The 68165-nt window shown below is 35.8% G+C and overlaps 5 protein-coding genes and 1 non-coding gene across 12 annotated transcripts; 4 read left to right on the top strand and 2 right to left on the bottom strand.

The window, feature by feature from the left end:
- Window positions 1–14241: 14241 nt before the first annotated feature.
- LOC104224202 (upstream activation factor subunit UAF30-like) lies at window positions 14242–18682 on the bottom strand. Of its 4 annotated transcripts, none has more exons than XM_070171622.1 (6): window positions 18179–18682; window positions 17446–17557; window positions 17165–17339; window positions 16748–16804; window positions 16401–16576; window positions 14242–15181 (listed from the first exon to the last, which is right to left on the bottom strand). In XM_070171622.1, exons 1-6 carry the CDS (start codon window positions 18490–18492, stop codon window positions 15056–15058), a joined length of 960 nt encoding a protein of 319 aa, XP_070027723.1. In that variant the 5' UTR covers window positions 18493–18682; the 3' UTR covers window positions 14242–15055. The 4 variants fall into 4 exon arrangements, with proteins under 4 accessions (XP_070027723.1, XP_009774096.1, XP_009774097.1 ...); XM_009775794.2 differs by having other exon boundaries at window positions 16748–16828; XM_009775795.2 differs by having other exon boundaries at window positions 17446–17560.
- A 4991-nt stretch (window positions 18683–23673) lies between these two features.
- Window positions 23674–28887, top strand: LOC104224203 (serine/threonine-protein kinase SRK2E). Of its 4 annotated transcripts, none has more exons than XM_009775796.2 (10): window positions 23674–23988; window positions 24084–24313; window positions 24947–25021; window positions 25127–25228; window positions 25305–25358; window positions 25487–25579; window positions 25938–26030; window positions 27540–27644; window positions 27723–27821; window positions 28234–28887. In XM_009775796.2, exons 2-10 carry the CDS (start codon window positions 24137–24139, stop codon window positions 28525–28527), a joined length of 1092 nt encoding a protein of 363 aa, XP_009774098.1. In that variant the 5' UTR covers window positions 23674–23988; window positions 24084–24136; the 3' UTR covers window positions 28528–28887. The 4 variants fall into 4 exon arrangements, with proteins under 4 accessions (XP_009774098.1, XP_009774100.1, XP_009774102.1 ...); XM_009775798.2 differs by having other exon boundaries at window positions 23679–23984; XM_009775800.2 differs by having other exon boundaries at window positions 23707–23984; window positions 24099–24313.
- A 1891-nt stretch (window positions 28888–30778) lies between these two features.
- Window positions 30779–31483, top strand: LOC104224204 (GDSL esterase/lipase At1g28640-like). Its single transcript, XM_009775801.1, has one exon. The coding sequence runs from the start codon at window positions 30779–30781 to the stop codon at window positions 31481–31483; it is 705 nt and encodes a 234-aa protein (XP_009774103.1).
- A 2418-nt stretch (window positions 31484–33901) lies between these two features.
- On the top strand, window positions 33902–34006 carry LOC138881996 (small nucleolar RNA R71). The gene has a single exon (XR_011403447.1). It is a non-coding gene; the product is annotated as a small nucleolar RNA R71 (small nucleolar RNA).
- Window positions 34007–50057: 16051 nt separating this feature from the next.
- On the top strand, window positions 50058–51185 carry LOC104239328 (GDSL esterase/lipase At5g03980-like). Its single transcript, XM_009793937.1, has one exon. It carries the CDS (start codon window positions 50058–50060, stop codon window positions 51183–51185), a length of 1128 nt encoding a protein of 375 aa, XP_009792239.1.
- Window positions 51186–51494: 309 nt separating this feature from the next.
- Window positions 51495–55158, bottom strand: LOC104239327 (uncharacterized). The gene is made up of 4 exons (XM_009793935.2): window positions 54812–55158; window positions 53435–53863; window positions 52760–53018; window positions 51495–51801 (listed from the first exon to the last, which is right to left on the bottom strand). Exons 1-3 carry the CDS (start codon window positions 54911–54913, stop codon window positions 52788–52790), a joined length of 762 nt encoding a protein of 253 aa, XP_009792237.1. The 5' UTR covers window positions 54914–55158; the 3' UTR covers window positions 51495–51801; window positions 52760–52787.
- Window positions 55159–68165: the final 13007 nt, after the last annotated feature.

Genomic DNA, 68165 nt, shown 5'->3' on the forward strand with positions numbered 1-68165 from the left:
TCCATCCCCCCCCCCCCAAAGGGAAGTTAATTTCAAGATCAACTTTAATTAGTGAATGAATGAAACTTTCCCGAAACAAGAAATAGAAAACTAAATAGTTACTCACTCTGTCCTAATTTATGTAGCTGTGTTTTACTAAGTACAGAGTTTAAGAAGAAAATGAAGACTTTTAAAATTTATATTTTAAAATAAGTCATAGATATTTGAGTAGCCATAAATTACTCCCTCCATTCACTTTTACTTGTCACGTTTTGACTTTTCACGCCCCTTAAGAAAATAATAAATGAAGTACATAATTTACCATGCTATCCATATTAATTGATACATAATTTTAATGGTTTTGAGAAAATGATTTGAAATGAGTAATTAATGTTGTGGGTATAACAAGAAAAATAAAATAGTCTTCTCTTGATATGCGAAAGTGGAAAGTGAAAATCTATTTTTAGAATAATGAACAAGTAAAAGTGAACGGAGGGATTATCTCATTAAAGATTAAGTGAGAAATTTAAAATTGAATTATTTTCAAATAAGGAAATATGACATTCTTGTGTGGATAAACCAAAAAGAAAAGCACAGACACATAAAATTGGAACTGCGGGAGTACTATATATTAGCGTAACTTATACAAAATTAGTTATCACCAACATTCATTAACCAAGCATCAAATTGATAGGTTAAGTTGTACATTAACAAAGTTATCTTGGTAAAACTTTAACTATTAAAAAAAACATCATCTTCTATTTGGGGGTGTAGGGACTATGGATGGAGGGAACTCGATATTCCACATCTAGGTTGAGATAGACTATTTTATTTATTGTTAATAGAAAAAAGTAAGTACATACTTTTGAGAATGACTATAGCTGTAAAAAAAAAAAAGAAAAAGGAGTTCATGTCAACTAAGTTTGGAATCATTTTCTAAGGAAATCCTCGAGGATATTACTTCCCCATCTCAAATTATATGTCGCATTTGTATGTTACACGCCCTTAAGAAAATACTTCATTCGGTCCAAAAAAGTGATTTTTAAGCTTTTTTCACACAGATTAAGAAATCCACCTTTTAATATTAATTAGCATTGAAATTGACCATATTAACTTTTACTATCTCTTCACATAAATACTCCTAACACATACTCCAATATTATTTACTCCAAGGGCAATGTAGGAAAAAAATAATTAATTCATTCTTGAAATCTGAAAAAATTACTTATTTTGGACCAAAAAAATGGACTAAAAATTACTTCTTTTGGACCGGAGGAAGTAATAATTAAGAGGTATTTTTGACTATTTACTTTCATTTATGTCTTATTGATATTTGAACAATCATAGTATTAAGCCATAATTAAGGTATTTATGATTTTCAAGAATAATTACTATTGCGGGTAAAATAGGAAAAAATATTTAAATTTGTTTTAAACTTATAAAATGACAAAAATTTGAAAGAACTATTTCTAGAAACTACGGTATATAATTGGAGCTACTCCATTTTTACAAAAAAAAGAAGAAGATAAGAATAGACTGGAGTACAAGTTTAAAATGGCTACAGTGAGAGAGAGGCACATTTGCAATAATTGAAGGGTTCTAAAAAGAAAAGAAAATGGAAAAAGGCTGGGGTCCAAACTCCGAGCCAAAGAGAAGAAGAGATTCCATGGGAAAGGGGAAATCAGAAGTGAGAATCCGATAAAAACGTGGAATTGTCGGCTATTCTACTCAGTAGAATCGGTTCGCCGCATATGAAACGGCGGTGCTCTCCTGCGTCCCATTAAATGCTTGGGTCCCACTCCCCTAGATTCCCTCTTCACAAATTCTCTCCTTTTTGTCTCCCTCCTCTTTCACGTTCTCTATCTCTCAAGAAAATACTCCATTTATTTACACTTTATATCTACATCTCATTAAATAATTTAGGTAAATTTCAAGAGCTATAATTGGAAAAGGAATATATAAAAGCCATAAAATACAGAAAATAGTAAAAATTTCATTAGCTTGAAACAACAGTAGATACATAATTGTAAGCATGTAAAATTTATTGGATTCAAATTCAATAAATTATTTGATTATATTTTAAATATACGAGTTCAAATAAATTATGGGTTAATATAATTAGATTAATTATAATATATATGGATTAAATAAATAGGAGTCTTCATAACCTAGAAAAAATGCCAGAAGTTATAACAAGAAGCAAGAAATAGCTCGTGGATCAAACGTTGTAAATTTCTCCACAAGTTTCAAGCTTTAAGCAATCAAGTTCAAGCTCAAAAAATCAAGTTCAAACTAAGACTGTATTTTGGGTCGGGCCCGAGCCTAAATGGACTGAACGGGTTGGGCCTAACGGTCCCGGGCTTTGGTGGGCCAGTCATTGGCGGTCCCGGGCCAAACAGTCCAAATGGGTGGAACCGGCCCACATGGTCCCGAGCTAAAGGGGTCGGGCCCACGGGCCTAAACGGGCCTAAGTGTTCCGGGCTATTTTTTTTTTGAATTTTTTTTATCTAAGGCAATTTCTTGTAAACTATATATATATAGCTTAACAAGGTACTAATACCACCATTAAAAGGAAAAAAAAAAAACTAAGGAAGATGTGCCAAAATACAAGTTACATATTAGTCTATGTATTTTCTCAAACAAATTTCATAAATCCTTCAAGGTCCGGAGGAATTTCCGTTGGTGGTGGCGGAAAAGAAGCTTGTTCATCACCGCTTCCGGGCGAAGCAGCATCCTGCGCAAGTTCTGCTAGTATTTCTTCATAAGCTTCTTCTATCTCCGGTTGTAATTCTGCAAGTCCAAAATTTCTTCTTTCCGAACGGATCCAATCTCAGAAGAGTACTGATTTTTTCAAGCTCTCCCTTATAGACGCTCTATGATCACCGATTTGAAGTTTCACTTGACTGAAAAGCGCTCTCCGATGTCACTGTTAAAGCTTGAACACTTAAAATATCTCGAGTCATCCTTGAAAGAACCGGATAATGTTTTTGTTTGTCCTTCCACCATTCCAAAACATCAAAGGAGCTATCGGGAGTCTCTGATTCAAGTCCCTGCGACAAATAAACTTGAAGCTCATTTTGTTGTGAACTATCACCAATATTATCACCTTGAGAACCCCTGAACTCCATCCAAGCACTAAGGGCTTTTAGGCTCATAGTTCTTTTAGATGATTGCGAACTAGACGAAGTAGGAGTTGGAACATTTGGTCTAGCATGATCTAAGGCAAGTTGATAAGCATTATAAATTGTTTGAGCATTTATTTTAATTGAGGCTTTTGCATCTCCAAGTGTAGCAAATTCCTCATCTGAAAGTGATAAAGCGTTATAAATTTTTGTGTACCAAAAGTGAGTACCTCCTAATTTCATTGTATGATTTAACATGGTAGCAACACCAAAAATAGGGGGGATAGGGAAAAAATATTTTTTTAAACTTATCTTTCATAGAATTAATAGCAAGTTGATAAATTAACTCACCCTCTGAAAATTGAGTAAACAAATCTGCAAGTGCTGCAATATAAACTAAACAATTAGAAATAGTAGGATAATATTGCCCAGATAATTCATTTGTAGCAATATAAATTGTTCTAAAAAGTCTACAGGCATTTTAACATTAGTCCAATCCTGATTTGTAAGGTGCTCATCATCATCATCATCACCACCAACACGAGCATTATGCGTTGCGTTAATTGGGTTCATATATTCATATGCAACAAATAAACTATCATACATGTAATTCCATCTAGTCGGACAAGGTTTAGGAACCTTTCTTTCTCTAAGGCCAAATTCATCACAATTTTTAAAATATTCTCTAAGTCTACTTCTACGGTTTGAATAAAAAAGCCAATTAAGAGTCATTTTAACCTTTTCAATTTTCACATTTAAAATTTTCATACCATCACCGACGATTAAATAGTAAATATGATAAATACATCTAACATGAAAAATATTACTAAATGCAGGATTTAGTGTAGTTGTAAGCAAGTCTATAGCATTAGTGTTACTAGAAGCATTATCTATTGAAACCGACATTATTTTATCTCTAATGCAAAACATATCTACAAATATCTGCAACTGTGTTAGCAATAAACTTACATGTATGGTGTGAATTAATTATTCTATAAGCAATAATGCGCTTTTGCATTATCTAGTCCTCATCAATCCAATGACTTGTAACAATTAGATAATCACAGTCATTACCACTTCTACCAATATCAGTAGTAATAGTAATGCGACAATCTATATGAGTAAATAAATAGCGCAAATATTGTTCATATTCATGTTTATATTTATCAATATCGCTTTTTACGGTTGCGCGAGGCTTTCCTTTAAAAGTAAAATTAAAAACTCTTCTAATATAATGCACAAAGTGAGGGTTAGAAGGAAAACTCTAGGGTAAACACATAACAGTAACTATTTTTGCCAATTCTTCACGATCTTTATTTGGATCATAATATAAAATGCCACTAGTAGCAGTGTTAATTTCCGGTTGAACTAGATATGACCTTGTACTAGTGTTAACCTCAGTATCTAAACTTCTACCCTCTTGCGCAGCTTTCATTTGTAAATATCTAGCTTTATCTCTAGGGTGTTTCTTTATGTGTCTAGTCAAAGTACCCGTATCGCTACGGTCTCCAGTATATTTATGAGCCATCAAAGACCCACAAGTTTTACACTTAGCCATCAAAGTAAGCAATTATAGAAGAAAATTAGAGAGAGATTGAGAGAGATTGATGAATTTGTGAGTAAAAATGAAAGAATGACGGGGTATTTATAGTTGAGAATAGGGAAAAGGTGTAATTATAAAAAGTTTGGGGGCCAAATGGCTATTTTTAAAAAAGCCAAACGGCTAAAATTGCAGGCCAACAGCTAATTTTTAAATTTCAGACCGTTGACCTTTTTTAAAAAAATATATTTTTTTTTAAAAATAGCCGTTTGGCCTGGTTGAACCGACCCAGGCCCGCCTGCCAGTCCCGGGCTAAATGGTCCCGGGCTCGCGTTTGGTGAGAACCGGCCCACAGTGGACTTTTAGGACCGTTAGGGATCGTCCTGTTTGAACCGACCTGTTTGGCCTGTTTGCTAGCGGTTCTGGGCTGGGCCCACAATACACCCTTAGTTCAAACTCAAGAACGAAGAACAAATCAAGGTTCAAGGAGTACGAGTTCAAATCAAAGTTTGTGCTAGTTGAATTCAAGATCATTGTTCGTGGCAACAAGTATAGATTCAATATCAAGCTCGAAAGCTCTTGAATTTATTTACTATTGGAAAGAATAATCAGAGGATTCATAGGGATTGTAACACTCAAATATTTGAAATCAAATACTACGATTGTTGCGATATTCTTCGGTCATGATTTTATTTTCTCTACGCAATTTTAATCTCCACAAATTCTGGCACGCCCAGTGAGACAATCTCTACCTCTCATCTCAACTTTTCAATTAACAAAGTTCAAGAACATTGAAATGGATTCAAACAAAATCAATCCCAGTTCAACTTCCACCAAGGTTGCTAATTTCAGGTTCTATGCTGATGTAGAAAGCATTCTAGATGTTACTTTTGGAAGTTTTGGACCAGTTAGGAGGAGCAAAGCAAGCTCATTAGGACAACAAGCACCCCAAGTGTCGTCCGCATCAATCCCAGTTTTTGGATCTTCATCCTCAAAAGGAGCAAGATCTTCCACAAACGCACCTGAAGGAGGAAGTGATGTTGCTGAAAAGATCAAGAAAACTCTTGCTCTATTTGACCTCTTCGGATCCAAGTACTCTGCCGTGAAGGAAGATGATGATGCTTCAAGTGATGGATCCTCCCCACTTACACCACATAGCGTGAGCCAATAGAAGAACAATATGTGTGACAATCCATGCTACTCTCCATCGTCCACAACAATCATGCAAGCCACGGTGACAAACGCTTTATCTGTGGAAGAGCAGTTGGCAAAATTGACGGAAGCAATCGTTGGCTTGACCAAGTGCAAGCAAAATCAAGATGCTAGAATTGAGAAGTTAACAGGCAGGGTAAGAATCTTGATGAAAGAAGAATCCACCCATGCACCAGGCAAGCTCCCAAAAGTTCCCGAGAGTGATTCTCCCCCAAGACAAGTAGCATCCGCTAAGTCTATCCCTGTCTCATCTGAAGGAATGATTCCAATCGATCAACTGAAGGAGTTCATTGAAGGAACTATTTAAAATAAGTATGAAGTTGCTGCCAAGTCCTCTTACATGCGCAAAGCCGTATACTACAAAGATCGATATGTTGAAGATGCCTGCTAGCTATCAACTTCCAAAGTTTCAACAGTTTGATGGTAAAGGTAATCTAAAGCAACACGTGACGCACTTTGTTGAAACATGCAATAATGCTGGGACTTATGGAGATTACCTTGTCAAGTAATTTGTCCGCTCGCTGGAAGGAAATGTTTTTGATTGGTACATAGACCTCGAGGCCAGATCTATCAATAGTTGGGATCAACTAGAGCAAAATTTTCTCAATCGCTTTTATAGCACAAGGCGCATTGTGAGCATGGTGAAATTTACAAATACTCGTCAACAGAAGAGTGAACCAGTTATCGACTTTATCAATCATTAGAGGAATGCAAGCCTCAACTGCAAAGACATGCTTAGTGCAGCTTCTGGCATAGAGGTGTGCATCCAAAGCATGCATTGAGGATTGCGCTATATCTTGCAAGGTATCAAACCTAGCACATTTTTCAATCTTAAGGTGGACATATTAGTCCATTTGCAGCTTAAGTTGACCTCTTTATAGATTTACCCTTCTATGTGTTGCTATGGATTTGTCCTCCATATGATGTTGAGGATTTCTCCATCTATTTGTTGTCATGGACTTGTAATTGTTGTATGAACCTTTACGCCCTGAAATGGCCTTCGTTTTCTGGGCGGGGATGAGTATTCATCCCCTCATACCTTGAGAGTAATCTCTCCGATATTCGGATCACTTTGAGAGTAATCTCTCCGATAGTCGGGTCACCTTGAGAGTAATCTCTCAGATAGCCAGGTGACCTTGATAGAAATCTCTCCGATAGTCGGGCCACATTGAGAGTAATCTCTCCGATAGTCGGTCACCTTGAGAGTAATCTCTCCGGTAGTCGGGCTACCTTGAAAGTAATCTCTCTGATAGTCGGGTCACCTTGAGAGTAATCTCTCCAATAGTCGGGTCACCTTGAGAGTAATCTCTCCGATAGTCGGGTCACCTTAAGAGTAACCTCTTCGATAATCGGGTCATCTTGAGAGTAATCTCTCCGATATTCGGGCCACCTTGAGAGTAATCTCTCTGATATTTGGGCGGGGATGAATACCCATCCCCTCACACCCTAAGATTGTCATCTTCATGCACGGATCATCTCGTTAAACAAGAACACATCCTTCTTGTTTGACCTACAAAATTTTAAAAAAAAGGAAAAAGAAAAAGAAAAGGATAACGGAAAATACAGAAGAAAGAAATTACCTCAGCTAATGCTCCATAATCGTCAAAGCACGAAGCCGATATGGCTTGCAAGTATTGCGATTTGATGCTTAATAAACCTACGAGCATGCATTTATATGGTTTTCAAAATATGACATCAGATGTTTTAAGGAATACGAATTCAAATCAAAGTTCGTGCTAGTTGAATTCAAGATCATAATTCGTGGCAACAAATATATATTCAAGATCAAGCTCGAAAGCCCTTGAATTTATTTACTAGTGGAAAGAAGAATCATAGGATTCATAGAGATTGTAACACTCAAATACTACAATTGTTGCGATATTTTTCGGTCCTGATTTTATTTTCTCAACGCAAATTTATTGTCCACAATAATGACTAGAAGAACAAAATTTATTTACACCCAATATTTGTATTCATTTGTCTTGCCTGGTGCAAGCACGAGACGTAAGTATAAAAAAATTGCCATTCCTAATTTAGCGTAGAAATATCCCAAACGAAAATAAAAAAGAAAACGATAAATTATGGGTGTATTTAATACAAAGGAAAACGTTTTCACTAGAAAAAATATTCATGAAATGAATGATTTTATCACTTATTCTTTTATATTTGGTTGGTTAATGAATTTTTTTTTCTGAAAAATATTTTTTAATATTTAATTAGTGAGTAAAAAATTATTTTTATGAAAAGTATATAATTTAGACAAACACTACGAAGTCGAAATATATAAGGGCGAGAGGAAGGCGGGGGGTGTTTCCATTATAATCAGGGAAAACAAGAGGAGTTTGTTTACTGGCAAGTAAGCCGTTCAATTTTCTACTAGTAAATTAGAGATTCCAATGTACACCAGAATCCAGATGATATATTGTACCAAAAAAGTAATTTTAATGGATGCCTTGTTATTTTTTAAATATTTGGCTTTGAAAAAGTTTAAAAATATAATGAGTGATCTTGTGCATAAGATGACAAAAATAGATTGACTTTTGTTATACAAAACAAAGAAAAATAACTATCATAAATAAATTACCCTTAATTAAGTGACCTTCTAAGTAAAAATTCCAACTTTTTTGAATGATAGGAGTAGAGAAGAAACAATAAATAAAAAAAATGAAAAGGTTAAAATAAAAAATAAATAAAAAATCTACTACCCACCCAAGCAAAGAGTAAAAAAGTAATGGCATCTTTTCTTTTTTCCCCTTTCCAAAAATTGAATGATTCTGGTTCAATTGTATCATCTTCACTGTAACTTCATGCTGCGAATGTCAACCATTCCTTGATTAGAGAAACACCACTAAACAGTGAATCTCAACCATATGTTAACGTTAGGAATTTAATGAAATATAATCTAATAGCTTTTTTTGGGTCACACTCGATTAAGAATATGAGTAGAACAAGCCCATGCACTGAATAGAAACTTATACAGTTATACTCTCTCCGTTTCAATTTAGATTGACTCAAGTTTAAAAAAGAATGAAGATTTTTGAAACTTGTGGTTTTAAAAGCTTAAAGGGTAAAAGCTTTGTGGGACCTTGACATTTGTGTGGTTATAAAATCTTCTCATTTGGGGTAAAATGGATAAAATAAAGAGTTTAAAATTGAATTATTTCTAAATATAGAAATGTGTCATTTATTTCGGAACAGACTAAAAAGGAAAGTACCTCGTCTAATTTGAAACGGAGAGAGTATATACTGGTCGACAAAATATTACTCACAGTATTAAACCAAACACTATATTTTAGAAGAACCCGAACACGAAATCATAGTACTATCTAGATTCTCGACCTCAATTTCAAATTCTAAGCTAAGCCTTATTGACTTATAATAAAGATATTTTTGAAGTCATAGAATCTTCTGGTATCCTTTAATTACCAAAACACCCAAACTTTATTTTCTCTTATAAAAATTTTCACCTAGAATCATATAAAATTGTAGTTATAATATTTGAATTATATTTTGGTATTTATTGAGAATCATGTGTAAGCTGTTACTATATGAACAGGTTGGATGAATGCGAATATTCATAGGGACAAAATAATTAAACCTAATGTGATAAAGAGGTCCCAAAACAGAAATAGAAAATTTGAGTGTTCAACACTATTGTCATTTCAATTAAGTCACGCCACCATCATTTGGAATTCATCTCTCTGGTCTTTTAAACACCACACATGCACCTCATACTCATTTTAGAATTTATATTAACGAACTCGATCGATGCATTTATGACAAATATTTCCTAATTTGTAATTGTTATTAACTAAACTTTGTTTTTCAATAAGTTACTCATATTATAATGGTCTTTTTCTCCTATTTTGCAAATCACAAGCTTTTTGAATCATATCATAGTTGCATGCAAAGCAGTAGGCCTCCAGCATCATGATTTGTTAATTTCTTGGTTGATTTGCTTACAGAATCTCAATAAAACTGTCAAGTCAATGCAAAATATTTTAAATGAAAAACAATTAAAGTTTGTGATTAATTATGAAAATTACTTCAGTCTATAAAAAAATTCGGTCATAGAAATTCAATTAACCAATTCTCATAGTCAGATTGGAGTAGACTAATTCTTTAGTAAATTAAAATTCAGATATTCCAAAACTATATGGAAGGTACTATGAGTCTATGATTTCTACTATAACAAAATTGCAAAAATAAAATATCAGTCAAAATTCACTTAGTTAAAATCTCACGCAAAAGAAAACTAATCATTGCCAACACTACATCAGATTTTGTACTTGGCCTGTTAAGAGAAACTAATCGTGGCTAAAGTTCAAGATATAACCACATTGTCCCTCATATAAAATCTGGAAACTGGATTTGGAAAGCTAATTAGCCATAGACTTACTAAACCTCTAGCCTCAGCTTACCAACCTCTAGCCATTAGCCATAGACTTACTAAAACTAGCCAAGCACATATTAAAATTGAAAAACCAAATAAATAAGGTTCTTTCTCTCAAAGAATCACATCCAAAAATCGCATTCCATATTTTTAAGCGTGATTACCAACATTAGATGCAAGACGGAAAGGAAATTTTATTGACAAGATAGAAAATAAGGTGATGAAATACAAAAAAAATACAATATTCCAAAAATCTAAGCAAAAAGGAACTTTTTCAATGGATATAGTTGAAATTCATTGAAAGCATATAGATAAGTCAATATACAAAATTTGAGAAAGATTGGAGATGATTTGGACTGGTTTTATATCAAAATTCGTAATTAAATCGAGTTCAAAAATTCTTCTATGATACATGTATCACACATGTATCTCACACGCATGTATACATGGATATACATGTGATACACAATTGATATAAATATGATACATATGTGATATACAATGTGATATACATATTATTATTTTTCATGTTCATTTTTTACTTCGAATTTTCAATTCAAACCACCTCAAAACTTCACCAAATCATTCCAAAATTGAAATTCAAACTTCTTAAGATGTACCCAGTATGTTCTAACAACACCCACTCAAAAGAAAGCAAAAATTTAATTATTTTTTGCTACAAATAGCTAATTCGCTAAGGAATTTTTATATTCTTATACACTATATGAAACTATATTATCCTCCCTACTCAAGTTTCACTTCAATTACCTCCTATATACAAAATTACCAATTATGTACATTTTTAGGATTTAAGGATAATTAATCAATTCCTATAGTCACTCCACTCCCCCCACGTTTCTCTCTCTTTATCTCACTCCCCACACGTTTCTCTCTCCACATCCTACCCCCCTCCCCACGTATCTTGCACAAAAGAGCAGCAATTCCATCGTTGATAGCCATTAAAAAACTTTGAAACTTTGAATTCGAATTTGGGTTTTCAAAAAATATTATTTGTTTGAATTGGATGTTGTTGCAAAGAATTAAGAATTCTCTCTACGTCTCTCTCTATCCCTCAATCCCTAATTTCAGTAATGTAAAGCAAAGGAAACGAGAGTAGCAATTCTACAATTGACCACCATTAAAAAGCTTTGAAGCTTTGAATTCGAATTTGGGTTTTCAAAAATTATTATTTGTTTGGATTGAGTGTTGTTGCAAACAATTGGGAATATGGTTTGGAGTTTATATCTCAATTTTGAGGGGTTTTGGTGAAGATTAGACTTGATTTTTGCTGAATTTCAGATTGAAACTCGAAGAAGACGAAGAAGACATGATATACATTATATTTACGAAATTGTAGTAAAATTGTAGAAAAATTGTATTCTGTTGTTTATATATTTTTCTTTTATTTATTTAACTATTGTATGAAAGTTGAACAACATTGTATAAAAATTATATTTAAGTTGTATGATATTGTAATTGTATATAACTAAGTAGAAATAATGTATGAAAATTGTAGATAAGTTGTATAATATATAATTAGTTGTATGAAATTTATTTTTACTATGTATAAATCAGATACCAAATATACAAAAGACATATTGTATAAATTTTGTACAAAATTTGTATTTAAGTTGTATGTTATTGTAGTTGTATTTAACTAGGTAAAAATAATGTGTGAAAGTTGTGGATACGTTGTAATAAATTGTACAATATATAATTACAACAACAACAACCCAGTATAATCCCACTTAGTGGGGTCTGGGGAGTATAGTGTGTACGCAGACCTTACCCCTACCCTAGGGTAGAGAGACTGTTTCCAAATAGACCCCGGCATCCTTCCCTCCAAGAACTTCCCACCTTGCTCTTGGGGAGACTCGAACTCACAACCTCTCGGTTGGAAGTGGGCGTTGCTTACCATTAGAGCAACCCCTCTTGTCAATATATAATTAGTTGTATGAAATTTATTTTTACTATGTATAAATCAGATACATAATATACAAATGATATTGATAAATCTTATATAAAATTTGCATTTAAGATTCTAATATGCCCATGTCTTCATTAGGGAGGAAGAAGAGGTTGTTTTGTCTACATTTACAGCTTCTCTCATCTCAAGTTCCGACACAAGAGTCTCTTTTATTGAATCTTTCAGATTGATTCTGTTAATCCTAACAAGTAACTACTTAAAAGGCTGCTTTCCTAGTTAACTTCATTTGTAAAATTTGAGAACCTAGTGATCATTTATTTTGGCACACCTTGATTTCCAGATTGTTTCATGTTATTTTTTGTTACTCTACAACTCTACTCTCTAAGACAACTTGTCATGGACATTGCAAAAGTATTTTTGTGGCTGATGGTTGTTTGTGTAATCTTATTCGCTTCTTATTGATCTGCTGGAAAATTCCAAATTAAACTCGAATGTGGAAATGTGTATTCTGCTCTTACACAATTATCCTCATTTCTCTGAGTTACGGAAAAAAATGCAATTATTCTTTTGAGAGGAAGAGGGGTACATCTCTATCAATAAAGTAGAAATTGTTAAAGAATTACAAGAGCTGAATTTGCAAAGGAATATGTTGTGGTAAACAATTGACGAGCACTGCCGATGATTGGAGAAAAATAAGGAAAGAGAAGAAGAGAGAGAGAGAGAAAAAAAGGAAAATGGTGTAATTAAATCCCTTGATTGAAGGCACAAATAATGGATTTGGGAGCCTTTTAAGGTGGATTATATATATCTTATAAACAAAACTTGTATATGCCAAGTAATTAGCTAAACATGGACATTAAGGGTAATAAAGTTTCAAATAGTTTATAGGAATGAAAAAATCTCATTGGCTAATATTAGTAATATTTTATGAATTGACCAATTTTTGCAATGAGCTACTTATAAATGGACATAGCTGGTAGGTTCCCAATAAATTTCTCTTGATAGAATAAGTACTGCTGGCCCACAAAAGTTTTGTATTCACTGCAACAATTGCTTCAGCAAAATAGCCATTGAAGCCCAAAAGATGACTTGTTCTACAGAAAGCCCAACAAATAAATGTACACTGGGATCTTTACGCAAATAGCCAATGGGATTCATTGTTTATTTTTTTAGTCAATATATATAAATTATACATTGCTTATACATGATTACATATATATTATATATGAATTATATATATGTTATACATCTACGGTCTATTTTTAGTTTAGTCGATTAGATTCGCAGCTATTTAGGTTAATTCTTTGACATTATTTTTATTTTACATTTTTTAAGATCCAGCCTCTCAAAATTAAAAAAAGTTCACGGAAAAGAAAATTTAAACCATTAATAGCTTGTTTGGCTAAGCTTCTTTTTGACCAAAAATGTTTTTTTTTTTTTTTTTGCCAAAAGCACCTTTGGCCAAAAATTAAGGTGTTTGACCAAGCTTTTAGAAGGAAAAAAAGTGCTTTTGAGGAGAAACAGAAGCAGTTTTGGAGAAGCAGAAAAAAGTAACTTCTCTCCAAAAGCACTTTTTTGAGAATGAACTTTTGAGAAAAATACACTTAGAAGCAATTTTTTAAAGCTTGACCAAACACTAATTGATGCTCAAAAGTATTTTTCCAACTAATTAGCCAAGCACAAACTGTTTCTCACCAAAAGTACTTTTGAGAAAATCACTTATCAAAATAAGCTGATTTTTGCAGCTTGGTCAAACGGGCTATAAATCTATATTCTCTCATTGTGCTTAGGAATGTACGACTTCGATAATGCTAGGAGAAATTATTTTAAAGAAACGGAAGTGTTTTGTGGCAATACTTATTATATTCCTTCTCTATCATCATATTTTAGCCCTTACTAAAGAGTGATTATAAGCAAAAGTGTATAAAATGCGTATATAATTAGAGACAAACAGATACAACTGCACAAGTTTTAAGTTATAGGGGCCAAGTCTACACTCTACAAAACCAAAAAAAGAATAAAAAAAAAGAAAAGAAAAAAGAGAGTAAAAGTACAACACCTACCAACGGGAAAGTAAACGTACAACTTTTACGCTATAACCCTCTTCCTTTGTCCGGTAAGGACAAACACAGCAAAAGAATGAACAAGAATAATCACATCCACAACAAGAACATTATTTCTAAAAGCGAAAAGAACAAAAAAAAAAAAAGCTCATGTGGTTCAAAGAGAAAACTGAAGCACATATTTAAAGAAAGCTAAAAAGTATTTAACAAATGAAACTAGCCTACAATACTCAAAATTGCAAGCAAACCAATTATTTTCAGTATCTTATACTATGCAATAATGTTGACATTAATCCAACTTCTCAAAGTTGAGATTCAAAGCACCGATCACTTTTCGTTTGATGACTTTGCGCGTCATTGTTTAAAGCACACATTTCTCCAAAGCGCATGGCTTCACTCATTTGCTTTGCATCACTTCAAACAATAACACTGGGCAACAATGGAAAAGAAAATTCGACCAAAGGAACTGACAAGGAATGGCCAAGAGAGAGGGAGACAAGAAATTTCGTGTGACTGTTAGTACTTTAAAAAGATAAGACACCAATCCCTAAGAACATCTTAAGCAGGAGTAAGAATATAACAAATTTGTTTTCTTCATTTTATCTTTTTGCTTTTTTTATCCCCTCGAGACTGATTCCGGATGATCTTAGTTAATAATCAGGAGGATCCAATTATATTTTGTCAACGTTCAAGATCCTATTCTGTGGTTGAATGAATCTGCCTAAAAGCCACAGGAAATAAGACAGAGAAGCAGCAACCATTAACAGGGCCAAAGAGAAGACAAGTTACCCCAATTGCAATTCCAAGCAAGCCACAGGATCAGTCTTCTCTTTTGATAAAATGAGCAGTCAAGAGCTTTGTAACTGTGAAGCCATGGAAGGAATCAACTTGAAATAGTTCTTTTAACCTTTCATCGCAGATTATTGTCTTCTTATCAGATGGATCCTGGAAAAAGATAAGCACACACTATCAAGCCCTGAGATTGGTCAATTTTTTACCATGTTTCAAAACCTGCTACATATGCCCAGCATACAGCCAATAACTGCTGAAACACCACCACCAATAGATGTAACTATAGCAACTAATCAGTCATGGTATTCATATCTCAAATAGAAGTCATCAGATGGACCTCTTTATTTTTTAAGATAAGATACAACAACTACGTCTCAGTCCCAAACATGTTGGGGTCGCCTATATGAATTTTCACTAACCATGTTACTCCAAATGAATTCATGTCAGGCCGATATCATACAAAATAGCAAGGCCAAATACATATACAGCCCATCCAACTTGGCATCATTTTTCATTTTAGCACTCTATCTCTACCTTGTTCCATTTTGGCCCTCCAACTCTATTTCTTATGTTCCACTTTAACATAAAAGCTGAAACCAATGCAAAAAATATAGCCCGTTAAATCTGAGGTGTAATAAATATCCAATTAAATGTTGCCACCTGATTTTTTCATCCATGTCAAACGGGTCAATATTAAAATACCTGAGCCCGATTGTATTTTTTCATCCATTGTTGCCACTTGCCCAACTTCATTCTCTAAGTTCCAAAGCTTTCATCTGTCGATTTCATACCTGGACCGTTTAGATGAAATAAACCCACAAAAAATAGGGCCGGGTTCAGGTATTTTACTATTGACCCGTCTGACATGGATGAAAAAACCAGGTGGCAACATTTAATTGGATATTTATTACACCTCATATTTAACGGGCTATATTTTTTGCACCGGTTTCAGCTTTTGTGGTAAAGTGGAACATAAGAAATAGAGTTGAAGCGCCAAAATGGAACATATAAAATAGAGTTGGAGGGCCAAAATGGAACAAGGTAGAGATAGAGTGCCAAAATAAAAAATGGTGCCAAGTTGGATGGGTTGTATATGTATTTGGCCAAATAGCAATAATAATACTCTAGTACGTATTAATCACTCTGAACAGATAACATAAAGAGCTACTAGACATTGCCAAAAGACATCCCAATATTTCATTACATGGAATCTTCATTCACCCAGATATACCATAGAAAAGATTTCACTACCAGGATTATTGTCACTTAAATTTAGCTAATAATATCATCCAATTATAATAGCTGCAATGACAACGCTACCTAGTTATAAGCTTAAAGATGGTGAAGTAAGTGAGCAGAAAATGCAACAAACCTGCAGCTCATTTTCTTTTATATACTGCCATATTCGCTTGATAACATCAGCTCGAGTTAATGCATTTTCACCAATACCAAAGAATTTTACAAGGGCATCTGATAACCGAACTGGAGCAAGAAAACCAGATCCTCCCCCTTTGTGCCTTTTCTCTTTCTGCTTTGGCTCATCTAAAGCTGGTTAATTGAGAGTCGTAGATGTGGTTTAGCAAAATGCTGAATATGTCATTAGTTGGAGTAAAGCTGAAGCAAAGGCTTCACTGTACTGCAAGTGACCTAGATAAAGTGCGTAAGACTTTATGGAATCAAAGCCTATTACTTGCTGGACTTCGACCAATTTATTCTCACCTTCTTCTCTTCCTTGTTTCGGTAGCCTTTTCTTCACAGAGGATTTGACTTGACTGGCTGCATGAGTCAAAGGAAAAGATCCTGAATATACAAAAGATTTCAAAACTTCACAAGCACATCCACTAAGTTGAGTTCTGAGTCTTATAGATATGATAGGTCAAGCCACAAGTAACTTTGAAGTCACTACCGTAACTTATGTGATGTCAAACAATTTTACAGAATAAAGCATGCAAGTCGGAAACTATTGCTTCAAGAACCAAAAGCGACTGGCCGTAGACACAGTACTCTTCTGCAATCATTTTAGTACCTAAAAATGATAACCAGAATAACTACAACAATACCATGATGATGAGAAATGGCTCCTATTGCAAAATATTAAATTACAAATTGAAATTGTCAAAACGAAAGTAATAATACCATCTTCCTCATCTATGGGCCAAATGTGCTTGGATAGCACCTTGTTCATCTGGAACATGTCGATTGTTTTGGCCCGGAAAATTTCACTCAAAACTTCATCACATAAAATTTTCCGCTTGTTCTGTGGGTTTTGTAAATTCTTCTCCCGGATATAGGCCCAAATCTTCTTAACAACCTACTAACCAAGAGACATCACAAGGTAAGGATCACAAGGTATACAGGAAATTAGATCGACCACAAGGTAAGGATCATAACAACATGTCATACAAGTTAAGCATCACCTCTGGTCTGCCCAGTTCGGACTCGCCAACCAATTTCTGAAGCTGTGGTGAAAGTGCGCATGGCTTGTTAAAGCCCCCTTTTTTCTTTGCTTCTCCATTCATTTTCTCAGACCTACTTAAAAGATTAAAATACAGTTCAGCGTGAACAACATTAGACAAAACACAGAGCACGATTTAAAAGTGGGTGATCAAAAGTAAGCCCGGAATAAGCCTTCTGCTCCTATGATAGCTTTACTATATCACATGTATTTGCTGATACTTGCGAGAATTATCAGTAAACGATAGCATCTATATTATGCACTAGCATACAAATTGTTGTCTAAATTTTTTTTTTCTCACTTCTACTATCTACAAAATGTCTGCCCACAACATGATAGAATGCATCGAACAAGTTATTCATGCCAGAATACAAATTCTATTCAACATAATGAGAAGGATTATTGATAAATCAATCAAGCAACTAAACTACAACCTCAAACTAGTTGGCTCGGTTATACTAATCATCTAAACACATTTCCCTCAATTCGGACCCATTTAATTCCATTAGTAGATAATTTATCTTCCAAGGCAAATTAAGGGTCTTAAAAACTAGAGATTCTGTAAATCTCACACTTATTACCCTGACGTACAAGTCTTTAACCAGTCTAGAAAGACTCTTGGCAATGCCGGACCTAAGTGTAACAACAAAGATTAAGCATTAATCCCAACAAAGATTATGCAAAGAAAAACATACCGAGCTTTCTCCTTTGCCCCTGTATCAGTCTCATTCTCTTCTTCTTGGGAGCAAGAATCATCATTTTCCTCTTCCTTCACATTCTCTGTTTCTTGTTCTTGTTCTACTTCTTGTACGTCGTCGTTCGGGGTTTCCTCAACATGGGTTCGAAGGAAAAGGTCAATTTGGTCTCTGATAAAGGCTTTTCTGTCATTTAAGTCAACCCCGAATTCCTCCTCAAGCTTCCGACGAACACTGCCGGCGGTGGTAGTTTCAAGGTCGGAAACTTTGAGAATTTCCCGGAGCCGATCAACCAATACGGAATCCGACACCATTGTTGGGGTAAAAATGGAAAGCTACTAGTGTTTGTGGTAGCCTTGGGTTTGCATGGACTAGAGATAAAGTAAACCTAGTTTTTATGAGAAACTGAGTTGAGTTCAACGCTTCTGAAGAAAAACAAAAGACTCTGAACCAGTTGCCAAACTATAGGAAAATAGTACAACTCCAAAACTCTTTTCCCCCTTTCCTTCTTTTTGCGTCTCTCTCTTGTTTTGTTTTTATTTTAGATTTTTTTTTCCTCCTTTTCTTTTGTGTTTAAAAAACTACTAATGGGGAACCTTACAATTAAAAAATAGAAGTGGCCTTGTAAATTAAATTAGTTGTTTTATATTAAGAACTTAGTGGTCAAGCGATCATAGTATCCATGTCACAATTATTTTTGTTTTGTTTTAATCTCATAAATTCAATTTCATTTTCCTCTTAGTCATTTTCCTTTCAGCGTAACTATAGATAACAACTAACCAGATACTTGTGAAGTCACCACCTGGCATTAAAAAATATGCCAAATGTTGAAGTTCAACATGCTTTCTTCTCCTCTTAAAATAGTTTTGTTTTTTGTAACATTTTCGTTTACTCTTTTCTCTTCTTGCTAAACTCATTTTTTTGATCTATTGTTTTGGCTATAATAACTTTCAGTGTAGGATTTCTAATGTCATGACGTAAAGTTTTAGAGTTCAAGACTTTTCGAAGATTGTTGTATTTCACTTGCAAGAATGCCTATACTTTGCAAGAGCAATTAGTTATTATCGTGGGTGCTAAGAAGAGTGGGAATGAATGATAAAGATGGCGAAACCTTATCCCATAAAATTCATGATCCATTGTTTTTAGGGCTTCAAATCATGGGTGTGGCTGACTCGGCCTACATTGTAGTTGATCAGACTAAGGCCTTATTTGCTTTTTTTAATATTAAGACGGTCTGAATTTGAATACACATTTGAATATCAAGATGCGTATTAAGATTAAAACATCTGAATCTGAATACACATCTGAATATATTAGTATGTGTATTAAGATCTGAATACTAAATAATTAAGACTGTTTGATTTTTAATATCTGAATGTATAAAATTTATCTTTGTTTGAAAATTAATAAACATAAAATTCAAATGAAATACTAACTAACCTAATATTCTATGAATAAAATATATAGTTTTTTAAAATATGATAGTTGTTGGTGGTGATGGCTAATAGATGAATGCCGACTAGAGGCGGTGGTTGGTGGTAGTTTTGGTTGATGATGGTGGTTCATGCTAGTAGCTAGTAGTGATTGGTAGTGGTGGTGATTATGATTGAGGATGCTGGTGGTGATAGTTAATAATGGCGGGTGGTGGTAGTAATTTTGACTGAGGAAGGTGGTGGGTGGGTGGTGGTAGGTTATAATGATGGGCAGTGTCGGCTGTGGTTGTTGATGGTAGTGGGGTGGTCAGTTGTGGTAGATGATGCAGATGAGTGTTGATTGTGGATGAGAACTGGTCGAAGTAGTGGGGATAGTTGGTGGTGATGGTCGATAATGGTGGCGGCTATCATCGAGGATGATGGTGGCGTGGTGGAGGTGGGGGTGGTGGGGTTAGTGGAGTATGGTAGTGGGAGCGGCATGGTGGTAGTTGATAATGGTAGGCACTGATGGCAATTATTAATGAATATGTGATAGCATCTTAATGAAATTAAGTCTCTATTATAGATCTTAATCATACAGATCTATTCAGACCCATTAAGTGGCTGTGAAGTAAAAAAAACAAATACACTTAATGATTAAGATCTGAATAATTAAGATTCAGACTTTAAAAACAAACACACTTAATTTCTGAGATCTGAATGATTAAGATTCAGACCTCCATTAAGTGCAAACAAACGAGGCCTAAATGGCGCGTCGAACTATGATGGTGCATTAGGTTGCACCTATACGTTGAGTCGTGCGAGTCCGAAACTGAAATAGTGCCATTTTTGGAACAAAATACGTTTCTACTGTTTTTCAAAAAAAGTTACATTTCTACATAAAACGCAGTATTACTTTAACGGAAAGTTAGCCGTTAAAGTTAAACGCAGAATTATACTGCATTTTATTAAAAATTAATTTTTGATAAGAAAGCGCATGACAATACTTCGTTTTCCTTAAACGATGTATTGTACTGCGTTTCCCTATAAAATTTGGGCCCACCTTAATAAAGTTCTGCAGGACTGCAGAGAATATTTATTTTTTTAGTGTAAAACATACTATAATACTGCGTTTTACACTGAAACGTATTTTTATACTGCGTTTTACACTAATTTTTGGGCCCACCAATAAGTGTTCTACGGATAACTGACATAATAATAATTCAAATACATAAAATGTGGTATTGTACTGCATTTTACAAAAAAAAAATTGCACCCCAAACTCGGACTTGCCTTATTTAAAGGCGTTTGAATTTTATGAAAATTCATTCAAAACTTTCTTTCAAACTTCCGTTCATACTTCTCTCTTCTTCTTATCAATCATTTTTTTATAATGTCTGAAGAGCCAAAAATAAGGGTTTCATTATATTGGGGGGGGGGGGGGTTGTGCTGGAGAATACTCTGTGAGGTATAGCTCACCTCCACAGTGTAATGTTAAATTGCCGCTTACAATGGAGTACGATAAATTGGTATCGTTGTTACGTAAAAAAATGAGTGTGAGGAAACGTTCGGTTAACCTTAAAGTAACCGGTAGATTTCCGTATTCAATGACTCCGCAGGGGTTTGCTTATTATTCTGAGTTTAACATCGAAGATGATGAAACTCTTAGAGATTTTTTGCGGATTGCGGATGAATACAGGGAATTTATTGTAATAAAATTATTGAAAATATACGTCAAGGTTGAAGACGTTCCCAATAATGAGGGCGTGCATAGTAGGGATAACCCCCAGTCATTGGGTGATTATTCTGGAGTAATTTTTGTCGGACAGATTGCTGATGAAAGAGCTTGCCTTGATTTAAATTTGTCACCACCGGCGAATGAGCAGCCACAAAATAATTTTTCGACTTTATATAATCCACAAAACAACTGGTAAACTTCAATTTTTTTACGATTTAGCGATGTTTATTTTATGTTTTAATTGAATTTGTATTAACAGTCATATTTTTCATAGGGGGAACCGTCCGGATATGAATTTTAATCCATTTAAATCGCTTAATTCCTTTATTTATTTAGCTATTTATCAATTGACATTGAATTAGATCACGTCTCCTTATAAACACATTGCAAGTTTAATTGTTACTCGTATTTCGAGGTAAACAGTTATACTTGATGATATATATAAAAGTTTCTTTAATTTTTTCCATATGTATACTTTTTATATTTTAAATCTTTTAGTGAAATAGATAGACATGAATATACAGTCACACCTCTCTATAACACATCTCTATATAACAGTTATTCACTATAAAAGTCTAGTTTTTCTCATAACTGATTTTTTATGATATGTTTTACCTCTCTATAACAACATTCTGCCTATAACAACAACATCCATCTTTATGACAGTACACTCTTTGTAAAATTACCCCTCTATAACGACCATGCAGATTTTCTAAGATTATTACTAATAACAATTCTAAATATTTAAGCAAATATTTTATAACTTTAATGTACAACTTATAATAGCTATATATATTATCTTTAAGGATAACAATATGTCCATTAATCTTGAATTTTGAGATTTTGAATTTTAATATTTCATTAATCTTTTATATATAATATTATAAAAGAAAAATAATTTGTTTTTGGATAATTTTTGTTTATAACAGCTAAAATATATTTAAATATCAAATGTTGTTATAGGTGTATAACAGTCATTCACTATAAAAGTCAATTTTATTTTAAACAACCAATGCTATTACAGAGAGGGTTGAACGCATATATTGAATGTGATAATTGTGCATGGTGGTGATCACCCACAAAACCAATCACATCCATAGATCATTGCGACATATTGCCTCAACTAATAACCAATCAAGTACAGAGATCATGCCAACTTTTTGAATATAAATTTTAGTTTTCACTTTTCAGAACTCCAAAATTGTTGTAAATTTCTGCAAGTGACACCAAATCCTACAACAACACGTGGCTGCAAATGGACGCTTTCTCGTGCTCTGCGTTGTAAAATAACTTTATCCCAACTCCCCAGAGACAGAGGCTCTCTTTCGTCATTCTGACGTCAACCCAAACCAATCCCTGAACACCGAAACAAGGATACATTTGTCATTTCATAATTTCACTGTTTCACAAATAAACAGAAATAACTACTCCCTTCTTCTCTCAAAGTCATAGCACCCGCATACCAATCCTACACAATTACTCTTTCAATGTAAGTCAAACGATTACTGATATATTGACATTTTTTAAAATTATAAAAATGGAGTTTTCTGCTCTAAGATGAAAACAAATGTTTGAATTTAGAGCCAAAATCACATTATATTAGCTCTCGCACTCAAGCTTCGTATTTTGATAAAGGTTGTCGTGTATCTAAACTATTTCACTGAATATGTGCTACCTTCTAATGACATATATATCGAATAACTCTACTCACAGTCTCACGCTTAGGCAAATAAGAAAAAATTATCTATTTTTGTCTATACTACTCTTATTCAAGCTTTATTAAATTTTTACTGAAAAAAATATTTAAATCTTAAAACTTTGAAATGATATTCTCCTTAGTCTCTTAGGGGTTGACTGGCAGAATATATTTGAAGAAATAATATATGTATTAAGTTTAGTATTATTAATTTCTTGTTTGACGGTATTTTTTAATATATATATTTTATATTAGTTATACATCGGATTCAGTGCTATTCGTATACATAGCAAAATATGACATTAATAATACCATAATTTTTAATACTTGATAACCACGAATAAAGACAAAACTATCTTTTATAAACTTTTTCCAAATACAAAGCTAATGAATATAGAAAATATTTCATAAATAAATATATTTTAAAAAAATTATGCAATAAAGTATTACAAATACACTGTATTTTGTATTATTCTTGTACGCCCTTATGAAACGACCCTTTAGTGCCAATAATTGGAGAACTGTGCAGCTAGCTTTTCTTAAATTTATTATTATTATTACTACCAACAAAAAGAAAGTTAAAAATAAGAAAAAGAAAAAGAAAAAGAAAGAGAGAGTAAAATAATATATCTGCGTGTGTATTCTGGAAGGCCAAAGAAGAAGTAGCTGAAAAAACAAAAATAAAGAAAGAAGAAAAGTAGCTCACTTCACGAGTTCGTCTGTTCTTTCTCTATAAACACACACACACACACAAAGATACTGTACTATAACATATTTGATGAAGTAACACGTCTGCTAAATCAAAACGCTAAACAGAAGTGGAATCTGATCATTTACTTCGCTGTAGTAAGTACAGATTTCACGGGATTTGAGCTCATCCATCATCACTTGTTGTTGTTGCCGTCCCTGTCTTTCTTCAACTACCAACTATACTCAATCTTGTGATTCATCTTCCTCCACGTAGGTAGCATTTCCAGTTCTATAATTTTTGTTGGTGTGTTCTTTTTGGTTTGATTTAAGATTAGGGTTTTATTTTCTTTGGTGATTGTGGGGTTTTAGTTATTAAAATGGCAGAAGTAGCTTAGCTTGTTGAAGTTAAGAAGGAGAGCTTTATGGATCGGGTGGCAATGACAGTAGGAGCAGGGATGGACGTGCCGATCATGCACGATAGTGATAGATACGAGCTTGTAAAGGATATTGGTTCTGGCAATTTTGGAGTGGCAAGGCTTATGAGGGACAGGCAAACTAATGAGCTTGTTGCTGTTAAGTATATCGAGAGAGGTGAGAAGGTTAGTCTTTCACTTCCATTTCTATGTATTTTAAAATTCTGGTTTGGCGCTAAAAAAATTGCTAAATTTGTGATTTACCAGTAGTAATAGTTATCTTTTTAAGAAAAAGTTTGTAATTTGCTATGGTACTTTCAAGTTAAATTATTTCATGGCTGTTTCCTTGTCTCTGCCCACAAGAAAGGGGGTGGGGTGGGGTTGCATCAAGTATAATGTGGAATATCATAGGAGATTCATATAGCTGGTGCTAGCTAGTTTTGGAGTGTGGTGTAGTTGATTGATTGACGTTTAGCTTTTGCATCCAGATTTGTGAATTTAAATGGAATTAGATAACAAGTGTTTGTGAGATATAGAGATAGTTACCTTTTCCCATTGTAGGTTTAAAGAAGGTCAAACTCTCAGTTTATTTGTTTTTCACGCAAAATCTTGTGATTGTGTTTCACTTAACTTGAGCATTATCAGCTGGAATACTAGGAAGAGACAACCAATGGATAAAGGGGCTAATCGACTTTACACTTTCTTGGCTTTTCTTTTTTGGATTTGTGGGGACTCAATATATCTGTGTTTGTTTTTCTGCCATTTACCTTTACCTGTTTATCTAGTCATTTATTGATGTGTACCTTCTACACATTGCAGATTGATGAAAATGTAAAGAGGGAAATCATCAACCATAGATCATTGAGGCACCCTAACATAGTCAGATTCAAAGAGGTAATATTCATCTCAAAACTGTCTCCCAATAATGGCTTAGGTGTTGAATTTTAAATGATTCTCACTTATAAGTTATAACTAAAAATAGGATTTTTTTTATTTCAGGTCATATTGACACCAACTCATTTGGCTATAGTGATGGAATACGCATCTGGAGGAGAACTGTTTGAGCGCATTTGCAATGCAGGCCGTTTCAGTGAGGATGAGGTATATATTTTAAAAGATTATTGTGGTTTTCACTTTGTCATGAATATATTCATAGGCTATTAGTTGTAAATTTCAGGCACGGTTTTTCTTCCAACAACTCATATCTGGGGTCAGCTATTGTCACGCCATGGTACTTCACCATTCTCTGCCTTCAATGTGCATTGCCGATCTACAATTAGTTATAAAAAAAGTGAATTAACGATCTATTGAGTATTGTGAAATTTTTAATGGTTTGTTTGCAATTGGTTGTTTATGAAGCAAGTATGCCACAGAGACCTGAAACTGGAGAATACATTATTGGATGGCAGCCCTGCACCAAGGCTAAAGATTTGTGATTTTGGATATTCTAAGGTAGTAATTGTTTTTTCTGTAATATTCTCTTAGACAATTGTGCCACAAGGCGACCTCCCCCCTTCTGAGAGAAAAAAGAAGCACAACTACTTGAGTATTTCAATAAAACCAGTCCAAATAGGGTGAAAAGGATAGTAAGGATACGTACTACACGCCAAACGAGCTTGGCATTTTGGTATAGGTTTTTTTTTTCTCGATTGACTAGGTGGGATTGATGTGTAGGTGTTGTTATTGTATATGTGCTGCTATACCTCAATCCCACGATCTATTTGCTACTTTTCTTCTCTCCCTGGCTTCTCCTCTATTCTTATGTCCTTCATGTTTTATTGACCATCATTTTGACTGTCGTTGTTTGCAGTCCTCGGTGTTGCATTCACAACCAAAGTCAACTGTTGGTACACCTGCATATATTGCTCCCGAAGTGTTATTGAAGAAAGAATATGATGGGAAGGTAAATCTTTTTCCATTTAATTTTTCAGAGCCAATGGTTGCTTGTGTTACAGTTTGGTCAAGTGGTGTGGTTGGCAGATGAAGTGCTGCTAAGCCCGTCTTCCTGAAAGCAATTATTAATTGTCTATTTTGCCTACTCTCCTTGATGAAGATCATAAATAGGTTTTATGTCTGATTACTGCTATGAAAGGTTTGATAAATTAGGAATGACAATGGGGTGACCAATCTCGTCCTCATCCCCTGCATTGATGTCTGTAACCAGTGCTCCAGTTTCAATTCTGGTTCCCTTTTCTCTATGTTGAGTTTGGAAGACATTAATTGTGCGTCCCATCAGGAGAGTGTGGCACAGCAATGGCCCCGAAGCTGGATTGTTTTAATGATTTTCTGTCCCTGCAACAGTTGTGAGACCTTACCGGCAGATTGTTTTGGTGGACAAACAACGTTGTGTGTAAATTTATAAGTACCTTGCAGTTGAAAAAAGCTACTTTGAAAACCCTATTTTATATATGCTCTAATGCATAGTGTCAAAAAAGAAAAAAGGCTTGAGTTGGTCTATGCAGAATGAAAATAGCTTTTACACAAGGTTGTTGTGCTGAGAAAGAATCATGATAGAACATTTTGAGATGTGGATCGTATGTGTGTTACAATGCTAGGAATTTGGTTTAGGAAACTTGGTGGTGTGTGAGGACTTTTCAACTTATGCAGGACTTTCTATATTATTCCATTAGAAAGGCTGCAAAACTCTGTTCCTTGACATTTGTCAAATGTCAATGCACCTTCTACAATTGGAATATACCCACTTCTACTTTAGTTCTAGATCATGTACGTTTAAACTAATGGATAATGTTACCATTATTAAATTTATCCTATGTGATTTAAGGAAAAGAAAAGAAAAGAAGATTATGTAGCAGCTTAGAATTATATTTTAAATGCTTATTATATGTCTACTTTTTCACTGCTCAAAATCTTTTGACTTTAAGCATGCATTAGCAATACAAGTGTTCTTGATACCGTTTGGCATAAAACGAGATTTAGTTAGTCATTGCTGAATTAGATTGTCTGCAAATTTAAAAAGTACTCCATTTTTGCAGTGAATGCATTAAGTTCGAAGTCTTTGTAAATATAGGTGGAAAATAGCTAGTTTGTTGTTACAGTTCAGGTCAACCAATTATACCCTTATTTACTTACGTCAACCTTATAACTTTATTTAATGTTCCTCTTTTACCAGAGATGTACCGGTCATTCTTTCAAAATATACTCTCACCATGATGTACGAAGTAAAGTGTTTATTTTCATTTCTGAACAGTGCCTTAGCCATTTTGCTTGTATTTGTAAATACTTAACAATGTTTTCTTAAAATATTTTTCCAAGCATTATCTGAAGGTACCAGAAAACTTTCCATGTTGTTATGGTTTTCACTGCTTAACCTTCCATTTGTAAATTATCTTATTAGCTTCTTTGTGCCTGATGTTCTCTTAGATGTTTTCTTCATTATCTCAAAATATTGCAGATTGCAGATGTCTGGTCTTGCGGGGTGACTTTGTATGTCATGCTAGTAGGAGCATACCCTTTTGAAGACCCGGAGGAGCCTAAAAATTTTCGCAAGACAATACAGGTAACTTCTTATGCTCTATTGTTACTGCAAAATCTTCTTTGCTTGTCTTAATGACTCATAGCATTTTCTGTTTCACAGCGAATCTTGAATGTACAGTATTCAATTCCAGATTATGTACATATCTCTCCAGAATGTCGTCATCTAATCTCAAGGATTTTTGTTGCTGATCCTGCAAAGGTAATCTTATCCACAAATAATTCCGGTGCCCTTCATCCTGATTTTCTTCCCTCATCTTCTGTCTCAAAACATAATTTGAGGTCTTTCTAGTTACTGTCGACTGTGGTGTTGTAACATTTCTGTGCATGATTCATCATTGTTTGGACTTTAATGCTCTCTCTATCAGGAAAATCTTGTACTCAGGTCCCTGTATTGTCCTCTGCTGTTTCTTCATTTTGTTAAATTATCTTTCCTTTTGCCCAACCCCTTTATTTCGATTCTCTTATGTGTGGGTCCTTTCTTTTGCTTGCTAAGTTGCCTGGTGAAGGAAATAGTATGCTTGTGCTGTTTTGATATTTATATTTTATCTTTGTTTCCAATTAGTATATATTTAGTTTTGATTTTGTGATGCTACCATTTTGCACTGCAACAGAGGATAACGATCCCCGAGATCAAGAACCATGAGTGGTTCTTGAGGAACCTTCCTGCAGATCTCACGGATGATAATATGACAAACAATCAGTTTGAGGAGCCAGAACAACGTATGCAGAGCATTGACGAAATCATGCAGATAATAACTGAGGCCACCATTCCTGCTGCTGGGACCAACAGCCTTAATCATTACCTTACTGGTAGCTTGGACATTGATGATGAGATGGAAGAAGACTTGGAGAGTGACCCTGACCTTGATATTGATAGCAGCGGAGAGATTGTCTATGCAATGTAAATGATTTGTGCATTACTAAGTTTATGGATCAAACGGAAGCCGAGTGTTGTAGGTCTTAATTATCTGGTCTACCTTTTGGTTTTCATTAGTTGTTTATCAAATGCAGTTCACAGCAATTCAGGCTTCCTCTCTTTGTTATCTCTCAATGGTTGTGTTGCTGTTGTTGTATTACTTGATTTCCCTTTTAAACTGTGTACTTGTAAGCTGCCATGTAACATTACTTTTTTTTTCTTCCAAAGTAGTATGTATGGTTGTGTTACTATTACTAAGGTAGTAGTTTCAGTGGTATTAACTGAATCTTGCATGTTTCTGGCACTCTTCTGCTAAATGTTTTTGCAATTTATTTTACATTATTCGGTAGGGTCCAGTGCTCATTTGCTGTTAAAGCTAACTCTTTTTCTTGTCCTGAAATTGAGCAGATTCTTAACTGCATAAAGGGAATTATAGGATATTAGTGTGGAGTTGAAAATCTAACTATAGGTCAAGGGAGTATTTATGCATCTTTCCTAGATTTACTGCACTTCTAATATCACTATACGAGAAAATAATATATTTTTATTAATTAAAACATAAAATAATAAACATAAGAAAATAATGAAGTTTTAAAATCAGTTGTAACCTTTTAACAATGACGATACTTCAATTTTCTTGTGGCAAAAAAAGGAAAAAAGAAAAAAAAAAAAAAAAGGCCCTTACTGGAAAAGTAAATATTAACTGCATCTTGAGAAATTGAAGTAAAAACTTTGAAAGGACATTTACAATATTCCTAATGCCATCATACAAGAAAATAATTTTACTTAAATAATAAAGTCAAACAATGAATACAAGAAATAATGATATTTTTAGTGATTAATTGTAATTACAACGTAATACAATATGGAATGAATTTACAAAGGGAAAATATTTTATATTGAAATTTCATGCTTTTACAATCATATGGATATAGATAAATTTTATTTGGAGTTTATTCTCCTACGTCTTAGGTTTTTGAGATGCTAAGTTGCTATTTTTTTATATTTAATTTCTTTTTCAATTGATAATATAGTCAACTTATTTAATTCAAAATTGATCTTTAAGTAAAATTTTGTTATTAAAAAACTTCTTCCACTGAGACAGTTGTTAACATTGTTCTATAATTAATATAGACATTTGAAAAATATTGAAGTCTTCATATAATTGAGTATATAAAATAGATTAATTTACTATTTCACTTACACAATTTGTCCTAACACTTTTAATTCTAATATGGTGTGTGGAGATGTAATTAGCTTGAAACGAGTCTATTGAGACCTTGAAAGAAGAAAATTTACAAAGCTTTAACTTAAAAAAAAATTTAAATTCAATTAAATTTCAATGAGTAAGACGAAAGAAGCAAGAAGTTGTAAGAATTATGTGATTAATGGCTCTCGAAGGAAGATAACTCCACCAGCGCTTTATAATTTTTTTTTTTCTTTTTTGGTTGGAGTGTTCTAGTAAATTAATATAGAAGGACCTGTTCTAGTAAATTAATATAGAAGGATCTGAATTTCCTCTCAAATTTATTTTTCCGTGCATAAAAAATGAATATCGAAGTTTTGCTTACTAAAAATATAGAAAGATCAAGTCCCCTTTTTCTTTTTCTTTTTTTTTCTTTTCAAATTCAGAGTTAATTTTCCAAAAGAAAGTGAGCTTAGTTTCCTAATAAATATAGAAATGGGACAATGAAAAGTTTTCCTTTAATAAAAGAAGAAGACTTGTACGTGAAGTACAAGAAAGAAAATACGTGAAATTCGATACTTTCCGCTACTATCCTAATCCTCCTAGTCCTAGGAAACATTGCACCTCTATAAATATTGTATCCACCGGCTTACAATTTTGCAAACTATAGTTTCTTTATCAATTTGCTCTCGTCTTTCACCGAGGCGAAAGAAACTGTTGGTCCCTTTAACTCCATATACAGTTTCGGTGATCGCGACTCTTCATCATCATCCGCCGCCGATCATATTGCTGCAACCCTCAGTTTGCCTTTTCCCCAATCATACACCCAACGAGGCACCGAGTTCTTCGAGTCTGGACTGAGTTTTGCGACGCCCGGAGCAACCATCATGAAGCCCCTTTTCTTCCTCAAGAATGGCATCCCAGCACCTCCAGAGTCACAAGACCTATCTCAGATTTCTACCTTCATGAGGTGGTTCCATCAAGGCTGCTTCTCTTTTCATGACTGCGGCAGAAATAACAAGGTTCTTCGGTTCTTCCGAAGGCGCTCATTTTTATGGATCAACCCGGCATCAACGACTACAAGCATGCCTTCTTACATGGAAAATCTATTTCAGAAGCGTCCCTTCTCGTCCCTGAAGTGGTGGAGACTATTAAGAATTCAGTAGAAAGACTCATCAACGAAGCCGGAGCCAAAACTCTCATAGTTTCTGGAATTCTACCCGTGGGCTGCTTTCCTGGTTTTAGGACTCTGTTTCCCGAGGGAGATTCAATTGGAAAAAACAGATGCCACAGAGGACTTAATATGTTTTCAAAGCTTCAAAATGATCATCTATGGCAAGCAATTCTGGAGCTGCGTTTGAAGTACCCTGATGTTCACATCATATATGTAGATTACTACAAAGCATTCATGGCGGTCCTTAAAAACCATGTGTTCCTGGGATTCAAGATGAAGAATTTGATGAAGGCATGTTGTGGCAGTGGAAACAGTCCACTCAACTTTGATACGCAGAAGAAGTGCGGAGACGAAGGAGTTGTTGTATGTTCTGATAGGGCTTCGTATTTATACTGGGATGGATTTCAATTGACACCTGAGGCTTTGGAGAACCTGATGGATACGCTCTTCAGCAAAAAAGGATTTGTATTCCCAGAATTGAAGGCTGGAGAAGAAACAGCAGCAGCAGTAACAAGGCGTCATTCCAGGATTCTTGCACGAGTTGGAGACATATCTTCTGTTATTAGGCATTTACTCTTCGTCTAAGATAGTTTTCTGTATTCAATTCATTAGCATTGGATTTTTTTCTGTAATATGTTTAAATCGAAGGGCAGGTTCTCATTGTTTCATATGTACAGGGGAATGCCCCTCTTAGTTTCTGTAACAACTAGCAATTCTTTTTACGCATACTCAATAAAAGTATCACAATTTCATTCAAATAAGCAATTAAACATAGAATTGAAGAAACAACCATGTATTAGTGAATTATAATCAAGGTCAAGCTAATATCAAACAACAATATTCATGGCTAAATCACAACCCCAGAACAATGGGTGTTTAGCTACTCATGATGTAATCAAACAATTGCAAAAGTGTTTAATCAATAAGAAATACTAGAAAAAGATGAAGAAAACTGAGAATTCTCCGCTTTCTCTCGATCCCGTGTGTGTTTTCTCTCCAAAGTGGCGTCTCCCCCTTCAAAAATAGGTTTAGTCTTGCTTTTATATGTGTTGGGTAGGTCTAAGGCCGAAATAACCTTGTCCCGGGTGAATTTGGAGAAAATTCACGTCACTGGCGCCCTCCACGGCACTCCAATATTTTTAGCTACTATTTTTGGCGCAACAGGTAGAGCTGGGTGCCACCTGTGGCGCTCAAATTCGCAAGTTTCCCGGTTTCGTTCGTTTTGGCTCAAATCTTGTGTGTTTCGCCCCCAATTGCTCCCGAATCATTCCTACACATAAAAACACTTCAAATTAATATAAATCATAGCATTTAACATCCCAAATTCACGAAACAAAAGTAAAATATGAGGCGATATACATAAAAATATATATGCTTTAAGCTAAATATCAACACCCCACACTTAGACTCTTGCTCGTCCTCGAGCAATGGGACAATTCACTACCCTCCAACTACGTACAATTATCAATTATAGAGGAGCACTTTAACTTTTAACCACATACTATACCCTGGACTATGATCAATACCGGCACACAAGCATGAACACATAAAAATTCACGTTCTTCCCATTTAAGCATGCCCAAGTATAACCCTTCAATTCAATCAATTCCAACAACCTATTTGTCACCACCCAACCTCAAAAGCCGACTTGTAACCACTAAGCACCCTCAATTCATGCACTTACCCAACAAGAAAATTTACAACATTACTAATCATTCATGAGATCATATGCCCTCTACCAACTTCTTATTTTCCAAGAGACAAAGGAATTGTGAAACTCCCAAGATCCTTCAACTTAGGAGGAAGTTTACTCTGAACTCTGGCACTGCACTCTTCAGTAAGTGCAACTGTTTCGAACTCTGCATGTCTTCATTTGTTTGCCACAACATCTCTGAGATACCTTGCATACTTAGGCACTCCCTGCAAAATTTCCACCAAAGGCAAATTCACACTCACTTGGCTCAAAATATCTAGGAATTTCTTGTACTTAGCATTATCTTTTTGCTTCTGCAGTCTTTTGGAAACGGAGGTGGTGGACTAGTCTCAATTACTGACTCGGGTCCTTTATCATCTTTCGCATTCCCCTCAACTGGCTTGGGAACTAATTTTCCTTCAGGATGAGCTGTATTCTTCTTTTTCTTTGGAACTTCTTCTAATGCTCTTTCATTTCTCAAGGTAACCGCATTGACTTGAGCTTTAGGATTGAGCTAAGTATCACTAGGAAGAGCCCCTACTAGTCTGGTATTTTGGGCTCTAGCAAGTTGGCCCACGTGGTGCTCCAAATTTCTCAGTGTTGCGGCTTGAGCCTGCTGATCAACCATTATTTTCTGATTGAAAGTTTGTTAATCTGCTATTAATTTTTGATTGAAAGTTTGTTGATCTGCTATTAATTTCTAATTGAGGGCTTGCTGGTCGGACATCAATTTCTTCATCATCTCCTCAAGGCTAGCTTGTTGTTTAGCCTGAGGTGGTCTGGATTGTTGTTGAGGTGCTTGAGGACTGTATTGATTCTGATTGCCTTGATTTTCACCCCAAGAGAAGTTTGGGTGATTCCTCCAGTTAGGATTATAGGTGTCCCCATACTAATTTGTTTGGCCTTGATTTCCATTACCCACAAAATATACAGACTCTGGATTTGCTGGGCATAGATTGCTCATGTGACCCTCTCCACACTTCACAAAATATTTGAACTTGTTGCACTGGCTGGGTTTGTTGCTTGTTAATGATCATGGTCATTTGATTGGCTTGGTTGGTCAGCGTAGAGACCTATGCTCACAATGCTGAGACAACATCTAATTCAAGAACCCATGGTGATTTTTGTACCATGTTCCTACCCATCTCTCCTTGCCAATCCGGATTACTTTTGGAGAATTTGTTCAATAATCCATAAATTTCATCAAAGCTTTTCTCCAATACTTGACCTCCAACTTCAACATCTACTATAATTTTTGTTTGGGGATGGAGCCCTTCTATGAAAGTGTGAACTAACACTTCATTCATCTGATTGTGATGAGGATAGTCTCTGAGTAGCCCGTTGAACCTTTCCCAAGCTGAGTATAAAGATTCTCCTGCTTTCTGTTTGAAGGCAACTATCTCACTTCTGATCTTTGCAGTTTTGCCTGAAAGGAAGAACCTTGTCAGAAATTTTCTTGCCAAATCATTCCAAGATGTAATGGAATTAGCTGGTTCTGCCTTTAGCCATCGCTTAGCTTCGCCCAACAGAGAGAATGGAAAAAGTGTGAGCCTCACATAATCTGGAGTGACCCCATTAGTGATATAAGTATCACTAATCTCCAAGAAGCTCAGAATATACTGTTGTGGATCCTCGTGTGGAAGACCCATAAACTGCCCATTTGCATGAAGTAGCTGGATCATGCTCTGTTTCAACTCAAAGTGCCTAGTGATTCTGGGCTTCACTATGCTGGAGGTAACATTAGCAATACTGAGCATTGCTACTTCCTGAACAGCCATATGTTTCTCCTCTGCCATGTTCACAGGAAATTGAATGAGTGCTTGAATATTGTTTGTATCCCTTGCTTCCCTCAACCTCCTATGAAATGTTTTCTCAGGTTCGGGGTCAAAGCCATTGAGTCTGTCCTGTCTTCTGACCCTACGCATCCAATCAAAGTTTCTGAGATTAGAGAAACAATCAAGTAACGTTATACTAGACGAAATAAACAATTTAAGCAAAAACTAGAAAGTAGTTTATATTCAAGTCCCCGGCAATGGCGCCAAAAACTTGTTGGTCCCAAACGCACATGCAAGTATACGTGGTCGACAAGTAATATAATGATAAGTTTAGTGTCGAACCCACAGAGACTTATATAAACTACTCACTAAATCACTAAAATTATTATTCAATCCATCTAAAATCAAAGTCCAATAATATGATTATATTATACTACGATTCTAAATAATAACTAAATTATCAAGTAATGAGTTGATTGTTGTGTATTCAGTAGAGACAAATATTCCAGGGTTGTGATCGATTCATCATTCGTATTGTGTTCTAATTAACTCTCCCTTTCATATAATTCATTCATGGTTGCTAATTAATCGATAATTGCTCTCATGGCCTTCTCCCGAAGTACTACTCGCCTATTCAAAATAGATTAACGCCTATATTCCTATGAAATCAATCTATTAAGAACACATTAAGATTACCATATTTAATTAAGCACGGTGACTAGGTATATTCCTATCTTAACCACAAATCCGCTCCCCCTAAGGGTTAAGATCATGCTCTCTTCAATTCTTCTCTAATCTAAACATGGCTTTCCCAAGCATAACATAGATAGTAAATAGAACCTAACTGCTGGACAGACAATTAAGCAATTAAATACATAATTGAAGAAACAATCATATATTAGTGAATTATAATCAAGGTCAAGCTAATATCAAACAACAATTTTCATGGCTAAATCACAACCCCAGAACAATGGGTGTTTAGCCACTCATGATGTAATCAAACAATTGCATAAGTGTTTAATCAATTGGAAATACTAGAAAAAGATGAAGAAAACTGAGAATTCTCCGCTTCCTCACGATCCCGTGTGTGTTTTCTCTCCAAAGTGGCGTTTCTCCCTTCAAAAATAGGTTTAGTATTGCTTTTATATGTGTTAGGTAGGTCTAAGGCCGAAATAACCTTGTCTCGGGCAAATTTGGAGAAAATTCACGTCACTGGCGCCCTGTCTAGCGCCAGGCGCCCTCCACGACACCCTCCACTATTTTTGGCGCAACAGGTAGGGCTGGGTGCCATTTGTGGCGCTTAAATTCGCAAGTTTCCCGGTTTGGTTCGTTTTGGCTCAAATCTTGCGCGTTTCGCCCCCAATTGCTCCCGAATCATTCCTACACATAAAAACACTTCAAATTAATATAATCATAGCATTTAACATCCCAAATTCACGAAACAAAAGTAAAATATGGGGCGATATACATAGAAATATATATGCTATAAACTAAACATCAGTAACTAATTTAAATATATATTTATAAAGATCAAAAGTTTTGCTCCAGAAAAAATATATCCCATTTATTTCCTCAAACTCAGTTTGTAAAAAAGGAAAAGTGAATTCCGTTTTCTTAAAAAGTTATGGAAATAGTAAATTCGGAGTGTGGAGTGCCCCTTCGTTTAAGAAACTTGGGATAAAAGAAAGAAAAAGGAAAAAAGTCTTTGGTCAATAATTTAATAAATCTTAAATGAAAACTAATTCTAATCAATTTAGGAAACACAAATAACTTTGCTTAAACACCAAGCTCACAAACTCTATAAATACAGTATGTACAATAATTCTAATGGAGGAATGTTTACAACTGGAGAAAAAACTTTATTGTAATCAATTCCCTCCTTTTGAGCATATCCTTTGGCCACCAATCTTGCTTTGTAACGAACATATTCTTGGTTAGGAAATCCTTCTTTCTTTGCAAATATCCACTTGCACCCAATTACTTTCTTTTCCTTCGGGAGATTGGCCAATCTCCATGTATGATTCTGATGAAGGGATTACATTTCATCATTCATGGCAATCCTCCACTTATCTTCTTTTGAACTTTGGGCAACATCTTTATAAGTGGTAGGAACATCATCAGCTACAATTGAGGCGGCACAAGCAACCGTCTCTATAAGACGAACATGTTTTGTTATTGTCCTTTTTGGCCTGCTAGTTGCTATTGATTCAAGTTATTGTTGAGGTTCCTGAGTTAGAATCTCCCTCTCTACTAGCTCTTCTTCCAGAGGATAATCTTCATTTGTTTCCTCCTCTGCTTCTTGTGTAGGAAAAATAAAGTGTCACGGCCCAAACCGAAGGGCCGCGACGGGCACCCGGTGCCTTACTCAACCGAGTACCAACATAACATATCTTTCTTATTATGTTATCATGAGTAAATGAGCTAGAAAACCCGTCATGAGATAACAAGAATAAAACATAAGGGAATACTCAACATATGAAGACCCAACATAATATACAAACTAATATATGTGACATACGGGCCTATAAGGCCGACATGACCATTAGTAAACTCGAAACATAGGCCGACAAGGTCATACAATTATCCATACACCTGACATCTGTCTACAAGCCTCTAAGAGTACATCAAATCATAAAGGTCAGGACAGGGTCCCGCCATACCAATCAATACATATCCAAAGCATACTGACCAAATAGGCAACTCCGGAGCAAGTGGAGTGCACCAACACCTTTACTGAGCTGATAGCCTACTAAGAGGACTGTCAACCTATCAATCGGGACCTGCGGGCATGAAATGCAGCGTCCCCAGGCAAAAGGGACGTTAGTACAAATAAAGTACCGAGTATATTAGGTAGGAAAACATAAACAAGAACAGTAATGTCAAGAGAGAGATAGAGGAGATACAACCTGTAACATCTGAGTGCCTCTGGGGGTTACTGATATGAAATGCATAGTACATATATATACATAAACTTTTTAAAACATTCGCCTCTGTGGGCATCATCATCATCATATCGTACCCGGCCTCAAAGAGGACTCGGTAAAAGCGTACCCGACCATCATAAGGTTCGGTAGAATCGTACCCGGCCACGTGGAGCTCGGTAAACCCAACTGATCAGTGGTTGCACAATAGGTGCCGTACCCGGCCGACTATAGCGCGGCTCGGTAGAGTAAAATAGATACTATATATAATGCATGCTCAACTCATGGAATCACGTTCTAACCCTTTCGGAGTGATGTAAGGTCATTGCACCTTCGATTAATATTATGGACATCCCTACCATCAATATGAACCTTAGTGGGATTTAAGATCATACACACTTGTTTAGAATAACTTTATAAGGAAAGAACAACATGGACAACCTTAGTTGCTAGGAGTAGATCCGTTATGAAGTAGCGTATTCATTTCACTTTAGATCATGCCAAAAGAAAGAAGAAAGTGCCTTAACATACCTTAAACCCGTTGAGTCCTTAATCACTTCCAAGCAACTCTTCAAACAAGTCAACTCAATCTATCATAGTATAAGGAGATTCAAAATCAGTGCTGAGCAAAGGCTAAGTCTATAACTTAAGCTAGTAGCTCGTTTACGTAAATTTTGGCAGCATCTCCCTTGTAACAAGGGCCTCCTCCAATACCATATACAAACAACAATGACCAGAGCAATCCATCAATACATAATTATCAATATCAAGACACCATATAACAACAACAAGTCACAACTACATTACGACGAGCGGCAAGCTCCGATTGGAATCCGTATACCCCTTATCAATCCTTATAGACTTCTTACTTCAACATAAAAGTATCATTAACATGATAATGAAGTCATTAATCAATGATTCCAGCCTTAAACCATATATTTATAACAACGAAAATAATCCACAACTTCAACTATCCTCAATTAGCAACTTTATTCACTAGTTCATGTCTAGCCCATCCATTTAACTTAATCAACATCAAGATAACCTTAGGCACAAGCAAGATCACAATATACATACCTTATACAGTAACTTCAAGTCAAAATCCAAGTTATATTCAGTTTACAACAACCCTCAATAGCAATACAACACCATAGAAGTGACTTAAGCTAATCCAAGTATTATCTTGTAGTTTATCATCCTAACAACTTAACCAACATACAAGAAAGATTAAGCACAATTAGTAGGCTGTTATACTCACCTTAGACAACAGCAAAAACTAGTAATTTCATCCAAATACGACCCACAACAATCCTCAATGACAACACAACCTCAAAGAGGTGTTGTTCTTCACTAGAACTAAGTTTTGATGTTGAAATATGGTGTAATCACTTTGGAATCACTTCAAACACTTGTGGTATATGTTTAGGAGGGCTAGGAGAAGTTTGGAGACGAAATTTAGTTGAAAAATGAGCAAAAATAGGCGTCCAAATTGTTTATAAATTGAAGTAGGTCAACCACCGCCTAAGTGGGTCCCATTGGGAGCTGCTTGCGCGGTCTCGCGAAAACGAGACTATCTCTCTACTCCGATGTCGTATTGATGAACGGTTTAATGAATTAGAAACTAGACTCATAGATATTCAATTTGGTAGGTAAAACACCCCATGATTCCAAGTATATTTGGAGAAATTCTCAGATACATTTGACCTAAATTTCAGCAAATTTATGAATGTAACTTGTGATGACCTTTGCCAACTCTTGTTCCACAACTTGCTTGCCTTCAAAATGTAGAAAATGATTATCATACGACTAAAATAACTCATAGAATAACCTCTTTATCATGTTAAGAACCCTAGTCTTACCCCAAAGTACATGTTATAACATTCGAAACTTGTCGACTTTCGACGAAACTTATTTTCTTCAATTGGTTTAGCTTCTAAGATTTCCAACCCTATTGGTACTCGTTATTCATGATATTAAATATTTGTAACCTCCAAGGTAACATGATTAACTTACTTTATTTACTTCCAAATATAATCTCATTTCCGAGCTTACATCAATGACTTACGACATACTCTCACGTATGAAAACTTGGGGTGTAACATCATTCCCCCTTTGGAACATTCGTCCTCGAATGTTGATTGATGCGCTTATCAGTTTCATAAACTATAGCTCTTACGAATACTTTAATGCTCATCTTTCCATCTAATCCACTATTTTGTGAATAAATCTAAATGCTTGGGCATTCCCCTATTTTTGGCCTCTTTGTCACGCCATGACATGTGGTCGGAATTCTTCCAACATCATAACATTTGCTACCTTATGTCATGCAGTATGTACGACTGTGTCCTTGTATGAGTGCCTAGCGGGTCGTATTCTCTTTTCCCTCCATCTTTTAGCCATTCTCTAAGCCTCGCTTTATGAACATATACAGAATTATGACAAGCTGTCCCTCTAGGCATCTATAGGTGTACTGATGTCTTTCGCTTGGTACTTTATCGAACTTAATACTATTTCTATCTCTTGTTTCATAGCTTTGTATATCTATCCTTATGGATTTACTACATGTTGGTAGGTTATACTATACCATAAAACTTACTTCGGTTTATTATTACCGAGGTTTGCTACCCAACTCCAGGTTACTCTCTCGCTGCTTATCCTATATGTATAAATCTAAGTCCTTTAGTGCTTCCTCATTATTATTCATCTAAGAATAACAAACAAATCTCATCTCGTACTTTGGAACTTGTACCCATCTATTGTTTATTCACCTTAATGTTGATCTATAATCTATCACTGATAACTTGCAACCTCTTACGTAATACACTGTCACTAGGGCTCACATCTTATCGGGGAACATATGAAGTGATTTTCCTGATCCACCTAGGGATAATACTATACTTCAATAACCGTATTTCATTGCATCCCAATGCGATTCATCTTATGGGGGTATTCTAATCCCGTGCAATTAATGAAATCCCTTTCTCGTTAAATCATTACTCAATCAAAGGCCTAAGCATCATCCTCTTATCTATCACAATTACACCCTTATTCTACTGCCAGGGCAACATTCCATCTCTTCTAAATGCACCTAGTCTCAGACTCCTCTGTGTTCATTCAGGCTGTACCGAGCTTTTTATTACATATGGAAATCATCAGCTCCCTTGTTTTGATGGGTTTAATCCCGAGGACATACATATTCTCGTCACCTTCTCACTCACCTTTTCATATCCTTACTCCTATCTACCTAAAACCTTGTTGCTCTACAATACTTTACCTTAGGACCTACACCGATCTATTTATACTACTCGCAACCTTCCTTTAACTTGCTAGCACCATAAATTTCCTTTCGTGCCTTCTCAGTTGTCCTTAAATGTAAGCAATTACTTTTGCTGGTCGTTCTATCACTTGTTGCATGAATACTTGGCTTGTCTTTTTGCCCACGAATACTATAATTTCCTGTACCTCATATGATCTCAAACATCACCTTTGATGGCTTTTTTTTACCATTCATTAGCCATGATAGGTGCCACTTTCTTATGGAGTGTATACAATATTGTAGTGAGACTGTTGTTACAGGATCATTTACTCTTTAGCTCACTATGCTTAGGTGGAAACCTTCTTCCTTATTTCCTCAACTAGTCTTTCATTGTAGTACTTAGGGAGACCTTCTGGCTCTTGTAAAGTTGCGAGCTTGATATATCGTACACCCGAAGGTAATTTTCGTTATTCTTACTCGCCTATAATAATCCTTAGTTACATAAATTTATGCCTTTGTGCTCGTAGGGTTACTTCTAAGCTCAAATTTTTATTGTCTCCTTAGTGGCACTATCTCTTATTTTCATAAACATTAAAATAGTACTTTTAATTGCCTCAACTCCTATCTGAATTTTTTTCAAATGATTGCGATCTTATATCTGCGAGACTGAATTCACTATGCCGCGGTTCACTACTTTTATCTTGCATGATCTATTGATTTATCTGTGACCTCTTTTTTAGCGATAACTGGGCTCTTCCTGAATCAACTACTAATTACTCGTTGGTCCATTCTCATATATATATATATATATATATATATATATATATATATATATATATATATATATATATATTCTGCATAATCCCTCTTGGGATATATCCTTTGTCTTAACTTATCTCTCGCCACTAGCTCCTAATGTATCAAGTGTCCATTCACACTTATTTATCAATAACATCCTGGCCGGAAACTTTTACTGCCTCTCTCCGGTGTCGTGCTTGTATAAGGTTCTGGAGTCGCAACATATCTGCAGGAACTGAATAAATGCAACATCATCCCTTTCTCCTTTTTACCACATTCTTTCTTTACCATTCCATAGTTAACTGAACCGCTTAACTCCGACTTAATATCATATCACACCATATTCCCCCCTTTAGGGGAGTACTAAGATTTAGTACTACGACGATCTACCTATAGTTGTTTTACCTTTTCATATTCGGCGTCTTTTCACATTATCAATGAACCTTAATCACCTTATGGTAACCTTCTGTACCAGGGATAACTAAATCTCTTACGCACGAAGGTGACACCTACGGTAACTGGCACACTTAGTCCCTTAAGATTAACTCTACTCAGAGTGCTTGCTTTAGGTAAACGACTTCCTAAATAACCTTTAAAGGTTATTCGTCTATTGTCTATTCTATTATTGTTGGAGTACGATCTTTGAAATTCTCATGATGTCGACCATTATCAAATCCTCCGGTCCCTAATTCATGTTCGGTTTTAATATGTTCACTAGCCTATACTGATTTTTATTACTCTGGGGTCTAACCTTTCCTCCTGGTAATCACGTTGAAGTCACCATCTCATTTCTCGAAATAAGAATGACTTTATGGCTTATACTCTTTTATTGCCTTAAGGCTTGTCACCTCTTGTATTTTCCTTCACTTGACTATAGACTCTGTCATCGTGTCATATTTTGATTTACTGTTATCACCACTTCTGTCACGACCCAAACTGAAGGGCCGCGACGGGCACCCGATGCCTTACTCAACCGATTACCAACGTAACATATCTTTCTTATTATGTTATCATGAGTAAATGAGCCAGAAAACCCGTCATGAGATAAAAAAAATAAAACATAATGGAATACTCAACATATGAAGACCCAACATGATATACAAACTAATATATGTGACATACGGGCCTATAAGGCCGACATGACCATTAGTAAACTCGAAACATAGGCCGACAAGGCCATACAATTATCCATACACCTGACATCTATCTACAAGCCTCTAAGAGTACATCAAATCATAAAGGTCGGGACAGGGCCCCGCCATACCAATCAATACATATCCAAAGCATACTGACCAAATAGGCAACTCCGGAGCAAGTGGAGTGCACCAACACCTTCGCTGAGCTGATAGCCTACTAGGAGGACTGTCAACCTATCAATCGGGACCTGCGGGCATGAAATGCAGCGTCCCCAGGCAAAAGGGACGTCAGTACGAATAAAGTACCGAGTATGTTAGGCAGGAAAGCATAAACAAGAACAGTAATGTAAAGAGAGAGATAGAGGAGATACAACCTGTAACATCTGAGTGCCTCTGGGGGTTACTGATATGAAATGCATAATACATATATATACATAAACTTTTTAAAACATTCGCCTCTGTGGGCATCATCATCATCATATCGTACCCGGTCTCAAAGAGGACTCGGTAAAAGCCGTACCCGACCATCATAAGGTTCGGTAGAATCGTACCCGGCCATGTGGAGCTCGGTAAACCAATTGATAAGTGGTTGCAAAATAGGTGTCATACCCGGCCGACTATAGCGCGGCTTGGTAGAGTAAAATAGATACATATATATAATGCATGCTCGACTCATGGAATCACGTTCTAACCCTTTCGGAGTGATATAAGGTCATGGCACCTTCGATTAACATTATGGACATCCCTACCATCAATATGAACCTTAGTGGGATCTAAGGATCATACACACTTGTTTAGAATAACTTTATAAGGAAAGAACAACATGGACAACCTTAGTTTCTAGGAGTAGATCCGTTATGAATTAGCGTATTCATTTCACTTTAGATCATGCCAAAAGAAAGAAGAAAGTGCCTTAACATACCTTAAACCCATTGAGTCCTTAATCACTTCCAAGCAACTCTTCAAACAAGTCAACTCAATCTATCATAGTATAAGGAGATTCAAAATCAGTGCTGAGCAAAGGCTAAGTCTATAACTTAAGCTAGTAGCTCGTTTACGTAAATTTTGGCAGCATCTCCCTTGTAACAAGGGCCTCCTCCAATACCATATACAAACAACAATGACCAGAGCAATCCATCAATACATAATTATCAATATCAAGACACCATATAACAACAACAAGTCACAACTACATTACGACGAGCGGCAAGCTCCGATTGGAATCCGTATACCCCTTATCAATCCTTATAGACTTCTTACTTCAACATAAAAGTATCATTAACATGATAATGAAGTTATTAATCAATGATTCCAGCCTTAAATCATATATTTATAACAACGAAAATAATCCACAACTTCAACTATCCTCAATTAGCAACTTTATTCACTAGTTCATGTCTAGCCCATCCATTTAACTTAATCAACATAAAGATAACCTGAGGCACAAGCAAGATAACAATATACATACCTTATACAGTAACTTCAAGTCAAAATCCAAGTTATATTCAGTTTACAACAACCCTCAATAGCAATACAACACCATAGAAGTGACTTAAGTTAATCCAAGTATTATCTTGTAGTTTATCATCCTAACAACTTAACCAACATACAAGAAAGATTAAGCACAATTAGTAGGTTGTTATACTCACCTTATACAGCAGCAACAACTTGGAATTTCATCCAAATACAGCCCACAACAATCCTCAATGACAACACAACCTCAAAGAGGTGTTGTTCTTCACTAGAACTAAGTTTTGATGTTGAAATATGGTGTAATCACTTTGGAATCACTTCAAACCCTTGTGGTATATGTTTAGGAGGGTTAGGAGAAGTTTGGAGACGAATTGTAGTTGAAAAATGAGCAAAAATAGGCGTCCAAATCGTTTATAAATTGAAGTAGGTCAACCACCGCCTAAGTGGGTCCCATTGGGAGCTGCTTGCGCGGTCTCGCGAAAATGCGAATATCTCTCTACTCCGATGTCGTATTGACAAACGGTTTAATGCGTTAGAAACTAGACTCATAGATCTTCAATTTGGTAGGTAGAACACCCCATGATTCCAATTATATTTGGAGAAATTTGCAGATACATTTGACCTAAATTTCAGCAAATTTATGAATGTAACTTGTAATGACCTTTGCCAACTCTTGTTCCACAACTTGCTTGCCTTCAAAATGTAGAAAATAATTATCATAAGACTAAAATAACTCATAGAATAACCTCTTTATCATGTTAAGAACCCTAGTCTTACCCCAAAGTACATGTTATAATATTCGAAACTTGTCGACTTTCGACGAAACTTATTTTCTTCAATTGGTTTAGCTTCTAAGATTTCCAACTCTCTTGGTACTCGTTATTCATGATCTTAAATATTTGTAACCTCCAAGATAACATGATTAACTTACTTTATTTGCTTCCAACTATAATCTCATTTCCGAGCTTACATCAATGACTTACGACGTACTCTCACGTATGAAAACTTGGGGTGTAACATAAAGTTTCCCTCAAACTCTACCTGCTTAGAAGCACCCTCATTTTGTTTGGTATCTTCTGTTACCTTATTTACCATAGCAGATTCATCAAAGGTAACATCCCTACTGAATATTATTTTCTTTGTCATAGGACACCATAAGCGATATCCTTTGACTCTAGAAGTAATCCCTATAAAAATAGCCTTCTTTACTCTTGGATCCAATTTTGACTCTATCACATGATAATATGCGGTTGAGCCAAACACGTGCAAAAAGTCATAATCTACAGCAGGCTTTCCATATCACTTTTCAAATGGTGACTTGCCATCAATAGCAGTAGATGGTAGACGATTAATAAGGTGGCATGAATATGTAATTGCCTCAGCCTAAAATTCTTCGCCCAAGCCAGCATTAGACAATATACACCGTACCTTCTCCAGCAAGGTCCAGTTCATATGTTCTGCCACTTCATTCTGTTGTGATGTATGTCTGACAGTGAAGTGTCGGACGATGCCATCATTTTCACAGACCTTATTAAAATGATCATTTTTGTATTCACCTCCATTGTCTGTGCGAATACACTTGATCCTCCTGCCTGTTTGATTCTCCACCATCATTTTCCATTTGAAAAAAATTCCCAACACTTCATCTTTGCTCTTCATTGTATACACCCACACTCTTCGAGAAAAATCATCAACAAAGGTTACAAAATAGTGCTTCCCACCCAATGAAGGTGTTTTGGAAGGACCCCAAATATCAGAGTGTACATAATCCAAAATGTCTTTAGTATTATGGATCGTTGTACCAAATTTAACTCTTGTTTGTTTTCCTTTGACACAATTCTCGCAAAACTCCAAGTTGTAAGCCTTTACTCATTTTAACAATCCTCGATCTGATAGAGTTTTCAAGGATTTTCCTCCAGCATGTCCCAAACGCATGTGCCATAGCTTGGTTGCTTCTGCCTCTTTGTCGTCACTGGATGTCACTGTCGATGTCCCAATAACTGTACTACCGCGATAATGGTACATGTTATTGTTCTTCCGATTGGCCTTCATTACCACTAGTGCACCGGAGCATACTCTCATCACTCCATTTTCTGCAATGATTTTGAACCCTTTTGATTCTAGGGCTCCCACAGAGATGAGATTCTTCTTCAAATCCGGTACATATCAAAGATCTGTTAATGTTCTGATCATTCCATCATGGTTCCTTAATTGTATTGAACCAATGTCATATGAGGTAAGAAGGCTGTTGTCCGCTGTGTGGATGACTCCATATTGTCCTTCTTAAAAATCTACGAACCAGTCCCTGTTGGGACACATACGATAGCTACAAGCCGAGTTCATCAACCATATGTCTGATGATGTTGATGGCTCTGTTGTAACTAATGAGAAGTCTGAATCATCACAATCAGCTACATTTGAATCCATAATGGCCTTTTCATTGTTATGTTTGGCCTTATTCTTCAACTTCGGACAGTCTTTCTTCCAGTACCCCTTTTCTCGACAAGGCACATTCATCTTTGATGGGTTTAGATCTTGACTTGGATCTTCCTTTCTTTGTCCTCGTTTGATTTTGAGGACGACCCCTCACAACCAGTGCTTCTCCTTCTCCGCCCTTCTGTTTTTCTCCATTTCTTTGTTCATAGCTGTACAAAGCCGAACAAACTTCTCTGAGAGAAATTTTGTCATTCCCATGGAGTAGAGTAGTTTCAAGGTGCTCGTACTCATCAGGAAGTGACCCCAACAACATCAAGGCCAAGTCACCATCATCAAAAGTTGCATCCATATTTTGCAAATTTGTGACCAACTTATGAAACTGGTGATATGTTCATTCATCGTGGTACCAGAAATATAGGTGAAGCAAAACAGTCTCTTCTTCATGTATAATTTATTTTGACTGTTTTTCTTCAAAAATTTATCCCCCAGTGCTTTCCATAATTTACTTGCAGAAGTTTCCTTTGTGTATGGATATTTCTGCTCTCTAGCAAGGTAGGATCGAATGGTACCGCAAGCAACACGGTGATAATTCTCCAATCTTCTTCTCCAATGACATCTGGTCTTTTTTCTTCAATGGCAAGATCTAGCCCTTGTTGAAAAAGGACATTTAGAACCTCGCCTTGCTACATCCCAAAATGTCCTGACCCGTCAAAAATTTCTACTGCAAATTTCGCATTTGACACAATTCTTGTCATAAGCGAAGATGTCAATGATGACGTATTGTTGACACTTGATGTAAATTCTTCTTGTTTATTGTCTCCCATCTTTGACACAAATATTATTTAATAGTCGATGACACAAATCAAGATTATTTCCTTTCTGGTGTGGAAGATCAGACTAAGCTGCAACCACAGAGCATACTCAGATAGAACCTTGACTCAGTTACCAAGATAAATCTTTTCTGATGTGGAAGATCAGACTATGCTGCAACCACAGAGCATACTTAGACAGTACCTTGGCTCTGATACCAATTGTTGCGGAAGCCAAATGTATATAGTGTGAATAAGTCACAACTACTATACCAAAAATTATGACAGCCACCAAATAATAAATAAGACAATAAAACAACAATAAAGGGAACACCAGAATTTACGAGGTTCGGCTAATTTTGCCTACTCCTCGGACACAACCAATATTTTATTTCACTCCAAAAATACAAGTGAAATAATACTAAAGAGAGAAGATACAAATGCCTTAAACAGATGAGAAGGCAAATGAGAGGTGTGTTTCAATCCTAAACATTAGGCCTTCTTTTATAGGGGAAAAATCCCCCCCAAACTTAACTCCCAACCAATGTGGGACTTTGGCATTTTGCCAAACTTCAACAAATCTCCACCTTGGCAAAATTCCACATTTTCAATTCTCTCTCAATAACAAATTTTGGTTGTGTCTTCATCTTCAATCTTCAGTGTTCAACAATGTTGATCAAATCCAAACAATGTTGAAACTTGACCGCAGTCACCACCTTTGTCAGCATATCAGCAGGATTCTCTGTAGTATGAATTTTCTTCACCGTGACTCCACCTTCTTCTATGATTTCTCGTACATCATGTTAAGCTTTCTATCATTCTATAAAGAGATGTACATGGACCGGGTTGGTTCGATTTTTATTAAAACCAAACCAAACCAACTATATCGGTTTGGATTGGTTCCATTTTGTTGGGTTTTTCGGGTTTTTTATTACATGAATATTATTTCAATCTTACTTTGTTAAATTTTTTATAAGCAAATATATATTTAGTAAAAATTGAAAAAATTGACAAACATATGATCTATTAAAATAATTTTATGGGAGAATTTTGTTAATAGCACATGATAGTTACTTTTTTAACCTGACAATAATTTTTGTTGATGTATACTTTCAAGGTTAAACGAATTTGCTAATTAAAATACCTAATTAATGATATGTTCTATTTAATTTTAGATTGTCGAAACACCACTTCAAATTCGAAAACATATAAGAATTTAATAAATCTTGACTTATTAACATGGAAGAACAAAGAAATTGGTGTTTTAGTAACACTTGATAAGAAAGTGATCATATAACTCATTACTTAAGGTTAATAAAAATGACATACTTCATATTCTAGTACTAAATATTACATCCCATAAGAGAATCCTAAATATTTCTAGAATTTTTGTAAAGAAAATTCTATATAAAGTCTTAAAATTATATATTTATATGTCGATTTGGTTACGTTCGGGGCTTTTTACTCATACCAAACCAAATCAAACCAAACCCAGTCGGATTTTTTAATCGATTTGGTTTGACTTTTCGGTTTGGTGCTGTTTTCCGGCTCGGTTTGTACACTCCTAATTCTATATATTCCGTTCTCATTTTTCTTCTTATGTAATTTTTGTTAACTATCATACTTTATTTGTTAACTTTTGACTTTCTTTTTGTGTCTAAGTATTTGCCTTTTTCTTACAAAGTTAAAATAATATTTTCTTTGCAAATCTTCGCTCTATAATAAATATAGTACTATATATCTTCATTTAATTGATTTATATTATATACCAAAAAAACAAGTAATCCGAACCGAAGTCTAAAGTTGCTTAAACCAACAAAATAGTTGTAGCACCCGGAAGCTCAAAATCCTAGATCCAACTCTTAATATACTACATACTGGGACTAGCTTTATAAAATTAAAATTGTCGATAAAAGAACAATGTTTCTTATAGTAATTAATTACTACTGTAATAACTACCAAATTAGTTTTTGTCAAAGAACATTGTACTAGATCTAAATATGTTGTTCCTTCAGAAAGCAACTAGAGTTTTCGAGGAAAATATAATCTAGGCTTTGCATATAACTACATATACTTGTATAAGGTTTGAAACTCAAGTTTTCTTTAACTTATGATTAAATCTGAATTACACAATTCCTACATGTACCATGTCTAGCATTTCTTAGCTATGTTATTGAAGCCACCTATGTAACAAATCAAATTATTATCTATTGAGTAAAAAAAAGATACTTAACAAGTAGAGTATTAAATAACATTGAACAATGAAATTTTTTAAAGTAACAAAATACAAATAAAAATTAATTGCTCTGATTTAGTAATTTCACTAATGCCAATCGTAACTCGAAACTCCACCTACTAAATTGAGAATAAAAGAGAGATGACTCAAATATTTAATGCAGTTAAAATATGCTAAAATAAAAATTGTTTTGGAAAGTCAAAAAAATTATATAGAAATATCATAAAAATTCTCTCACAAAATATATATATATATATATATATATATATATATATATAAAGACCCAAAGTTTTGCTCCCAAAAAAATGTATCCCATTTTTCCTCAAACTTAGTTTGTAAAAAAGGAAAAGCGAATTCTGTTTTCTTAAAAAGTTATGAAAATAGTAAATCGGGAGTGCCCCTTGGTTTAAGAAACTTGGGATAAAAGAAAGAAAAAGGAAAATTCAATAATTCAATAAAAACTCTAATTCTAGTCAACTTAGGAAACACCAATAACTTTGCTTAAACACCAAGCTTACAAACTCTATAAATACAGTACGTACCATAAACTAGAGTTCACGCCTCCTTTGAGTTCATTAGTTTCTCTTTGATTGTTCCTTTAGTTTGTAAGATTTCTCTGTTACAATATGGCGGCCTCCGTTTGCATCAGCCATCATTTGGTTGTCTTGCTATTACTCTTTTCCTGTCTTGTTGTTGTTGTTTCGTCTTTCTCTTTGGCGAAAGAAGCTGTTGGTCCCTTTAATTCCATATACACTTTCGGAGATTCTTCATCATCAGTTGCTGATCATGTTGCTGCAACCCTCAGTTTGCCTTCTCCCCAACCATACACTCAACGAGGCACTGAATTCTTCGAGTCTGGCCTGAGTTTTGCGACGCCTGGAGCGACTTTCATGAAGCCCTTTTTCTTCCTCAAGAATGGCATCCCAGCGCCTCCACAGTCACATGACCTATCTCAGATTTCTACCTTCATGAGGTTCTTCTATGAAGACTGCTTCTCTTTTCATGACTGCGGCAGAAATAACAAGGTTCTTCCGAAGGCGCTCATCTTTATGGATCAACCCGGCATCAATGATTACAAGCATGCCTTCTTACATGGAAAATCTATTTCAGAGGCGTCTCTTCTCGTGCCTGAAGTGGTGGAGACAATTAAGAATTCAATAGAGAGACTCATCAACGAAGCTGGGGCCAAAACTCTCATGGTTTCTGGAATTCTACCCGTGGGCTGCTTTCCTGGTTTTAGGACTCTGTTTCCCGAGGTCGATTCAATTGGCAAAAACAGATGCCATAAGGGATTGAATATGTTTTCGAAGCTTCACAATGATCACCTATGGCAAGCAATTCTGGAGCTGCGTCTAAAATACCCTGATGTTCACATCATATATGCAGATTACTACAAAGCATTCATGGCTGTTCTTAAAAATCACGCGTTCCTGGGATTCAAGACAAAGACTTTGATGAAGGCATGTTGTGGAAGTGACAACGGTCCATTCAATTTTGATGCACAGAAGCAGTGTGGAGAGGAAGGGGTAGCTGTATGTTCTGAAAGGGCTTCACATTTATATTGGGATGGATTTCGATTGACACCCGAGGCTTTGGAGAACCTGATCGATGCGCTGTTCAGCAAGAAAGGATTTGTATTCCCAGAATTGAAGGTTGGAGAAGAAACAGCAGCAGCAGTAACAAGGCGTCATTCCAGGATTCTTGCACGAGTTGGAGACATGTCTTCTGTTTTTAGGCATTTACTCTTTGTCTAAGTCAGTTTTCTGCATTCAATTCTTCTCACTATTGTGTTTGATTCTAAGAGTAGTCCCTCATTGGTTTGTATGTACAGGGGAATGCCCCTCTTAGCTTCTGTAACAAGTAACAATTCTTTTGATTCATTATCAAATAAAAGTATCCTGATTTAATTCAAATATTTTTCTAGAGATGAGTTGATGCTTATTAAGTACTTTATCTGTTTATCCTGTTTTTATCTTTCAACCTTAATTTTAAGCCTGAGATTGACAAAAAGGGTTCAACTGTTTGTAAGAAACTTAGTATCAGAAACAAGATTGCCTTCCCAATTGACCTGGTTAACAGTAAGTAACCTGATAAGAATCCAATTATAATGATAAGAAAATACAATTAAAAAGAGTAGAAGGGAGACACTTCCTTACAAGATTGAGCATTACATTGACTGAATGTTTTACAATGAAAACTTTTGACTGATATACCTATTTTCTGATTGGAAAGAAGCTTTCTTCTCTAGAACAAAAAACCAAAGCCCCTCTAAAAGTGAAAATCCAAGATCTTCAAACTTGGTCGATCCAATAGACAGACCAATTGACTGGATCTGCTGTGGTACAATTTGCCAAAAATAGTGATTTGCCCCTGCAAAAATAATTTGATCAGTCGATAACAGTGCCTTGCAAATATCTAATTTTCTGAACTACGAAAGAAACTTCCAATTGCAACACTATGATACCCAAATCAAAGAATCCCTCTTGCTATCACGACTACATTTAACAGCTTAAATATCAAGGCAACTGGTGCTTCCACTACCAATATTTTAGAGATTCATAATTGAAATTCCACATCCAAAAGTTAAAGGTTAAATACCCAATTGGTCAAATAGTAAAGAGAAAGCCTAACCATACTGACTATTACAAAGGGATTACAATTTACAAGTATGCTTAAACATACTTCAGAAACCATACACATTATTGGACGACTTTGTCATATCATTTAGTTAAGTCTTACAAAGTCTTTGAAGTTGGAAGTTCAAATTGTTGTAAAGTATGCAAGAGCTGTCAAGAGAAACGTCTTCTCTGAGTAAGCATTAAAGTACAGCCTAGACCTTAGTAAAAAGGACATTCATTTAATTGGAAAGAACAAAAAAAGGGCAGAAAATCAGCTTAATGCAACTGCATAAGGAATAAGGGGTTTTGTCTCTCAGAACTATTATCATTAGAGTTGATCATAGTTATTAATTAAGTTCCTTTTATTCAGAGATTCCATGCACGGTAGTTGACACTAGTCAGAACAAAATTTATAAAAGTGCAAGATCTATCAAGCAGACTTACTACAAAAGGATTGGATTATCGATTTCCTTTGCCCCTTAAAATAAGAAAAGAGCACATAGCACTTACAGCAGGCAAATAGAAGTCATAAACAAATACAATGCCTTTCTCATTCATAGAACACCTTAGGCCAAGCATTGGCGCCTGTATTATTTTTCTTTTTTAAAAAAACAAAGGAAAGGCGCCTGCATCTTTTTTCTGTAGGGCGCAAGTAGCAGCGAGTTTTAATATGCAGATGAAACTACTTCTAGGAGAACAAATGTTATTACCAGTTCAAATACTTTGTCGCCGAAAAAGTTATAGCTCCTTCTGTTCAGGATCAAGAACTACTGAATCAGGCAGGGTCTTTTCTAGTGACTTCCTAGGCCTTCTGTACCAGAGGAAAGCAAACCACAGAGTTCTGAACAATGCACCATTTGCAAAATGTGGAATAAAAATTCGACCCCAATATGGATAATATGGTCCCGGCAACTTTAGCAGAGTGAAGAAAAGGCCAATGGCAATCAAATGCCAGGGAACTTCTGCATTCTAACATTGTAAATTGAGCAGAAACATGTCAGTATACAACCAGACTTCATTCATGTTATTTTCTTCTTGGACAAAGAAGCAGATCAATTCTAGACATGTAGCACAAACTTTAGTCCATAATTGCAAAAAGCCAAACAGGGACAAGTTGAACTGGGGGGAAAAAGAGAATAAGGGATAGCAAAGCAGAATGACATAGAGATGGAAGAGTCCCTTATTCAACTTGTCAATAATTGCAAACGTTTCATCTATCCTGTTTCCAAGTTTTAGCAACTAGGAGACAGTGAAACTCCAGAGGCAATCTAATAGATGTACTTTCTTTTCCTTGAGAAAATATCTAATAGAGCACTTAATTGGTAATGTTGGATATATATTCTTCTGCTAGAATTTCATGAACTATGTACAGCAAAAAAGATCACCTTGGGAGATGGAGAGGACTCCGCAGCTGCTGACTTTAATATGCCAGCAACACCAACACCAACAAGAAATGGAAGCAGCGTGATATAAAGCTTCCTTTCATGTGCACAATAAGACAACTCACTGATTGAGGTAACTATAAGTACTGGTACATACAAGTATTTGGTGACTGTCAAAACAATGTCAAGAATAAGTTGAACGAAATTGTCCGCTGCTCTATTCCAAGGGAAACTCTTGACAGGTGCAGGAGCGCTGTCCCACAATTTCCTTGCCCGGTCTATTATGTTCTCCAAGTTAAATTTTAGAGGTTCATCGGATTGTCCAGCTGCTATGTTCATATTGCAGATTATTTTAGGTCTTGCAATTGAACGTGTCCCATATGATCTGATGCTCAAAATGCACATATTAGACTTAGTCAACGGTCGTAAAATCTGCCAAGATAGAAGGCGACTGTCATCCAGATTGAGTGAAGTGAATAACAGGAGAAAAGAAGCAAGCCAGAAAAAATATTGAATAAAAAGAACAAAGACAATAACAATAAACAAAACGCAATAAAAACAAGAGAAAGGAACCAAAACAAGGACAAGAGAAGAATAAACAACAAAGAGCCACTAACCTAGTAATCTTAATGGAGGACTACAAACATTCTGAAATTGGTTTGTCAAACCAAAAAGGAACTAAGTAAATGTTCTTCCCATTTGGATGTAAAATATAGAATGCAAACAGTAGCTTGGTTTCAATATATATAGCATAGGAACAGATGACCAAAATAATATCAAACATCAGAAAAAAGATGAATTAAATAAGTCTTCCGCTAGTAAACTCAACATGGATATGAGAATATTGTACGAAAACTTTACATGGAAAATATACGAGAGTTCAGCTAACCATCAAAGAGCAATTGAAATACATTTCCCTTTTTATTTCTAGCGGAGAAATACCCAAAAAAAAAAATTGTCAGCAGAAGATTAACCTAATCATCGAAGCTGTTTTCGACATATTTGAAACTTCAGCTTTCCATTGTATGATCATTTGCCAAAGTCGAGATATTTTGTCAATGTGGTGCTATATAGTAAAGTAAAAATTCGATTTTTCACACCTACTATTACAGCAATACTAGCAAAGAGTAACTCCAGCAGACATTAAAAATTTTCACCGTACATCAATGTTCCACTAATTGTCTAGCATCCAATACTTTAAACCTAGAGTCATATCCATGATTAAATATTCAAGAAACACAAAAGTACGAGCTAAGCAATCAAAAATTGCTAAATTGCAAAACGACCAGAACTTTATTAGTGGGTGTAATTCTAAACTTGTGTACATAGCAGAAAACGAACTGTTGAGAAATAAAAATCTCTTTATGTGATGTGGGTCACCTGAAAGCCATTGGCGGCTGGAGAATTAAGTTTGAGAGACATCATAGTAGGGAACTGAAGTTGTGCAGATACACTCGAAAACTGTGTATAAGAAACTGCCATTTTTAAACTACTTTCAGAAACGCCATGAAAGATAAGGTCTTTTTAGGCATGAAATTGAGGGGTTTAAGGGGTGTTGCTTGGAACTTGGAAGAGTGGAGTCCGATCCGGATAAACCCACTGAAGCAAATTTGGATGATCCGTAGAGCCTTAAATGGGCCGTCTATTTATGGAAAGTATACTATTGAAACTGAAAAATAGAAAGTTATGAAATTTTTCTAGTTCTTCCTTCGCAAAATAAAGAAGGCACTCCAAGTATTTGAGCTGAAGTTAAAAAAGAAAATTATGAATGTTGAGTTTCCAATTTTTTTTAACAATTCATGAGATATTACATTACTTTCTTTGTTCAAGGAAAGATGACATGGTTTGGATTCACTGTCTTAAAAGGCAGGATTGGGACTCGCCCAGGCCCTGGGTTTATGTGTGGGGCTTAGTTCCATGAGACTTATACATTGATTTCGGGGCTTACGTCCCGGACGCGCCCAACGCCCAACGTACTGGGCTCGCCTAATATAACATTATGCTATTGTATGTAACTAATCTTGTAAATTCTCAAATTTTCTTAATAAATCGTTGACTATTCAAAATTACTTTTTTCTTAATCATAAATCATTAAATTGAGAGTATTTTATGTCATAATTAAAATATAAATTATTGCACGTTATCTACTAAGACTGCTATGATAGTTAATTTTAAATAAATCTTTAATTTAAAAAAATATTTATTTATTAACTTTTGGTATGCCTTTACTATATAACAGGCTATAATTTTTTATTATCATTTTTCTAAATATTATTTTTTTCATGTTTACGAGATATAATACTTATTAATTTAATAGTTCAGCATTAGCTAGTAACTATTTGCAAATAATTAGTTATCATGGTACTGTATGCTGAATTATGCTTTATTAACTTGTTGAAACTTAAAAATAAATTATGCAAGATAATCATATTTAAATTGTGAATTATATTTTTATACAAATTCTCTTACAATTAGAAAGCATATTAAATAAAAGGAGTATTTTAAAAAAATATTAAATTATAATATCGAAATTCTTTCAAAATTCATTACTCCTTAAGAGATACATATAAGATTTCGTATCGAATACATTACTTTTGATGTTTGAATTGTAACGATGTTGCAGCTAATTTGCATATTATGATATATGTCATAGTTTTCGTATTATTCATAGTTGAATTATAATTTATAAATATTTTAAATAGATTATTTATTATAATTTTGTAATTTTAATGTAATTTTTATAATTATTTTTTATTTTATACTATCTTAAAATTCTTGAAATTAGTAAAATTTAAAGATCCTTGGGACTTACGTCTCATGTCTCAGGGCTTACGCCTCGCCTCGTCAGAGGTAAAATGCCTCGCCTCGCCTCACGCCCCCGCCTTTTAAAATATTGTTTGGATTTTGATTTTAATTACGATTATTGGGATATGATTATAGTTTATTTAAATTTGATTGGTTTCATTAGAAGAAAAAAGTTAATTATTTGACATAAATAATATTTTATGCACTGACCAAAATGATTCTGAGTGTAGAACTCCAAAATTTTTATTAAAACGACCAAACCAAACAGGTTAATTCTTACAAAATGAATACACTATGTATAAACTGCTAAGGAATGAAAATTGAAAAGGTTGGGGGGAAAGATCAGTTCCATTAAAGGAGGACGGAAAATTTTCACTACTTGAAAGTCTGAAGAAAATATTACAGTGTTAAATTAAAGGGAAAAAGCCATTATTACCCATGTACTATTGAAAACAGTACACGTTTGTTCTCCGTTTCACTTTACGTCCAAAACTCATCCTACCACTAACAAACTTGATGGAATTGCCCCTAACCATAACGGATCTGCACCGTGGCAACTGACTCCTTCAATTTTTTCCATATCAGCTGCCAAATCACTCGACCCTACCAAATTAAAATCCCACAGACCTCATTACATTCTCCATTGACAAAGAATTAGAGCTCACACGACCCCAAGCCTATTTACCTCACACCCCTATGCACATTTATAAGTAAAACTTGGTTGGATGGATAGACTTCAATTAAATTATTCAGGGTAAGAATAATAGAGATAGGTTTGTCTTTGTTGTGTTTTGTAACAATCCGATCGGCCGTTTTGAACGTTTGCACTTCGCTCGCCAGTTCTCGGGTAGGACTAGCCCCGTATGATATACTATGACTTATGTAAATCGTCGGTTTTGATTTTCAGGATAATCGGAATGGATTTGGAAGAACAATTCTCAGCTTGAAGCTTTAAATTTGAAAGGTTTGACCAAGTTTTGACTTCTTAGTATTCGATCTCGGATTTAGATTTTTATGGTTTGGTTAGCCCCGTTAGGTATTTTGGAATTGGAAGCGCGTCCGGAATGTATTTTGGAGGACCGCGGTAGGTTTAGGTTTGAATTGACGAAATTAGAAATTTGGCATTTTTCGGTCGGCAGTGGAAATCTTGATATAGAGGTCGGAATTGAATCTTGGAAATTGGATAGGTCCATAGTATCATTTGTGACGTGTGTGCAAAATTTCAGGTCATTCGAAGTTGATTTGATAGGTTTCAACGTCATTTGTGGAATTTGAAAGTTTCTAAGTTCTTAGGCTTGAATCCGAGAGTGATTTGATGTTTTGATGTTGTTTTGAGTATTCCGAAGGTTGGAACAAATTTGAATGATGTTATGGGATGTGTTGGCATGTTTGGTTGAGGTCCCGAGGGCCTCGGGTGAGATTCGGGTGGTTAACGGACCAATTCTAGGTTTTCGAGAGTTGCAGATTTTCTCGTATTTTGTTGCAAAGTTTTGTTCTTCGCGTTCGCGAGAGGGCTGTCGCGTTCGCGATGCAGATGTTGAGTGAGGCAGGCGAGTTGCCCTTTGAGTTCGCGATGTTGGTCCCGCGTTCGCGAAGGTTGAGTCAGAAGGTGCATCGCGAACGCGTGGCATAGTTCGGTTTTAAAGCTTTTTGAGAGGGATTGATGAGGGAATCGAAGGGAAACACTTGAAAGTAAGATTTTTGAACTCAATACTCGATTCTACGGTGATTTCTACCTAATTAGATATGAAATTAGTGTGATTTAAAGCCTAAAACTGGGAAATTAGGGCTTGAAATTGGAGAGTGTAAATTGGGGATTTGAGGAACCATTTGAGGTCTGATTTTGATGTTCTTGGTATGTATGGAATCGTGGGAGGATAAGGATTCTAGTGATATGATTTTTATCGAAATCTGAGACATGAGCTCGGGGATCGGGTTTGGCCAATTTCAGATTTTTGTGTTAATTTGATTATTTCGCTTGGGCTTTGTTCCTTTAGCGCGTATTAATGGTATGATACTGATTTTGGTTAGATTTGGAGCAATTGGAGGCCGATTCGATGGGCAAAGGCATCGCAGGCTAGAGTTTTGACCGGATTGAGGTAAGTAATGATTGTAAATGTTGTCCTGAGGGTATGAAACCCCGGATTTCACATCGTTGTGCTACTTTGAGGTGACGCACACATTAGATGACGAGCGTTGGGTCATGCACCATTGAGCATTGTGACTTGGTCTGTCCCGTACGACTATTAAGTCGCGTCTTTGATTGAAAACTGTTTGATATCATTGTGTTTTAAAAAGTATTACTATGTTTTGAGTTGAATGCCATATTTGGGCCTCGTGCCAACTATTTTGGACCCTTAGGGTATTTTTACTACTATTCCTCATTGTTTTGACTTATTATCTGTACTCAGTCATGTTGTATTTTACTAATTACATAGCTCAGCCGTATTTACTCAGTTTTGATACTTTAAACGATATTTTGGGCTGAGTTTCCTATTTTATTGTTGCCCGAGTGGCTTGAGAGGTCTCTGACTGAGTGAGACCGAGGGCCTGTGTTGTGAGGATATTATGGGATCAAGTTGCGCACTGAGGTGGCTTTTTTTTATGTGAGGCCGAGGGCCTGATTGATTATGCCACGAGGTGGCTTGTTATAGCGCTTGGGCTGTAGGAGCCCCTACGGAGTCTAAACACCCCCAGTGAGCGTGGATACCTAGTGTGAGTGATGTGATGTAGCTCGAGGGGCTGTTGTTGATTCATATTGTTGCCCGAGGCGCTATTCTTGATCCGTGTTTTGCCCGAGGGGCGGTTCTTGATTCAAGTTATGCCCGAGGGTCTGATTACGAGTAATTGTGAGATAGCCCGATGAGCTGGTTCTGTTGATATTATGCCCGAGGGGAAGTTTATGGTACATGTTTTTGCCTGAGGGGCTGTTTACGATTCTATCCTTTTCTCCCTGTTTTCATCACTCGTTTGAAATTGTTGAAAGATGTTTTAAAAGGAAAGGTTTTCCTAAAACTGAATTGTTTTACGAGAAAAATGGTTTCTATACTGTTTTATGCAATGTAATGTATTTGTTGTAGTGTTGTGACGTGAAATTATGTGCTTTCTTTCTGCTCAACTTTCATTTACTTTTATTAATTACTGAGTTGGCGTACTCACATTACTCCTTGTACCTTGTGTGCAGATCCAAGAGTTGCAGGTCGCGATAGTGAGCATTGATTTGTCCATTCAGCAGGATTTCGGAGACGACAAGGTAGCTGCATGGCGTTCGCAGCCCTGTTCTTCTCCCTCCTATCTTCCCTAGGATTATTTAGTATAGTCTTCCAGTGTTGTTTAGACTTTATTGTATTGAGACAGAGATGTAGTTGCTCGTGACTTGTGACACCCCGATGTCGGGCTTATGTATCTATTCCGCATTGGTCATGTAGACTTCATTATGAGATTTCTTGTTAATTAATGGCTTAAAATAACTTTTATAGAATAACGGTTTGATTTGGGAATTTTGTCCGTTGGCTAGTTTCACGATAGGTGTCATCACGGCCGGGTCGGTTTTAGGGTCGTGATAGTTGGTATCAGAGCCTAGGTTACATAGGTCTCACGAGTCATGAGCAGGTTTAGTAGAGTCTCGTGAATCGGTACGGAGACGTCTATACTTATCCTTGAGAGGCTGCAGAACCTTTAGAAAATCCCACATTCTTGAATTCTTATCGTGTGACATTGATTCAGCTTGAAATGTAATTCTTTGAATTCTTTCCACACATTCATATGCTCGTATGAGCGCTCGGTATCAGCTGTGCATCGACGGCTTGTGATTCCCTGATCGAAGGGCGAGATGTGATTTCTGTGTGTTGATGTTGGGCCAGTCTGGAGGACTTGAAGTCGGGCTTTGCCTATAGCTTGAGCACTGAGGCGTTGATTGTGTGAGCGTGTGCTTTTGGATTTATATCTTTGATAGTGTTCCTATTAGTGGAAATGATGACTGGATGGCTACGTGATGAGATGATGTGACTGCGAGATGTGTTCATATGATTTGACTGTGACGAGAAGAGGTCGCTTGAAGGTATAAAGAACTATTTGGTACTTGATTTCCGTCGTGATTTGATGTATAGCCCGAGTTGTGCGCGTGTTGAAGGATCTTTTCGTGTTGTCTAATTGGAGAGTAGAGTAGATTTTATATTACGATATGAGTTCAAACTCGGAAAGATTAAGTGATTGTGTGATGTTTATGATGGTGGAAGGGTATAAAGAGATGTTAGTTTAAGGCGAACCAGGTGGGTTATCTCCTCCGGAATGTTCTGAAGTTGTGTGATACCTATCATGTTTTGTAGCGAGATCTCTATTACTAGTTAAATATATGTGTTGCAATTTGAATTTGGATCTCTTGAGAGTGGGCTTGTCTGTTACGAGGATGAATACGAGATTTGGAGATGATTTGAGTACTAGATGGTTTGTGTTGCATGAGCTTATGAATGATTTAGTTTAATCTCACCATGGTATTATGGCAGTAGTAGCGTATGGGCATTGTGAGTTCTGTGTGTTTTGACCTATGGATTTAAGTCAAGTGGGGGAGTCTGCTATTGATTGGTTTATTGCACGGTTATGTGTTGTAGCGGTTTCAGTTTGAGGTATACTAGTGAATCAGTTGTGGCTTGCAGGGGTTGAGATCGAGGATGGCTCGAGTAAAGGAAATTTTTAATAAAGGTTATGTTATGCTTTATGGCTGAATGAGAATCACGGAATGAGAAAAAATATATCCCATTTATTTCCTCAAACTCAGTTTGTAAAAAAGGAAAAGTGAATTCCGTTATCTTAAAAAGTTATGGAAATAGTAAATTCAGAGTGCGGAGTGCCCCTTCGTTTAAGAAACTTGGGATAAAAGAAAGAAAAAGGAAAAAAGTCTTTGGTCAATAATTTAATAAATCTTAAATGAAAACTAATTCTAATCAATTTAGGAAACACCAATAACTTTGCTTAAACACCAAGCTCACAAACTCTATAAATACAGTATGTACAATAATTCTAATGGAGGAATGTTTTACAACTGGAGAAAACACTTCATTGTAATCAATTCCCTCCTTTTGAGCATATCCTTTGGCCACCAATCTTGCTTTGTAACGAACATATTCTTGGTTAGGAAATCCTTCTTTCTTTGCAAATACCCATTTGCACCCAATTACTTTCTTTTCCTTTGGGAGATTGGCCAATCTCCATGTATGATTCTGATGAAGGGATTGCATTTCATCATTCATGGAAATCCTCCACTTATCTTCTTCTGAACTTTGGGCTACGTCTTTATAAGTGGTAGGAACATCATCAGCTACAATTGAGGCGGTACAAGCAACCGTCTCTATAAGACGAACATGTTTTGTTATTGTCCTTTTTGGCCTGCTAGTTGCTATTGATTCAAGTTATTGTTGAGGTTCCTGAGTTGGAATCTCCCTCTCTACTGGCTCTTCTTCCAAAGGATAATCTTCATTTGTTTCCTCATCTGCTTCTGTGTAGGAAAAATAAAGTGTCACGACCCAAACTGAAGGGCCGCGACGGGCCTTACTCAACCGAGTACCAACGTAACATATCTTTCTTATTATGTTATGATAAGTAAATGAGCCAGAAAACCCATCATGATATAACAAGAATAAAACATAAGGGAATACTCAACATATGAAGACCCAACATGATATACAAACTAATATATGTGACATACGGGCCAATAAGGCCGACACGACCATTAGTAAACTCGAAACATAGGCCGACAAGGCCATGCAATTATCCATACACCTGACATCTGTCTACAAGCCTCTAAGATTACATCAAATCATAAAGGTCGGGACAGGGTCCCGCCATACCAATCAATACATATCCAAAGCATACTAACCAAATAGGCAACTCCGGAGCAAGTGGAGTGCACCAACACCTTCGCTGAGCTGATAGCCTACTAGGAGGACTGTCAACCTATCAATCGGGACCTGCGGGCATGAAATGCAACGTGCCCAGGCAAAAGGGACATCAGTACGAATAAAGTACCAAGTATGTTAGGCAGGAAAGCATAAACAAGAACAGTAATGTAAAGAGAGAGATAGAGGAGATACAACCTGTAACATCTGAGTGCCTCTGGGGGTTACAGATATGAAATGCATACTACATATATATACATAAACTTTTTAAAACATTCGCCTCTGTGGGCATCATCATCATCATATCGTACCCGGCCTCAAAGAGGACTCGGTAAAAGCATACCCGACCATTATAAGGTTCGGTAGAATCGTACCCAACCACGTGGAGCTCGGTAAACCAACTGATCAGTGGTTGCACAATAGGTGCCATACCCGGACGACTATAGCGCGGCTGGGTAGAGTAAAATAGATACATATATATAATGCATGCTCGACTCATGGAATCACGTTCTAACCCTTTCGGAGTGATGTAAGGTCATTGCACCTTCGATTAACATAATGGACATCCCTACCATCAATATGAACCTTAGTGGGATTTAGGGATCATACACACTTGTTTAGAATAACTTTATAAGGAAAGAACAACATGGACAACCTTAGTTTCTAGGAGTAGATCCGTTATGAATTAGCGTATTTATTTCAATTTAGATCATGCCAAAAGAAAGAAGAAAGTGCCTTAACATACCTTAAACCCGTTGAGTCCTTAATCACTTCCAAGCAACTCTTCAAACAAGTCAACTCAATCTATCATGGTATAAGGAGATTCAAAATTAATGCTGAGCAAAGGCTAAGTCTATAACTTAAGCTAGTAGCTCGTTTACGTAAATTTTAGCAGCATCTCCCTTGTAACAAGGGCCTCCTCCAATACCATATACAAACAACAATGAATAGAGTAATCCATCAAAACATAATTATCAATATCAAGACACCATATAACAATAACAAGTCACAACTACATTACGACGAGCGGCAAGCTCCGATTGGAATCCGTATACCCCTTATCAATCCTTATAGACTTCTTACTTCAACATAAAAGTATCATTAACATGATAATAAAGTCATTAATCAATGATTCCAGCCATAAACCATATATTTATAACAACGAAAATAATCCACAACTTCAACTATCCTCAATTAGCAACTTTATTCACTAGTTCATGTCTGGCCCATCCATTTAACTTAATCAACATCAAGATAACCTTAGGCACAAGAAATATAACAATATACATACCTTATACAGTAACTTCAAGTCAAAATCCAAGTTATATTCAGTTTACAACAACCCTCAGTAGCAATACAATACCATAGAAATGACTTAAGCTAATCCAAGTATTATCTTGTAGTTTATCATCCTAACAACTTAACCAACATACAAGAAAGATTAAGCACAATTAGTAGGCTGTTATACTCACCTTAGACAGTAGCAACAACTTGGAATTTCATCCAAATACAGCCCACAACAATCCTCAATGACAACACAACCTCAAAGAGGTGTTGTTCTTCACTAGAACTAAGTTTTGATGTTGAAATATGGTGTAATCACTTTGGAATCACTTCAAACCCTTGTGGTATATGTTTAGGAGGGTTAGGAGAAGTTTGGAGACGAATTGTAGTTGAAAAATGAGCAAAAATAGGCGTCCAAATCGTTTATAAATTGAAGTAGGTCAACCACCGCCTAAGTGGGTCCCATTGGGAGCTGCTTGCGCGGTCTCGCGAAAACGCGAATATCTCTCTACTCCGATATCGCATTGACGAACGGTTTAATGAGTTAGAAACTAGACTCATAGATATTCAAATTGGTAGGTAGAACACCCCATGATTCCAAGTATATTTGGAGAAATGCTCAGATACATTTGACCTAAATTTCAGCAAATTTATGAATGTAACTTGTGATGACCTTTGCCAACTCTTGTTCCACAACTTGCTTGCCTTCAAAATGTAGAAAATGATTATCATACGACTAAAATAACTCATAGAATAACCTCTTTATCATGTTAAGAACCCTAGTCTTACCCCAAAGTACATGTTATATCATTCGGAACTTGTCGACTTTCGACGAAACTTATTTTCTTCAATTGGTTTAGCTTCTAAGATTTCCAACCCTCTTGGTACTCGTTATTCATGATCTTAAATATTTGTAACCTCTAAGGTAACATGATTAACTTACTTTATTTGCTTCCAAATATAATCTCATTTCCGAGCTTACATCAATGACTTACGACGTACTCTCACGTATGAAAACTTGGGGTGTAACATCATTCCCCCCTTTGGAACATCCGTCCTCGAATGTTGATTGATGCGCTTATCAGTTTCATAAACTATAGCTCTTATAAATACTTTAATGCTCATCTTTCCATCTAATCCACTGTTTTGTGAATAAATCTAAATGCTTGGGCATTCCCCCCTTTTAGGCCTCTTTGTCACGCCATGACATGTGGTCGGAATTCTTCCAACATCGTAACATTTGCTACATTATGTCATGCAGTATGTACGACTGTGTCCTTGTATGAGCGCCTAGCGAGTCGTTTTCTCTTTTTCCTCCATCTTTTAGCCATTCTCTAAGCCTCGCTTTATGAACATATACAGAATTATGACAAGCTGTCCCTCTAGGCATCTATAGGTGTAATGATGTCTTTCGCTTGGTACTTTATCGAACTTAAGACTATTTCTATCTCTTGTTTCATAGCCTTGTATATCTATCCTTATGGATATACTACATCTTGGTAGGTTATACTATACCATAAAACTTACTTCGGTTTATTATTACCGAGGTTTGCTACCCAACTCCAGGTTACTCTCTCGCTGCTTATCCTATATGTATAAATCTAAGTCCTTTAGTGCTTCCTCATTATTATTCATCTAAGAATAACAAACAAATCTCATCTCGAACTTTGGAACTTGTACCCATCTATTGTTTATTCACCTTAATGTTGATCTATAATCTATCACTGATAACTTGCAACCTCTTACGTAATACACTGTCACTAGGGCTCACATCTTATCGGGGAACATATGAAGTGATTTTCCTGATCCACCTAGGGATAATACTATACTCCAATAACCGTATTTCATTGCATCCCAACGCGATTCATCTTATGGGGGTATTCTAATCCCGTGCAATTAATGAAATCCCTTTCTCGTTAAATCATTACTCAATCAAAGGCCTAAGCATCATCCTCTTATCTATCACAATTACACCCTTATTCTACTGCCAGGGCAGCATTCCATCTCTTCTAAATGCACCTAGTCTCAGACTCCTCTGTGTTCATTCAGGCTGTACCGAGCTTTTTATTACATATGAAAATTATCAGCTCCCTTGTTTTGATGGGTTTAATCCCGAGGACATACATATTCTCGTCACCTTCTCACTCACTTTTTTATATCCTTACTCCTATCTACCTAAAACCTTGTTGCTCTACAATACTTTACCTAAGGACCTACACCGATCTATTTATACTACTCGCAACCTTCCTTTAACTTGCTAGCACCATAAATTTCCTTTCGTGCCTTCTCAGTTGTCCTTAAATATAAGCAATTACTTTTGTTGGTCGTTCTATCACTTGTTGCATGAATACTTGGCTTGTCTCTTTGCCCACGAATACTATAATTTCCTGTGCCTCATATGATCTCAAACATCACCTTTGATGGGTTTTTTTTTTTTACCTTTCATTAGCCATGATAGGTGCCACTTTCTTATGGAGTGTATACAATATTGTAGTGAGACTGTTGTTACAGGATCATTTTCTCTTTAGCTCACTATGCTTAGGTGGAAACCTTCTTCCTTATTTCCTCAGCTAGTCTTTCATTATAGTACTTAAGGAGACCTTCTGGCTCTTGTAAAGTTGCGAGCTTGATATATCGTACACCCGAAGGTAATTTTCGTTATTCTTACTCGCCTATAATAATCCTTAGTTACATAAATTTATGCCTTTGTGCTCGTAGGGTTACTTCTAAGCTCAAATTTTTATTGTCTCCTTAGTGGCACTCTCTCTTATTTTCATAAACCTTAAAAATAGTACCTTTAACTGCTTCAACTCCTATCTGAAATTTTTTCAAATGATTGCAATGTCGTATCTGCGAGACTGAATTCACTATGCCGCAGTTTACTACATTTATCTTGCATGATCTATTGATTTATCCGTGACCTCTTGTCTAGCCATAACTGGGCTCTTCCTGAATCAACTACTAATTACTCGTTGGTCCATTCTCATATATATATATATATATATATATATATATATATATATATATATATATATATATATATATATATATATGTATCAAGTGTTCATTCACACTTATTTATCAATAACATCCTGGCCGGAAACTTTTACTACCTCTCTCCGGTGTCGTGCTTGTATAAGGTTCTGGAGTCGCAACATATCTGCAGGAACTGAATAAATGCAACATCATCCCTTTCTCCTTTTTACCACATTCTTTCTTTACCATTCCATAGTTAACTGAACCGCTTAACTCCGACTTAATATCATATCACACCATATTCCCCCTTTAGGGGAGTACTAAGATTTAGTACTACGACGATCTACCTATAGTTGTTTTACCTTTTCATATTCGGCATCTTTTCACATTATCAATGAACCTTAATCACCTTATGGTAACCTTCTGTACCAGGGATAACTAAATCTCTTATGCACGAAGGTGACACCTACGGTAACTGGCACACTTAGTTCCTTAAGATTAACTTTGCTCAGGGTGCTTGCTTTAGGTAAGCGACTTCCTAAATAACCTTTAAAGGTTATTCGTCTGTTGTCTATTCTATTATTGTTGGAGCACGATCTTTGAAATTCTCATGATGTCGACCATTATCAAATCCTCCGGTTCCTAATTCATGTTCGGTTTTATCTTGTTCACTAGCCCATACTGATTTTTATTACTCTGGGGTCTAACCTTTCCTCCTGGTAATCATGTTGAAGTCACCATCTCATTTCTCGAAATAAGAATATGACTTTATGGCTTATATTCTTTTATTGCCTTAAGGCTTGTCACCTCTTGTATTTTCCTTCACTTGACTATAGACTCTGTCATCGTGTCATATTTTGATTTACTGTTATCACCACTTCTATCACGACCCAAACCGAAGGGCCGCGACAGACCTTACTTAACCGAGTACCAATGTAACATATCTTTCTTATTATGTTATCATGAGTAAATGAACCAAAAAACTCATCATGAGATAACAAGAATAAAACATAAGGGAATACTCAACATATGAAGACCCAACATGATATACAAACTAATATATGTGACATACGGGCCTATAAGGCCGACATGACCATTAGTAAACTCGAAACATAGGCCGACAAGGCCATACAATTATCCATACACCTGACATATGTCTACAAGCCTCTAAGAGTACATAAAATCATAAAGGTCGGGACAGGGCCCCGCCATATCAATCAATACATATCCAAAGCATACTGACCAAATAGGCAACTCCGGAGCAAGTGGAGTGCACCAACACCTTCGCTGAGCTGATAGCCTACTAGGAGGACTGTCAACCTATCAATCGGGACCTGCGGGCATGAAATGCAGCGTCCCCAGGCAAAAGGGACGTCAGTACGAATAAAGTACCGAGTATGTTAGGCAGGAAAGCATAAACAAGAACAGTAATGTAAAGAGAGAGATAGAGGAGATACAACCTGTAACATCTGAGTGCCTCTGGGGGTTACTGATATGAAATGCATAATACATATATATACATAAACTTATTAAAACATTCGCCTATGTGGGCATCATCATCATCATATCGTACCCGGCCTCAAAGAGGACTCGGTAAAAGCGTACCCGACCATTATAAGGTTCAGTAGAATCGTACCCGGCCATGTGGATCTTGGTAAACCAACTGATCAGTGGTTGCACAATAGGTGCCATACCCGGCCGACTATAGTGCGGCTCGGTAGAGTAAAATAGATACATAATATAATGCATGCTCGACTCATGGAATCACGTTCTAA

This window comes from Nicotiana sylvestris, chromosome 1 (genome assembly GCF_000393655.2).
Source record: "Nicotiana sylvestris chromosome 1, ASM39365v2, whole genome shotgun sequence".
Lineage (NCBI taxonomy): Eukaryota > Viridiplantae > Streptophyta > Magnoliopsida > Solanales > Solanaceae > Nicotiana > Nicotiana sylvestris.

Bases quoted from the DNA above. Each gene is read 5' to 3' on its own strand.
- LOC104224202 (XM_009775793.2), bottom strand. From the start codon at position 18,492: ATGGTGTCGGATTCCGTATTGGTTGATCGGCTCCGGGAAATTCTCAAA. The intron at 16,829-17,164 runs GTATTATTACTT...TTGTATATTCAG, and splicing joins GCCCATAGATGAGGAAGATG to GATCTTTTCCTTTGACTCAT. The intron at 15,182-16,400 runs GTTTGTTGCATT...ATCTTTTTCCAG, and splicing joins TAAAAGAAAATGAGCTGCAG to GATCCATCTGATAAGAAGAC.
- LOC104224203 (XM_009775796.2), top strand. From the start codon at position 24,137: ATGGATCGGGTGGCAATGACAGTAGGAGCAGGGATGGACGTGCCGATC. The intron at 24,314-24,946 runs GTTAGTCTTTCA...TACACATTGCAG, and splicing joins ATATCGAGAGAGGTGAGAAG to ATTGATGAAAATGTAAAGAG. The intron at 25,359-25,486 runs GTACTTCACCAT...TTGTTTATGAAG, and splicing joins TCAGCTATTGTCACGCCATG to CAAGTATGCCACAGAGACCT.
- LOC104239327 (XM_009793935.2), bottom strand. From the start codon at position 54,913: ATGGCAGTTTCTTATACACAGTTTTCGAGTGTATCTGCACAACTTCAG. The intron at 53,864-54,811 runs GTGACCCACATC...CTATCTTGGCAG, and splicing joins CAGCCGCCAATGGCTTTCAG to ATTTTACGACCGTTGACTAA. The intron at 53,019-53,434 runs GTGATCTTTTTT...TTACAATGTTAG, and splicing joins AGTCCTCTCCATCTCCCAAG to AATGCAGAAGTTCCCTGGCA.
- LOC104224204 (XM_009775801.1), top strand. From the start codon at position 30,779: ATGGATCAACCCGGCATCAACGACTACAAGCATGCCTTCTTACATGGA.
- LOC104239328 (XM_009793937.1), top strand. From the start codon at position 50,058: ATGGCGGCCTCCGTTTGCATCAGCCATCATTTGGTTGTCTTGCTATTA.